General features: G+C 46.2%; 4 protein-coding genes across 17 annotated transcripts; 3 read left to right on the top strand and 1 right to left on the bottom strand.

The window, feature by feature from the left end:
• Window positions 1-20,332: 20,332 nt before the first annotated feature.
• On the bottom strand, window positions 20,333-24,174 carry LOC127344367 (uncharacterized). Its single transcript, XM_051370618.1, has 5 exons — window positions 23,854-24,174; window positions 23,645-23,751; window positions 22,866-23,355; window positions 22,025-22,140; window positions 20,333-20,634 (listed from the first exon to the last, which is right to left on the bottom strand). The coding sequence occupies exons 1-5, from the start codon at window positions 24,172-24,174 to the stop codon at window positions 20,427-20,429; spliced, it is 1,242 nt and encodes a 413-aa protein (XP_051226578.1). The 3' UTR covers window positions 20,333-20,426.
• A 56-nt stretch (window positions 24,175-24,230) lies between these two features.
• On the top strand, window positions 24,231-30,156 carry LOC127344365 (uncharacterized). 2 transcript variants are annotated; one of them, XM_051370613.1, is made up of 9 exons: window positions 24,231-24,710; window positions 26,017-26,172; window positions 26,291-26,521; window positions 26,913-27,398; window positions 28,117-28,191; window positions 28,656-28,734; window positions 28,833-28,897; window positions 29,008-29,043; window positions 29,788-30,156. In XM_051370613.1, the coding sequence occupies exons 1-9, from the start codon at window positions 24,231-24,233 to the stop codon at window positions 29,893-29,895; spliced, it is 1,716 nt and encodes a 571-aa protein (XP_051226573.1). In that variant the 3' UTR covers window positions 29,896-30,156. The 2 variants fall into 2 exon arrangements, with proteins under 2 accessions (XP_051226573.1, XP_051226571.1); XM_051370611.1 differs by having other exon boundaries at window positions 26,850-27,398.
• Window positions 30,157-34,549: 4,393 nt separating this feature from the next.
• LOC127344368 (putative F-box protein At2g33200) lies at window positions 34,550-37,425 on the top strand. Its single transcript, XM_051370619.2, has one exon. It carries the CDS (start codon window positions 34,644-34,646, stop codon window positions 35,937-35,939), a length of 1,296 nt encoding a protein of 431 aa, XP_051226579.1. The 5' UTR covers window positions 34,550-34,643; the 3' UTR covers window positions 35,940-37,425.
• Window positions 37,426-47,726: 10,301 nt separating this feature from the next.
• Window positions 47,727-54,717, top strand: LOC127344369 (uncharacterized protein At1g76660-like). Of its 13 annotated transcripts, none has more exons than XM_051370628.2 (7): window positions 47,727-48,029; window positions 49,491-49,572; window positions 50,111-50,180; window positions 51,814-52,031; window positions 52,716-53,807; window positions 53,886-53,964; window positions 54,201-54,717. In XM_051370628.2, the coding sequence occupies exons 4-7, from the start codon at window positions 51,906-51,908 to the stop codon at window positions 54,425-54,427; spliced, it is 1,524 nt and encodes a 507-aa protein (XP_051226588.1). In that variant the 5' UTR covers window positions 47,727-48,029; window positions 49,491-49,572; window positions 50,111-50,180; window positions 51,814-51,905; the 3' UTR covers window positions 54,428-54,717. The 13 variants fall into 13 exon arrangements, with proteins under 13 accessions (XP_051226588.1, XP_051226582.1, XP_051226583.1 ...); XM_051370622.2 differs by adding an exon at window positions 49,660-49,903 and having other exon boundaries at window positions 52,716-53,964; XM_051370623.2 differs by adding an exon at window positions 49,660-49,903 and having other exon boundaries at window positions 51,811-52,031; window positions 52,716-53,964.
• The last annotated feature ends 16,571 nt before the right edge of the window (window positions 54,718-71,288 follow it).

Here is a 71,288-nt window from a genome sequence, read left to right as displayed (position 1 = left end):
CCGGGCAGGAGATTATATAGGCTCGGGAAACCCTAGGCAACGTGGGCCACACCCACGTCGAGTCGGTTACAGATAGCCCACGATCCGGGAGCGACCCGAACCGACTAACTGCGACGCGTCCGTCTAGGACTCTGTTCGTTTTCCTGAGCTGCAAAAAGTAAGGAAAGTCTCGGCTCGAGGCTCAATCCACTCACCACGAGCGCGGCGCGCGCGTCGTGTCGTGTCGTGTCGAGTCGAGACGAGCGAGCGAGGAGGAGGAGGAGCGCGCGCGTGTAGCACTCCTATTCTCACTCACTTACTAGTGGTGGAACAACCCACCTTATAAGGTGGTCTAACTTCCTCCCAACTTTCCATGTGGGACTAAACTTCCCACTTCTTGCCACTCCCTAGTGAGCTGCTGTAACATCTCAAGTTTCAACCATCATAAACAAGAAATAGAAATTCCCCAAACTCAAATTTTGCAATTAACAAAAACTTTTTCTATACATATAGGGCCACATATAGATAAATGCATTTGAGTGATTTCTTTTGTGCAATTGCCATGATGAGTGTTAGTATGTATAAACCTTACCATGTGAACCCTAACAAAGTTCACCAAACCCTAAATTGGGGAGAAATAAAGAAAATGGGAAAAACCCCTCTCTCACTCACATACCCTCTATGTAAAATAACCAACTCTCAACCAAGGCCAAGTTAGCTTGCCCCATTGCTTCTAAAATACTTCAATGTGATAAACTAACCCTTTTGCACCCTTGGATCAAGAATCAAACCAAAAGAAATCAAATTTTCTTCACACATGTGATAATGGTCACATCTCACAAAAATATTTTCTTCACCTCTTTACCCCTCTGTATTTCTCAAATCTTGAACTAAGCAAGGTCAACTAAAGCCAGGTCATCCAAGACCATGTCAAGGTGAGTAACTTTGGTGTTGACCACCCTCCCTAAAGTTGACTAGGTTGACCAGAACAAGAGGGCAAAGAGGGAACCCGGGAGAGAAAAGAAGATCACCCCAAATTTTGAAAACTTGCAAATCAATTCCAAATTGAGTGCCACCACCACCAATACATCACAATGTTTATATAAATGAGAATCACCAAAAAGATTTGCAAAATTCGAAAGAAAGTTTCTTGCGGGCATTTTATCGAACAGGTGGCGAGCAGCTTCTAGAATAAGTGAGACATGCTATTATCCAGTGGTTTTGACCCTAAACCACTTTGGCAAAGTGATCATCAGCCTCCCTACACCCCCGCCTCTAGCCCAGTGCTTGCATGGCTGAATAAAGTGGAGGAGAAACCCTAAAACATGCTACACAATGCCATGCCGGCCACCTTTGGCACTCCTCTCCCTAGCCCTTCCCTTGTCGTTTCTCCATGTCCTCGAGCATCCCTGGTGCATAAGGATCACGCCCGTACCACTGAATCGATCGGCATTGCACGGCCCTGCCCAGAACGCCCGTGTCCAAAACGCTCCAGGACGCGCCAGCCGGCGTGGTGATCACGCCCTGGACGCGCAAGGACGTCGTCCACTTACACGCCCTCGTCCTCGCCCTGCATCCCTAGCGCCGCATCAAGCACCGCCTCTGCACCCTCTACGAGCTAGACGAACGCCCGTGCCTGCCCTGCACCGTCGCCGGCGCCCGAGACGAAATGATGCCGCGCGCCCAGTGATGGACATTGCACGCGCCCGAGCGATCCCATCCCCCTTTTGCCGCGCCAGCTACTCCTTGAGCATCTCCAGGACAAGGCCTACACGCTCCCGTCCTTCGCTTGCCCTTTCGCTTGCCGGAACCGCCACGCCATGGCCGCGCCCTTGCAAGCACCCCCACGGCACCCTCGCCGCTATAAATAGAGGCCATCCCAGCAAGCTCCTCTCACACCACTCGACTCCCCTCGCACCACTGATCATCCTCACCACCTCAATTCGTTCGATTGCCGCCGGAGGAGGAAGAATTTCAAGATCGGAGCCGCCGGGGGACGCAGCTCACCGTCGACGATTGGCGCCGCCCCAAGCGCCGCCGCTGCTCCCAACCTCTTCCTCATCGACTACACCTTCACCGCGCATATTGCCTGAGTCCTGCATCGGCCTGGTAGGCTCCCCGACCCCCTACCGCCGCCGTGCCCTCGTCGGAATCCCGCCGGGGACGACGACGCTCCCCAGCCCTTGATCTCAGTTCTAATCCAACGGCCGTTCTCTCGCGTACCGGTTCGGCGTTTAAATAGGCGCCGACAGGTGGCCCCCACCCTGTCAGCGCGGCCCGAGCGCGCCAGCCGCGTGTTGGGCTGCGAAGTGCTGCCGAATCTCGTTTCGGCCCAATTACTTTTCCCGCCCAGCCCAAAAATTTAAATCTGGTTTATTCTTTAATTCAAATTTGCTCTGCTGAATGTTTAGTAAAAATTGAATAGTTTAAATTCTACCAAACCAAATCTAGCAAACTTTATACCGTTGGAAAGCTCATGAAATTTCCCATCCAATGCCACTGGCCCCCTCTCCATTTTCGTTGTAGAATTAATTTGACAAAAAAGACAAGACAGGGACTTTTACACATTCAAACTTTATTTAAAATTCAACCAAAATAGATTTTTGAGTAATTCCAATTCTAATAAATCCTAAATGATGTCCTCTAATTGATTATGCAATAACATAGCCCTGTTGTTTGTATGATCATGGACTAGAGCAAATAAAATGGCTATGTAGTCATTTCTAGAGCATTTTTAAGTGGAATTCAAACTCAACCCCAATATGAGAATTACCTCTCATTTAAATTTTGATCCTAAGTACTAATAACCAGGGGGAATGACTTAGGCTAATGAACCCTTGAGAATTATTACTTAGAGATTTTAATTCATTTTAATGCTAAGTTCTTAAAACTTTGTGAAGTGTAACACTGCTATTAAATTGAACTCACATATAATAGATATGAAATGTTGACTTTGGGGTCAACCTATATTTCATACCCTATTATTATATGGAGAGATTAAATCTTAATATTAAGTAATGCAAAGAAATGGAATCCTTTAAAGACCTACATATCAAATTTAAGAAATAGGAATAATGAGAGGAAAGTATTTTCTTTCTAATAAAGACCAATCCTATAATCCACCATGCCATGTTTGATTGATGATAGGACTAGTGTGTGAACTATTTTTGAGTGACTCTAGTTAGCATGTGAGCTTGGTTTAGTATTTATACCTCGTATTCGTATATAGACGCTAGTAACGAGGAATACCAAGAAGAGGAGGGCTACTCTCAGGAAGAAGAAGAGAACTTCGATAACTACCCAGCTCAAGGCAAGCTAACCCTTGCTAAACACAAGTGCTTAGCTCTACAAGAGCAAAGGCACCATCACACTTTTTTTTTTATGTATTTACCTATCCCATGTTTTTTACTTACAATTGCTTTTGCTTATGTATTTCAAAGTACCCTTTTTATTTATGATTCCCTTGTCTAGAGTAGAACAAGAGTATCAAAGTTAGCCTAAGCAAATAAAGCTAGATAGCACCCCTCTCACATAGTTGCTAGTGCTAATCAATTAAAATTGACTACTCTAGATGGGAACATTTGTGAAGTGAACATAAGTGAAAGATTTTTGAAGGTGAATATGACCAGGAGAAGATGGTGATTCTTGATAAAACTGATAGTGGGGTTTGAATGCGATACCCTTCCAATGATACAAGTACCCCCACAATACCTGATTATGGGTAGGGCTTAACTAGAAACTTGTGTATTTTAGTATGGGTTCCCTTTGAACAAACATCATAGGGGTTACGCTGCGGCTGCCTCCGTTACTTGTGGATTGATGTTGAAATGAGGTGAATATACGGCCCAAGCCCTGTGCAGTTCCCGGGTTGACTGCGGTTTCCACCGGGAGGCCAAGCTCATGGGGAGAGGTGCTCATACTAGCATATATAAGTGAAAGGTTTCGATTGATGATCCGCGTACTGTGTTACGATGATTCGAGGTTACCCTCGACGGATGTAATCAAAAGTTGTGGCACAAGAGTACAACCTCTGCAGAGTGTTAAACCTATTCGAATAGCCGTGTCCACGGTTACGGACGATTGGAAAGGCCATACTATCTCCGTTATCATTAAAATGTTTTGGGTTCTAGAAATGAATGGTGGTTTGAAAGGTGACATTATGGTGATCCATAATGTGGTGTGGGAACGACACTAATGTTCCCACTTGAGTTAGTCTAGCACATGAATTAGGCTTTTACCAAAGATTTATGAAACTAAAACTTGGCTTTATGCGAATCAACCTAGAGCTTAGCACCCCCTTACACTTAATGAGTATTTCTCTTAGAGTTAGTTTGCGAGTACTTTAAAAGTACTCATGGCTTTGCCCTGGCTATTCAAATGCCAGACTATGAAGGAGAGCACCGGTATCAGGATGACGGACAACAGGACGTCTACGATAACTAGGATCATCTTCTAACGTCAAGCGTTGCCTGTGGAATATATCGTCCACTACTCCTTCGCTTCGCTACTATGTGTGATGTTGAACAATATATTTGTGTAATATTGGATCATGTGATCTATGGTTGTGAGACAATATGTGTTGTAATAAAGGATGACTCTATGCTACTTACTATTATGTCTCGCAAAAACATTATTCCCGGGATTGCGATGTACGGCATAATAGGCATCCGGACTTAAAAATCCGGGTGTTGACAAGTTGGTATCGAGCCATTGTTTGACCTTAGGAGACCCTAGTTAGAATGGACGCTCAAAAACTTAGTTTCAAATTTCATGAGTTGACTAGTTATGAAAATCTTATTCACCTCCTTACCTTGAAGAGTCTTTTACAAACTTCAAATTCATGCCCTTCTTCGAAGAGAATTAAAATTTGGAACACTGGCACTTATCTAACTTAATCCTCTCATCTCTCTACAGATGGATCACGTTGTGGACGCGCAGCCCTTTCTCCGCATCGAGTTCTATCGGTTGGGGAACGGTGGAGAGATCATCTTCGAGAGGGACCTCTTCTCCCTCTCCGAATTCCTCGGCGCCCACCACCGGAAGTCTTTGGCGGAATGCTGAATGACCAACCCGGTGGTCAACTTCAGTGGGTGATCATGGTGGACCTTCGTGGGAGGTTCACACTCCCAATGAGCGCAAGGATCCGGCTTCTCATTCAGGGAGAACAACTGGGCGGATGGTCTCGCAAGGGGACTTCAGGAAGGACTCGCACGTCTGTGCGGGCAAAACTTCATGGACTTCACCGACAGTCGCTTTGTGCACTATGCAAGGCACAACTCACTCGGAGTGCCAATGAACCTGCCGTCACACCCGCAGCCTTCGCCACCATGTTGACCATCTCGGACTTCATGCTGAGCGAGACCCGCATCGACCTCGACAACTCCCGCGAATACGCCAACCACACTCACATCCAGTTGGCGCAGCGGCGGAGACCATCAAGGTCATCGCCGGAGAACGCAGTGGCACTCCGCCGTGCCAACCAGAAGAAGGATTACACCATCAACCGCTCGAAGGCCAGGATCGCCACTCAAGGCGACCATCGCTGCACAAGCTGAGCAGATCCAGGAGCTGGAGGGTGAAGAAGAAGGGGAGAACATCCAGGGAGACGGCTACTCCTACGTCAGCAACGACGATGACTACGAAGAGGAGGAAGACGAAGACCTGGAGTTCCACCCTTACGAGGATGGCCACGAGCACCTCGATGCCGGGATGGACAATGTCTACCCTATCAACGTCGATGGCGAGTAGTCCCGTCTGAGCACATGCGCCCCGTGTTACGTATTGGTCCTTTGTACCCACCCCATGTATCGTAGTTTGTTGAAAGGGTTCTTAAAACCCTCCGGAACATTTGGCTTGTAATATGTGCTACCTCCATGACTATGTTTGTGTGTGTGTAATATTATTATTATGAAACAAGTTAAGTTGTATTATCCCAAAATGAGCCATAGACATTTCCCTCTTATCTCATGATCCCTATCACTGTTCGTATGGCACCCCCAACTCGCAACATGACTCAGAGGCAATGCTGCAGATGCTGCAACAGATGTTGGCTGATAGAGAAGTTGAGAGAGCTGAACGGCAAGCCAACCTAGCTGCACTTCAACAACTTGCTCAGGGCAATCAAGGCCACGGAAACCACGACCACCCAGGGTCAAAGCTGAAAAACTTCGAACACTAACCCACCCGTGTTCAACAAGACAGAGGAACCCCTCGATGCCGATGATTGGCTCCAGGACTATGGAGAACAATCTCGAGGTTGCCGGAGTGGAGGACAACGAGAAGGTGTTGTTCGCCACCCACTATCTGGCTGGACCTGCACGTGCCTGGTGGACGAGTACCCGCGCCTTACATGCGGGGAACCTGATGACTTGGGAAGACTTCAAACTCAAGTTTAGCAAGTATCATGTGCCCCCGGGTTTGATTAAGAAGATGAGGGATGAGTTCAGGGAACTGAAGCAAGGCGTAATGACCGTGGTAGAATACCGCGACAAGTTCCTCACCCTGTCAAGGTACGCCCCGGACGAGACGGACACCGTCGAGAAGAGAAAGGAGAGGTTTCTGAATGGACTGCATGATGAGATGCAGACGGTGCTGATCAACATTCCCTTTGCTGATCTAGAAGCCCTTGTTGACTCCGCCATTCAGATGGAGGGGAAGATACACCAAGCCAATGAGAACCGCAAGCGACGTATGATGAACCAGAGTGGGCCCAGCAACCACCAAAAGTATCGTCCCAACTCGGGTGGAGGTTTCGCCCCAAGAAACAACAAGCCCCCGATGCGTAATCCACGTCCGAGTTATCGAACAGGAGTGGAGGAAACCCTGTGTCCGGAGGACACAACAACTACAACAACAACCACAGCAACTTCAACCGCGCCCCACCTCGCGCCCCAACAATAACTCCAACACTGCTCCGAGGACCGGGAGCAACGCTGTTCCCATCACCCCCAAGGACAAGTCCACCTACAATCGCTACGAGTGCGAGTAGCTGGGCACTTTTCCTATGAGTGCCCCAAGAAGCTCGCCAAGACTGCCGCCAACACCTCAGGCCCTGCGCAGCAGCAGCGTCGTGTCACCACCAACAAGAAGTTCGCCCCCAACAACCCGAACAACCGCAACGGCCGCCTCTACCACATGAATGCAGAAGAAGCTCAGAAGCCCCGTACGTTGTGCTGGGTATGTTCTCTCGTTAACTCAATACCCGCAAGAGTGCTGTTTGATTCTGGAGCATCGCATTCATTCATTACCGAAGATTTTGCATGCACTAGTAAGATTCAACCCATCAGTTTGAAGCATGTCATGATAGTTCAAATACCTGGATCAACAACTAAAGCTAGAAAAATTTGCAAAGATGTGCCCATCGAATACATGAAATAGATTTCTATGCAAATTTGATTGTTCTGGGAGCCAAAGGAATGGAAGTAGTCCTGGGAATGGACTCGGATGGCGAAACATCATGGACTGATTGATTGTGCCAAGAAGGCCATCACCATGACTAGTAGCACCGGAATAATAGTCGAACACATATCCGAAAAAGATGCCCCGAAATTTTACCCTTAACCAAAGCCTAGCCAAACCCACCTTGGACCAGATCGTGGTCGTTTGTCGATATCCCGATGTGTTCCCGGATGATCTACCCGGTATGCCCCCAGATCGGGATATCGAGTTTATCATCGAGTTAATCCCCTAACCGGACCCATAGCCCAGAGAGCCTACGGCATGAACCCGGCAGAGTTAGTGGAACCGAAGAAACAATGGATGATATGCTATTCAAAGGTCTGATTCAACCAAGTGCGTCACCCTGGAGATCACCAGTTTTGTTTGTGGATAAAAAGGACGGTGCCACTCGTTTGGTTACGGACTATCGTAAGCTTAACGATGTCACCATTAAGAATAAGTATCCGTTGCCCAAGATAGAAGATCTGTTTGACCAGCTGACCGGAGCCCGAGTATTCTCAAAGATTGATCTGCGGACAGGATACCATCAGTTGAAGATTCGTGCCACCGATATCCCCAAAACTGCCTTTACAACCCGATATGGATTGTATGAGTACAATGTCATGTCATTTGGATTGACCAATGCCCCCGCTTACTTCATGAATCTCATGAATAAGATCTTTATGAACTTCCTGGACAAGTTTGTGGTTGTCTTCATCGACGACATCCTCATATACTCCAAGTCCGAGGAAGAACATGAGCAACATTTGGAAGTGGTCCTAGATACCCTTCGGGAACATCAGTTGTATGCCAAGTTCAGCAAGTGTGAGTTCTGGTTGAAAGAAGTAGGATTTTTGGGTCACATCTTGTCACTGGAGGAATTGCCGTTGACCCCGCAAAAATCAAGACTGTTGAAGAATGGAAAGCTCCAACCACTCAGACCGAAGTCCGTGCTTTTCTCGGATTGGCGGGATATTACCGCCGATTCGTTGAAGGATTCTCGAGTATAGCAAGACCGATGACTCAATTGTTGAAGAAGGACCGGAAGTTCGAATGGACCGACAAGTGTGAAGAGAGCTTTCAACAACTCAAATTAAGATTGACAACAGCCCCAATACTGGTTATGCCGGACATTACCAAGCCCTTCGATGTGTACTGTGACGCCTCCAAGATTGGTCTTGGATGTGTGCTGATGCAAGAAGGCAAAGTGATATCTTACCTATCAAGACAGCTGAAGCCGCATGAACAGAACTACCCAACCCATGACTTAGAGCTAGCAGCAGTGGTGTTAGCACTGAAAGTATGGCGTCATTACCTCATGGGTAATCGATGCGAGGTTTATTCGGATCACAAGAGCCTGAAATATATCTTCACGCAGAAGGAGCTGAATATGAGACAGCGCAGATGGATAGAGTTAATCAAGGATTACGACATGGAAATCCACTATCACCGGCAAGGCCAATGTGGTAGCGATGCTCCGAGTAGACCTGCCGTGTCGCTAAACTCCATGTTAGCAATTGAGCAACCTAGCCTGTTTGAAGAGTTTGAACAGTTTAGACTTGAACCGGTTAGCGAAGGATACCTTGCCGGCATTGAACTCCAACCCACCCTGATTAGTCAGATCAAAGAAGCCCAGAAAGGAAATGCTAGCATTGACGGAATCAAGAACCAAATAGCCGCCGGAAAGGCACCAGGATTCACCATAGATAAAAAAGGAGTGCTATGGTATAACAAGCGCCTTTGCGTACCGTCAGACTCAGAATTAAAGCAAGTTATCCTGAAGGAAGCTCACGACACCCTATACTCCATTCACCCCGGAGGAACCAAGATGTACCAGGATTTGAAGGAACAATTCTGGTGGCATGGAATGAAGAGAGAAATTGGAAGCTACATCGCCAAGTGTGACATCTCACAAAGAGTCAAAGCGTAACACCAACGCCCGCAGATCGTTGCAACCCCTACAGATTCCCGAATGGAAGTGGGATTCCGTAGGAATGGACTTCATCACCGGACTGCCCAAGTCTAGTAAAGGAAATGATTCCATCCGGGTAGTGGTCGACAGATCGACCAAAGTCGCCCACTTCATCCCCGTCAAGACCACCTATCAAGGACCGAGACTCGCAGAGCTATATATCTCAAGGATAGTCAGCCTGCACGGAACACCGAAGTCGATAGTATCCGACAGAGGATCCCAATTCACCTCCAGATTCTGGCAGAAAGTCCATGAAGGACTCGGAACTCGCCTGAATTTCAGCACAGCCTATCACCCGCAGACAGATGGACAGACTGAAAGAGTCAACCAGATATTAGAAGATATGTTGAGAGCATGTGTGCTAGAGTATGGATCTAAGTGGGAAGACTGCTTGCCGTGACGCAGAATTCTCGTACAACAACAGCTACTGTGCCGACTTGCGGATGGCCCCCTTCAAGCTAATCGTACGGAAGGAAGTGCCGCACCCTCTGAATTGGTCAGAAGTAGGAGAGAGTCAAATCTTTGGACCCGATATTCTCCGAGAAGCTGAAGAGAAGGTTCACAAGATCCGCGAGTACCTCAAGACAGCCCAATCAAGACAGAAAAGCTACGCCGACAAGAGACGCCGAGAAATGACCTTCGAGATCGGAGACTTCGTCTATCTCAAAGTGTCCCCTCTCAAGGGAATGCAGAGATTCCAGCTTAAGGGAAAGCTCGCACCCCGATATGTCGGACCTTTCAAGGTCCTGAGTCGCCGAGGAGAGGTATCCTATCAGCTGGAGTTACCGGAAGAAATGTCAGCGGTGCATAATGTGTTTCACATCTCGCTACTCCGGAAGTGTTTAGAAGTGCCTGAGAAGACCGAGGTTTTCAAGAACATCGACCATCGAGCTGTGGATATCAACTCAGATCTGACATACCGCGAAGTACCTATTCGCATCTTGGAAGAAGCTTTCAGAACCACCCGTACTCGAAGTATCAAGTTTCTGAAGATCCAATGGAGTAACCACACCGAAGAAGAAGCCACTTGGGAGAGAGAAGACTTTATGAGGACTGAGTACCCAGATCTCTTTAGTACCTAGTTTTCTCAGATCTCGGGACGAGATCTTTTGTAAGGGGGAAGGGTTTGTAACATCTCAAGTTTCAACCATCATAAACAAGAAATAGAAATTCCCCAAACTCAAATTTTGCAATTAACAAAAACTTTTTCTATACATATAGGGCCACATATAGATAAATGCATTTGAGTGATTTCTTTTGTGCAATTGCCATGATGAGTGTTAGTATGTATAAACCTTACCATGTGAACCCTAACAAAGTTCACCAAACCCTAAATTGGGGAGAAATAAAGAAAATGGGAAAAACCCCTCTCTCACTCACATACCCTCTATGTAAAATAACCAACTCTCAACCAAGGCCAAGTTAGCTTGCCCCATTGCTTCTAAAATACTTCAATGTGATAAACTAACCCTTTTGCACCCTTGGATCAAGAATCAAACCAAAAGAAATCAAATTTTCTTCACACATGTGATAATGGTCACATCTCACAAAAATATTTTCTTCACCTCTTTACCCCTCTGTATTTCTCAAATCTTGAACTAAGCAAGGTCAACTAAAGCCAGGTCATCCAAGACCATGTCAAGGTGAGTAACTTTGGTGTTGACCACCCTCCCTAAAGTTGACTAGGTTGACCAGAACAAGAGGGCAAAGAGGGAACCCGGGAGAGAAAAGAAGATCACCCCAAATTTTGAAAACTTGCAAATCAATTCCAAATTGAGTGCCACCACCACCAATACATCACAATGTTTATATAAATGAGAATCACCAAAAAGATTTGCAAAATTCGAAAGAAAGTTTCTTGCGGGCATTTTATCGAACAAAAAGGTGCAGCTTCTAGAATAAGTGAGACATGCTATTATCCGGTGGTTTTGACCCTAAACCACTTTGGCAAAGTGATCATCAGCCTCCCCTACACCCCCTGCCTCTAGCCCAGTGCTTGCATGGCTGAATAAAGTGGAGGAGAAACCCTAAAACATGCTACACAATGCCATGCCGGCCACCTTTGGCACTCCTCTCCCTAGCCCTTCCCTTGTCGTTTCTCCATGTCCTCGAGCATCCCTGGTGCATAAGGATCACGCCCGTACCACCGAATCGATCGGCATTGCACGGCCCTGCCCGTAACGCCCGTGTCCAAAACGCTCCAGACGCGCCACCGGCGTGGTGATCACGCCCTGGACGCGCAAGGACGTCGTCCACTTACACGCCCTCGTCCTCGCCCTGCATCCCTAGCGCCGCATCAAGCACCGCCTCGCACCCTCTACGAGCTAGACGAACGCCCGTGTCGCCTGCACCGTCGCCGGCGCCCGAGACGAAATGATGCCGCGCGCCCGGTGATGGACATTGCACGCGCCCGAGCGATCCCATCCCCTTTTGCCGCGCCGCCTACTCCTTGAGCATCTCCAGGACAAGGCCTACACGCTCCCGTCCTTCGCTTGCCCTTTCGCTTGCCGGAACCGCCACGCCATGGCAGCGCTCTTTCAGCACCACGACGGCACCCTCGGAGCTATATAGAGAGGCCTTCCCAGCAAGCTCCTCTCACACCACTCGACTCCCCTCGCACCACCGATCATCCTCACCACCTCAATTCGTTCGATTGCCGCCGGAGGAGGAAGAATTTCAAGATCGGAGCCGCCGGGGACGCAGCTCACCGTCGACGATTGGCGCCGCCCCAAGCGCCGCCGCTGCTCCCAACCTCTTCCTCATCGACTACACCTTCACCGCGCATATTGCCTGAGTCCCGCATCGGCCTGGTAGGCTCCCCGACCCCCTACCGCCGCCGTGCCCTCGTCGGAATCCCGCCGGGGACGACGACGCTCCCTGACCCTTGATCTCGTTCTAATCCAACGGCCGTTCTCTCGCGTACCGGTTCGGCGTTTAAATAGGCGCCGACAGGTGGCCCCCACCCTGTCAGCGCGGCCCGAGCGCGCCAGCCGCGTGTTGGGCTGCGAAGTGCTGCCGAATCTCGTTTCGGCCCAATTACTTTTCCCGCCCAGCCCAAAAATTTAAATCTGGTTTATTCTTTAATTCAAATTTGCTCATTGAATGTTTAGTAAAAATTGAATAGTTTAAATTCTACCAAACCAAATCTAGCAAACTTTATACCGTTGGAAAGCTCATGAAATTTCCCATCCAATGCCACTGGCCCCCTCTCCATTTTCGTTGTAGAATTAATTTGACAAAAAAGACAAGACAGGGACTTTTACACATTCAAACTTTATTTAAAATTCAACCAAAATAGATTTTTGAGTAATTCCAATTCTAATAAATCCTAAATGATGTCCTCTAATTGATTATGCAATAACATAGCCCTGTTGTTTGTATGATCATGGACTAGAGCAAATAAAATGGCTATGTAGTCATTTCTAGAGCATTTTTAAGTGGAATTCAAACTCAACCCCAATATGAGAATTACCTCTCATTTAAATTTTGATCCTAAGTACTAATAACCAGGGGGAATGACTTAGGCTAATGAACCCTTGAGAATTATTACTTAGAGATTTTAATTCATTTTAATGCTAAGTTCTTAAAACTTTGTGAAGTGTAACACTGCTATTAAATTGAACTCACATATAATAGATATGAAATGTTGACTTTGGGGTCAACCTATATTTCATACCCTATTATTATATGGAGAGATTAAATCTTAATATTAAGTAATGCAAAGAAATGGAATCCTTTAAAGACCTACATATCAAATTTAAGAAATAGGAATAATGAGAGGAAAGTATTTTCTTTCTAATAAAGACCAATCCTATAATCCACCATGCCATGTTTGATTGATGATAGGACTAGTGTGTGAACTATTTTTGAGTGACTCTAGTTAGCATGTGAGCTTGGTTTAGTATTTATACCTCGTATTCGTATATAGACGCTAGTAACGAGGAATACCAAGAAGAGGAGGGCTACTCTCAGGAAGAAGAAGAGAACTTCGATAACTACCCAGCTCAAGGCAAGCTAACCCTTGCTAAACACAAGTGCTTAGCTCTACAAGAGCAAAGGCACCATCACACTTTTTTTTATGTATTTACCTATCCCATGTTTTTTACTTACAATTGCTTTTGCTTATGTATTTCAAAGTACCCTTTTTATTTATGATTCCCTTGTCTAGAGTAGAACAAGAGTATCAAAGTTAGCCTAAGCAAATAAAGCTAGATAGCACCCCTCTCACATAGTTGCTAGTGCTAATCAATTAAAATTGACTACTCTAGATGGGAACATTTGTGAAGTGAACATAAGTGAAAGATTTTTGAAGGTGAATATGACCAGGAGAAGATGGTGATTCTTGATAAAACTGATAGTGGGGTTTGAATGCGATACCCTTCCAATGATACAAGTACCCCCACAATACCTGATTATGGGTAGGGCTTAACTAGAAACTTGTGTATTTTAGTATGGGTTCCCTTTGAACAAACATCATAGGGGTTACGCTGCGGCTGCCTCCGTTACTTGTGGATTGATGTTGAAATGAGGTGAATATACGGCCCAAGCCCTGTGCAGTTCCCGGGTTGACTGCGGTTTCCACCGGGAGGCCAAGCTCATGGGGAGAGGTGCTCATACTAGCATATATAAGTGAAAGGTTTCGATTGATGATCCGCGTACTGTGTTACGATGATTCGAGGTTACCCTCGACGGATGTAATCAAAAGTTGTGGCACAAGAGTACAACCTCTGCAGAGTGTTAAACCTATTCGAATAGCCGTGTCCACGGTTACGGACGATTGGAAAGGCCATACTATCTCCGTTATCATTAAAATGTTTTGGGTTCTAGAAATGAATGGTGGTTTGAAAGGTGACATTATGGTGATCCATAATGTGGTGTGGGAACGACACTAATGTTCCCACTTGAGTTAGTCTAGCACATGAATTAGGCTTTTACCAAAGATTTATGAAACTAAAACTTGGCTTTATGCGAATCAACCTAGAGCTTAGCACCCCCTTACACTTAATGAGTATTTCTCTTAGAGTTAGTTTGCGAGTACTTTAAAAGTACTCATGGCTTTGCCCTGGCTATTCAAATGCCAGACTATGAAGGAGAGCACCGGTATCAGGATGACGGACAACAGGACGTCTACGATAACTAGGATCATCTTCTAACGTCAAGCGTTGCCTGTGGAATATATCGTCCACTACTACTTCGCTTCCGCTACTATGTGTGATGTTGAACAATATATTTGTGTAATATTGGATCATGTGATCTATGGTTGTGAGACAATATGTGTTGTAATAAAGGATGACTCTATGCTACTTACTATTATGTCTCGCAAAAACATTATTCCTGGGATTGCGATGTACGGCATAATAGGCATCTGGACTTAAAAATCCGGGTGTTGACAGCTGCCACCAACTTGGGCTCAAACTCACAATGCTGCCACTATGTGGGCTTTGAGATTTATAGGAAAAACTAAAATCTAATTTGGGCCACTAAAAATGGGCCCAATATTTCAACAATCCCCCACCAGATCTCAAATCCCCATTTAGAGATTTACCAATACTCACTGCTTGTTTATATACCAGTGTTTCAGCGGAGACTGTTAAGTTGAACTTCCGCCTAGAACCTTAAGCTACAACCATTCACACTTGAACAATGGACTAAGCCTTGAATTGCAAGTTTTGCGTGAACAGGGTTTCACTCAAGGTCATGACCAGTACATGGCTGCCAGTAGCCTACCCCGCGGGTGAAGCATATGCGTCATACTTCGTGGTCTCTTCATGAGTTTACTAGAGATCACCCAAATCTCATAGATTGCGACGTTTAACAATCAGACTCATATAGGTGTGTTATTTCAAGAATGCTCTGTAGGACAACATCTTTGCTAATATAGCCAACATAAACACATTAAAGCTTGTTGCCAACCTGCCTTACAGCAATTGAGAGTTGTGCATCTTCACATAGAGAGGGTTACATAATACTCTCCTCAATTAAACCACTAGTTTGTTCTTCCCAGGTCCTAATTCACGGGATCTCCGATCACAAAGGTTGGATTACCACTATGGTGTAACATCAACGGGTCTCAAACCCATCTCCCTCGATGCACTTTCTATCATATTACGTGATAGTCCCTTTGTAAAGGGATCTGCCAGGTTTTTGTCTGTTTGAATATATGTAACAGTTATTACTCCGGAGTTTCGCAATTTCCTGACAGACTTCAAACGTCTCTTGACGTGTCTTGATGACTTCACGTTATCCTTAGAATTGTTCACTTTGACAATTACAGTTTGATTGTCACAATTCAAAAGGATTGCCGGAACAGGTTTTTCAACCACAGGCAAGTCCATCAAGAGCTCACGCAACCATTCTGATTCAACAGTGGTTGTGTCTAAAGCAGTAAGTTCTGGTTCCATAGTTGACCTCGTCAATATGGTTTGCTTGCAAGATCTCCATGATACTGCGCCACCTCCAAAGGTAAATACATACCCACTTGTGGTACAGATCAGCTACATCTGAGATCCAATTCGAATCACTATATCCTTCAAGCACAGCTGGGTGCCCTGAATAGTGAATCCCATAACTCATTGTACCACATAGGTAGCGCATGACCCTATCAAGTGCATGCCAATGATCAGTACCCGGGTTTGACATGAACCTACTCAACTTGCTAACAGCAAAAGAGATGTCGGGTCTAGTCGCGCTTGCTAAGTACATGAGTGAGCCAACGATCTGAGAATATCTCAATTGATCTATGGCAATCCTCCGGTTCTTGCGTAGTGTCACACTGGGATCATAAGGTGTTGGAGAAGACTTGCTATCAATATAGCCGAACCGGCTCAAGATCTTCTCAACATAATGGGATTGCGTTAGAGTAATCCCACTCTCGTTCTTAATCAGCTTGATGTTCAGAATCACATCAGCTTCTGCCAGATCTTTCATATCAAAGCTCTTTGACAAGAAAGACTTGACCTCGTGTATTACTCTCATGTTTGTACCAAAGATCAGAATATCATCCACATACAAACATAGTATAACACCTTCGCCCCCACCATGGCGAGAGTAAACGCACTTGTCAGCCTCATTGACAACAAAGCCTACAGAAGTTAAAGTTCTGACAAACTTCTCATGCCATTGCTTAGGTGCTTGTTTCAGGCCATATAAAGATTTCAGCAACTTGCACACCTTTCTTTCTTCACCTTTTACTACAAACCCATCAGGCTGATCCATATAGATTTCCTCTTCCAACTCTCCATTAAGGAAAGCTGTCTTTACGTCCATTTGATGAACGATAAGACCATAGGAGGCAGCCATGGATAGTAGTACTCGAATGGTGGTAAGTCTAGCGACAGGTGAATAGGTGTCGAAGTAATCTTCACCTTCTCTCTGTGTGTAGCCTTTCGCTACAAGCCGTGCCTTGTACTTTTCAATAGTACCATCAGGTCTTAGCTTCTTCTTGAACACCCATTTGCAGCCCACAGGCTTGCATCCATGGGGTCGTTCTGATAGCTCCCAAGTTCCATTAGAAAGAATCGAGTCCATCTTGTTATGGACAGCTTCTTTCCAGTCATCTGCATCTAGAGATGCATATGCCTCTGCAATGGACGTGGGAGTATCATCCACAAGGTACACAATGAAATCATCACCAAAGGATTTTTCAATCCTTCGTCTCTTGCTCCGTTTAGGAGCTTCATTGTCATCCTTCTCAGTAACATTCTCATGTGATTGTTCAAAATACTCATTAGATGTACTGGACTCAGGAATTATCTCAGTAGAAATTCTAGCAATGCTATGCATATCTTTCATAGGAAACATATTTTCAAAAAATGTTGCATCACGAGATTCCATAATAGTATCAACATGCATATCAGGTACCTCGGATTGAACTACTAAAAATCTATATCCTACACTCCGAGGAGCATAACCTAGAAAGATACAATCCACTGTCTTTGGTCCAAGTTTGCGCTTCTTAGTAATTGGAATATTGACTTTCGCCAAACATCCCCATGTGCGCAAATACGAAAGTGATGGTTTTCTCCCAGCCCACTCCTCGTAAGGGGTTTTATCTTTATTCTTGTTAGGAACTCTATTCAGGACATGACATGAAGTCAACAAAGCCTCCCCCACCATGCCTTTGATAAACCAGCAGTGGCTAACATGGAATTCACCAAGTCGGTCGGCGTGCGGTTTTCCTCTCGGCAACCCCGTTTGATTGGGGTGAATAGGGAGGCGTCCTCTCATGAATAATGCCATGTTCCTCACAGAATTCATCAAAGATTTTAGGAAAATATTCGCCACCACGATCCGACCTGAGACGCTTGATCTTTCTCTCTAGTTGATTTTCAACTTCGGCCTTATAAATTTTAAAGTAGTCTAAAGCTTCATCTTTAGTTTGCAACAAATAAACATAGCAAAATCTAGTCACATCATCAATCAATGTCATGAAATATCTCTTTCCACCTTTTGTCAACACACCATTCATCTCGCATAGATCAGAATGTATGAGTTCTAGAGGTGCCAAGTTTCTCTCCTCGGCCGCCTTGTGAGGCTTCCGAGGTTGCTTTGATTGCACACAACTATGGCACTTAGAACCTTTGGCAATGGTGAACTTCGGAATTAAACTTAAACTGGATAGCCGAGACATTAAACCAAAATTAATGTGACATAAACGAGAATGCCAAACACTGGTATCATCACTAACATTGCCACAAATATGGTTCACAGACTTATTACTGAAATCAGAAAGCGAAAAGCGGAACAAGCCTCCGCACTCATAGCCTTTACCAATAAATTGTCCAAACTTGGAAACAACTACTTTATTCGACTCTAAAACAACCTTAAACCCATCTCAGCATAGAAGGGAGCCGGTAACGAGATTCTTGTTCATAGTAGGGACATGCTGCACGTTCCTCAGCTGCACGATCTTCCCCGAAGTGAACTTTAGATCTACCGTGCCAACACCACGAACAGAAGCATGTGACCCATTCCCCATCAAGACGGAAGAATCCCGGGCGACCCATCAGCATTGCTAGCGGTCACCGTGTTGACTTGCCTCGCCTTTTTCTTGTGGTCTGCCCTCTCTGGACAGTCCTTAGAAAAGTGGCCAGTCTCTCCACAGGTAAAGCAGCTCAGATCTGCTTTGTTTATCATCTTCTTCTTCTTGAAGGTTGTAGTCTTCATAGGCTTATTGAAGGAGGGCTTGTTATTCCCTTTACTCTTGTTGTAGGGTTTCTTCTGCACCATGTTGGCGTTAGACTGACCCTCTCCTTTCTCTGTAGTATCCTTAGCCCGAGCTTTCTCCTCAACATCAAGAGACGCTATCAGATTTTCAACTGATATCTCCTGTCTCTTGTGTTTGAGAGTTGTGGCAAAGTTCCTCCATGAAGGGGGCAACTTAGCGATGATGCATCCAGCCACAAACTTATCAGGTAAGGCACACTTAAGGAGTTCAAGCTCTTTCGCAATGCACTGTATCTCATGAGCTTGTTCGACTACAGAACGGTTGTTTACCATCCTGATGTCATGGAAGCTCTCCATGATGTACGAGTTCACACTGCTGCATCGGTTGCACCGAATTTAGCATTCGGTGCATCCCCGAGCTCTTTACCATCTGTTATGTGCATGTACACATCACACAGACGATCAGCAAGAATACTCAGAACGCATCCGACGAAGAGAGTATTGTTTTCCTTGAACTTGTTCTGATCTTGGTCAGATATAGTTCCTTCAGGTAAACCATTACTAACTTCGAACACTTTCAGATGAGTAAGCCAGAGCGTGGCCTTAACCTGCCACCTCTTAAAGTGCACACCGGTAAACTTATCCGGCCTCAGTGCGTCAGCAAAACCAGCCATTGTTAACTCATGAAATTGCCTACAATTAGGTTTTTGGATTGTTGGATAATTAGGCACAATTTCCATGATTAATTCCAGAATATTAAGCATGACGACAGTAACTACTAACATGTGAAACTCTAACATACTAGATGCAGTGATCAACATGAACAGTAGCAGAACAAACAGTACAACATCCATCGCTAAACAGATCAAGATATGTCGCACGTACCGATCTGGTGGAGGTGGCGGTGTAGGTGTAGCAGACGATGTCGCAGCAGTAACATTGTTGATGACAATGTTGTTGACAACGGGGACGACGGGTCGAAGTAGACGGCGTTGTAGACGACGGTAGGCAGCACCGCCCAACTTGGACGGAAGGCGACCCGTGATGAAGAGCTTGAGCAGTCGCGCAGAGCGCTTCCCAAAAACCTAATTCGCCCTCTCCCGTACAGGATCGCAAGGACGAGCGGTTCCGGAGACCTGCTCTCCCATTCGCCGATGCACGTCGGCGCGCGGGATGGAGTAGGCTGCGATGGCGGCGCAAGCAGGAAGAGGTGGAAACCCTAGGCAACGTGGGCCACACCCACGTTTCGAGTCGGTTACAGATAGCCCACGATCCGGGAGCGACCCGAACCGACTAACTGCGACGCGTCCGTCTAGAACTCTGTTCGTTTCCTGAGTTGCAAAAAGTAAGAAAAGTCTCGGCTCGAGGCTCAATCCACTCACCACGAGCGCGTCTAACTGCGACGCGTCCGTCTAGAACTCTGTTCGTTTCCTGAGTTGCAAAAAGTAAGAAAAGTCTCGGCTCGAGGCTCAATCCACTCACCACGAGCGCGTCGTGTCGAGTCGAGCGAGGAGGAGGAGGAGGAGCGCGCGCGTGTAGCACTCCTATTCTCACTCACTTACTAGTGGTGGAACAACCCACCTTATAAGGTGGTCTAACTTCCTCCCAACTTTCCATGTGAGACTAAACTTCCCACTTCTTGCCACTCCCTAGTGAGCTGCCACCAACTTGGGCTCAAACTCACAAGGCTGCCACTATGTGGGCTTTGAGATTTATAGGAAAAACTGAAATCTAATTTGGGCCAGTAAAAATGGGCCCAATATTTCAACACCAGCAGCAGAAAATGTGACTTGGGAGCGTTGGAAGGGAAAATTGTCAGCAGCCAGGTTTCTATCACACCCCAGTAACAGGAGAACCGAGGAACACGCATCGTCTAGCAGTTGTTTGCTACTCCAACTACGTATGCGTTCCATGCGTCTCCCTGGTTGAAATGCTGGAGCTCTTCGTACTTCACGTCACGGTCAGCAGTGTACTCCTTGGCGTTTCCACTTGATTGGGTGTCTGGCATCTCCCTGATCCAGACGTGGATGGACTTAAATCCAGCTTCCTCCAGGCAGTCCTTGATTTCTGGTATCGACCACCTGTAGAAGAGCGAATTGAATTACAACTTTCAATCTGATCTACCTAGATCCATATGTGCATAAGAAAAAAGATGTCTTCGCTATTCACATGCATATTTTCCAGAAACCAACATCACATGGCTAGGAAGCGTGAGATTGCACAGTTGTGCCACTCACCATAACTGAAGAACGCCCCAAAGTTAAAAACATACTATGGCACAGGAAAATGAGAGTGTACTCCTATCACCGAAGTAACAACAGCGCTCGGATCAATAGCATCAAAGCTGTTCAAGCTAATGTAACAGCATTGCCTTTGGTTTCCCTGCATCTACACCGCATACAATGCTACCGCAATTCCCCATTGAAGCAGGACAGCATTTTGTGAGTATGGGCATGATAACAACCCCAGATGCCTAGACATAGTAAGTACGGCGGTCAAATGTTGAAACCCACAGCAGGAGGCCCTAGAAGCCCATAGGGCTCCAGCGTGATCAGGAGGTGCAGCAGCTGGCAAAGTTTAGAGATAAGCATCTGCCTAAAGTTACAGGATCTGGTTTGTTTCCCTTTAGGGCTCGTTCGGCAGGCAGGGATTGAAGTGTATTACCACACGTGTTTTGGGTGAAAACACGGGGATTAAAAGGGTACGTTTCAATCCCTGGCAAATCCTTGCTAAGCTAGGGTGCTAGGCTACTGATCAATGTATGCAGGATGTAGCTAGCTTTGCACGGGTAGGATGATGCACGTGGGCGCGCGTCACACGCCACCCCGGCCGGTTAAGCTGAGCGAGTCACATGCCACTCAGCAAGCTCGCGAGAAAAGAAACGCGAGGCGTCCCTAGCGTTTTAATTCACACGTGTATTAGCAAATTTTTTGGGAATACTTGGGGCTAGACACGTCCAAACCGGTTGGAACCTGGCGTACCGAACAGCTCAGCAGGTATTTGTGAGGATCTAGAGCTGTTCCGGAGAAACTAAACACCTCAATCCACTGAAAAACCGGTGTGCCGAACAAGGCCTTAGATAAGATGTTTTAACTTACACTTTATGTTCCAATTGTTAAAGTCTCGTCTATATAATGGCGACAGGCATATGAGATTTATTCAGCAGAAAATTGCCCCAACTCTCGCTCTTCTTCTCTCTACTACAGTACTCCCTATTAACTGCGTAGGTACCTGCCCTCTCAGCGGTCTTGGTTATCCCTCCCATCAACCAGACCTCACCTACTTCCGTAGATCCATTCCACCCGCAAATTTCCGAAGAGCGTGACATTTACCAGAAGTTTCTATGTGAACTATTGCTAATGGAAGACTACCATGCAGGTTTTCTGTAACATTCGGCTCAGTGAATGAGAAAATATGCAACAGATATGAACTTAAATGTTGCCTTGTCAAGTAAATGTATAAGCAACTTACAGGCGCCAATGGTACGAGAAAGCATGCCGCAGCATTTGCTTCTTTCCGACTTGAAAGTGGAGGCTGATCCTTGTTTCGCGAGTTATGATGTCAAACTCTTCTTGCTCCCAGAAATACTGTATGCATAGTTGTATATAAAAATAATTCTAGATTTAATATTACACCAAAAGATTATGAGCTCTTCTAATATAGATACTGCAACTGCAGTTTGTATCACTTTGCAGAGACCACACAAGGGTGGAAATTATATGACTGATATGCGTAAAAGAGGTTCTGTCGACAAAATGTAATGGAGATACTGCAATCTTTGTGTACTAAATTATCATATCCAGGTTAATTTCAGGAAACCCAGAAAGAGTGCTATTTAGGAAAGAATATTAGCATAACACATACATTTGTCATGCAACCCATACAAAATATACCTTGCTGAATTGCTAAGTTCAAGCTGTCTTAACTTAGTATAACTACACAATAATTCAAAGAGGTCAAATAGAATACTCCTTCCGTTCCTAAACATACGACGTTTTGGGAGTTCAATTTAAAATCCCAAAACGTCTTATATTTGAGAACAGACTGATATGTAGCTAAGATATTTTGGAATGTGAACATCAGAATGCATTGCTCAGGTAGTAAGCTACTAAAGTTTAACACATATTACAACCACCCCATTACGTAATTTTATATACACTATGAGAGTTGTTAGAGTGTTGTAATATTTTATAACTACTGCAGATTTTGTTAGAAAGAGTGCAACCTCGCCCAAAAATATCTTATGACGATGTCAAACATCAAGATAGGCCTCGATTCACTGTAACTACCACACAATGTTAGAACTACTCACCGTGAAGCTCGGAAATCTCCTCTGGAGACGAAGCTTGCATTCAGATGATGTGCCACCATATACATCCATGACAAATATACCACCTCTTCTGGAAAGTGCATTCAAAGCATGCCTGAAATACAAAACCAAATCCTTTCGTTTGTGAAGGCAACAACAACTGTAGTTGAACGCACAGATTATGTCTCTTCCAGGCAAAACTGCATCTGACATGGTCGAATTGGCTAAACACTTTGCAGGATCTGGCTGCTCGCTGCTGTCTGTTTCTGTAGAACCATTATCAGTGGTAAAATTTAGACCTTGCATGAGATCACCGATCTTTTGCTTGACGAGGCGAGATTCATCCGGCTGCAGAACATTTCCATCGAAGAGCAACAATCTCCCATCATCTCCAATCTTACTCATGTTGTTCTCGAGACACCACTCGAGTGACTCACGGTCGAAATCCAAGCCAACGGCTGTTCTTCTAGCATCAGTGCGGAGCCACTCGGTACTGCCAAACGGAAGAGAAAATGGATCATGAGCAACATGTGCAACTGATGCTCTGGAGATAAATAATAATCTCTTTGATGTCGCACACCACTGATGAAAGTTCTCCAGAGAGTAATCATTTGAACATGAAAGCTTCTAGAAACATGTGTATCAATGCAAATACGAAATCAATCATGTCGTGCTAATGAGACCCACTCCTGATATCCTCAGAAACTGATACACGGTGCATGGTGTTTGTGAAAATGACAGCACAATGATTGTGCGGAGGCTATGCGTGGCAGTGGTTTAACCTGAGGAGGGCCGTGCCACAGAAATCCTCCTGCAGGTGGAGAGGGACGCGTCCGCCGACATACATCAGAAAGAACTTCTGCAGGTAGCTGATGTCCCCTTTCGGCGACTGGCCACAAAAGCACAGCAGCATTGTCATTCCGTCGAACAGGTTGCGAGCACGGAGGCTTTCACAGATCTAAGCATGATGAATAGAAGCTAGCGAAGTTACCTGGACGGAAAGCTGGTAGAGGTGGAATTTGGAAGGCGTGGAGCCGACTTGCCCTTGGTCCTGGCGGTCGCCTGCTCCCGCGTCTCGATCATGCTCGTCTTCCGATGCCGCTTCGTCGGAGTCGTCGCCGTCGCGGCGCGGTGGCGCATCGTAGGCAGACGAAGGCAGATCTTCGTCGCCGCCGAACTGGGCGGCGCGGCGGCCGCGGCCTTGCCGGTGCGACTCCTTCGTCTTCTTCCCGCTCTTGCCCATCGCTCGCTGTTGGAAGAGGAGAAAGAGAGGTTTTGCCTTGCGGGTTTTGGAGGAGGGGATATTTTGCATACAGGTCCTTGAGAAATATAAGAATCCTCCGCGCAACGGGCAATTCGTCAAACACCATGGACGAGCCTCCGCCCGCGCAGCCGGACGCGGCGGCGCCGCCCGCTTCCGCCGCAGCTACGTCTCCCCCTCCGGCTCCGGCGCCGACTCCTGCTCCTTCCGTTCCCACTGCCGCGCCACCCACCTCAGATTCCAACCCTGCTCCTGCTCCCGCTCCAACCCCAGTCCCCACCCAAACCCTAGAGCCCCCGGCTCCCATCCCGGCCAGCGTGAGGCCGCCGCCGCCTCGCATGAGGCCTCCGTACACCCACCTAGCCTCGCCCATAACGATGACCGCCTCCTCCTCTCCCGCCACTACCGGGGCCTCCTCCGTGGCCTCTGCAATGCCAAGGGGAGGCGTCGCCCTTGGCTTGCCTGCTCACCCGCGTGGGGCGCAGACGCCCATGGGCTATACCGGCTTCGTGCCTCCGACGCCGCTCGCTCACCAGTTCAACCCTATGCATCGTGGCCCGGACCAGCCTCCGCCGCCCGCTCCCCAGGTTCGTGTCTCCTTCTATATTCTGAGCTAAGGAAGCTTGGAACAATGGAGTTCCCTTCCGGTGAGGCTAAATTGAGCTCATTAACATAGTTTTTCTCAAAACCATGACTACTGATTAGTTACTTCTTGGTGCTGCTAGGCTGCTAGCTACGTGCAGAATACTCGAACTTCCGCATTCAGTTCTCTCTTTTTTTGATAAAGGGCGCTGTAGTTCTCATATCGAACCTGTGGCCTCTGAATAGCAAAGCAACAGACAGTACATGTAATTTCTCTGCTCAATTCTTGCCAACCAGTACAATGTTAACTTGTACTTATAATTCAAGCCCTGAACCTGGCACAGCTGTTCACTGTATTACGGGCCTTCGATAAAATTACCTAGTGTACGTGGTGGACATGCATGACGGTGTGCATGCGGTGTTTGGGTGGTGTATCCACCTAGTCCTTCTCAAGAAATGAACAACTGTAAATGCTTCAGTCTTTCAGTCACTTCACCCACTTCATCCTTTGAAAGTTTAGATGGAGCTTCTCGATCTCACATAATTGTTTTCTTTTGTGTGCTTACTTCCATATTAGTATTCTGAGCTGTTATTAAGTTACTAGGGGTGCAAGTGGCAGCCCGTGAAAGCCTGTGTTGTGCTTTGCAGCAGCCAAATCAAGCATCAGTGGAAGTTTGATGCCATTAGTACTTTTTTGCACTGTTGCGTGTGGTCTGCGGTCTTAATGGGAGTGCAGCTTGCATCCTTAATACTATACTCTGCCCCGTTTCTGATATCATGTAATATGGCACGATGGTGTATGGTACCAAGAACGAAGTAGATGAATGTAGTAGATGTAGCTGAAATAATGTTGAAAAAACAATCATAACAAGGGAGAAAAGATTTGGTGAAGCTGACCACGAATTCAGCAACCACAACCTCAGGTGTATAAGGCATTGTCGCTCTCACCTTAGGACCCTCCGTTTCTTTCCCTATACACAAACATTGTGCTGTTAACACCACAGACTCTAATCTTCTCATGCACTCCCAATTGGTTCTACCTTGCTTTGGATGAGATTTTGTATTTCCTGGGTTTCAATGACCACACCTGATGGTTTTACATAGTTATCCACCTGTAACCGACAGTGAGGGAATCCTAATCCAGGTGGGTAGTCTACGGCTCTAGGTTGCAGACCATCTCTCAAGTCCTAATAGGATTAGCATAAAAGTGACCTTTGTCAACAATAACTGTTACTAAGTTGAGTGTAAATTGCATCTTCTATTTTCTCTGCTGAGTTCTAGAATATTCCTAATGATGATTATGATCTTCAGCTTAGGCAGCCTGCCCCTGGGATTCAGAATATTGGGATGATTGGTTCCCTCAGCACATCTCAGATGAGACCAGTAGCAGTCTCTGGTCCACAACAACCAAGGCCAGGTCTTTCATCATCAGCGGCACCATCTGCTAGCCAAATGCCAGGTTCACAAGTAAGAAGTCATGTACTTGTAGAGGAAGTCTAATTTAATTTGTAGGCAAGTCAGTATTATGTTTCAGTTCTATGTGAAATCCGTGGTTATGTAAATAGATTTGTCCATTTCTCAACAGCCAAGGCCAGGAGCAATCTCTGGTCCGCAACAGCCAAGGCCAGGAGCATTCTCTGGCCCGCAACAGCCAAGGCCAGGTGCAATCTCTGGCCAGCAACAGCCAAGGCCAGGAGTGATCTCTGGTCCGCAACAGCCAAGGCCAGGAGCGATCTCTGGTCCGCAACAGCCAAGACCAGGTCTCCTGTCATCAGCGACACCATCTTCATCTGGTAGCCAGATGCCAGGTTCTCAAGTAAGAAGCCTTTTACTTGTAGACGTAGTATTGCTTTGTCTGTAGACAATTCAATATTCAACTCCAGTTGTATGCAAAATGAATGTTACAGTATGTAAATTAGATTTGTTCATATAAATGTTGATGTAGACATGAAAAGTATTTTTACGGACCTTCAAAAATTGGATTGATCGTTTATAATCCACAGAAGTGTAGGCTTAATCCGGTTTAATGCCCCTTTATTAATTTCACATATTTTATGCTGTACCATCCAATTAGGAGAGAAGACAACACTTATTTGTTGCAGCTCATGTCATGCTGTGTACTTGATTGAATTATTTTCCAACAGAAAACCCCCATGCATTCTTTAACAAGACCACTGTCCATGGGTTCTCCTTCGATGGCTTTACAGCAAACTCCGTCAAATGTATCGTCACAATTTAGGCCCCAACAAAGGCCACAAGTTCCACAACCAAGACCCTACAATGTTGCACAGTCTGCACCTGTGGCTTTGCATCAACAGAATGTACTTTCAGGACAGCAGCAGCACATACCTCAGCAACAACTTTTGCAGCAGCAGCAGCCGCAGGTACCTCAGCAACAACTTTTGCAGCAACAGCAGGTACCTCAGCAACAGCTTCTGCAGCAGCAGCAGCAACAACAGCAGCACCAAAGCCAGGCACAAAGTTCCTCACAACAAAATCAGCAAAATACAACACTGAAAAACCAGCAGCAAGCTGCTCGGACTCCTGTCTCATTGACTCAGAAGCCTGATACTCCTGCTACGGTACAAGCTAATAATATGCAGCTTCTGGACATGACTTCTGCCGATGCAGCTGCTGGTGAATCTAGCAACCGGCTACTCTCCAAGAGGAGTATACATGACTTACTTGCACAGGTATGCTGCAATTCCTGATCTGCAGTCTCAAAGATAGTGCAAGATTATGCAATTCCAGATTTCCATGGATCCTATATTTTCAGTTTTTTTTGCATCTCATTCTTAACTGACCTGATTAAGGCATGTGTTAGTATGTTATACTGGTTTCGAAGTATTTCCTTTTGCACATCTATCTAAAATGCATATTTTCTCTTTTCTGCCTAGATTTTTAATCAACAAGCATAATTTACATCTATATATATGGTTGCATCATGGAAAAAATGATGAAGAATACTTTGAAACATCAGTTATCCTTTGTATAAGATCCAAAAGTATTGATAAGAAAAAAAAGGAAAAAAAAGACATACTCCTTCGTTCCCAAATACAAGACTTTCTGGCAGTTCAATTTGAACTGCCAAAACGTCATATATTAAGGAACTGAGGTAGTATTTGGATCATATGTAACATGCGGCGATTAGAATAAGTACATGGATAAAAACAAAGGTTGCTATATACATGCACAAGATTGTGACATTTCCATAGGATAGTTGTTACTCTTGTAAATATACTTGCACAAGATATTCATGTTGAATTTTAATTTGCTTGGTATGAGCTCTGTAGGATCATAAACATCACCGTTGCTCACGGGTTTATTGATTTACTTGACTCTCTTACTAGTTTTATATAGTTCTCTATTTCGCGTACTAGAAGTGCCTAATCTTATAATTTATTCACACAGATTGACCCTTCAGAAAGGCTGGATCCTGAAGTTGAAGATGTTCTTATTGACATTGCAGAAGATTTTATTGAATCTGTATGTTTCTTTGTTGAAAGGCAGGACCTGTTTTTTTCATTTGGTGTTTTTTTCCAAGGATGCTTATTGCTGGGATTAAGTTTTCTTTCAAGAAAATACACATGGTTTCCATAATTTTCTGTTTTCTACCCAGTGACTGTATGCCAAATGATCCAGCTCTTGGTCCGTGCACATTTGTATTTCTTGAGGCCCCTTTTTCCTCTCATATACCATACTTTAACTCAACTGCTGTTTTACTTTAATATTTTTTTATCTGCAAATAACCGGTAACAAATGTTTTTACCGGAACTTGTGTTTTTTCCCAAACCCTGGTTCATAGAATATGCATTGTTTTGAAGTACAAAACAAGTTGCCAACCTTTATCATAACTAATTTGGGAAGGAGGGAGTATGATATGTGATGCTCCATAAATATTCACCTTTTCTCATTGGCTAATTTGTTTCTCGATAACTATTTTTGAGCAGGTTGGAACATTTGCCTGTTCTTTAGCAAAGCATCGAAAGTCAAGCACTTTGGAAGCAAAAGATGTACTCCTTCATGCAGGTACCTGATTATTTTGGCAATTCAAGAGTATTTGTCTCACATTCTCCTGCAATAGCAGTTCAGTTACAGTTATGTTATGGATTAATATCACCATGCAGAGAGAAGCTGGAATATCACCTTGCCAGGCTTCACTGGGGATGAGATAAAACTATACAAGAAGCCGGTCAGAACTTTGCATGCTTATTTCTTCCTTGTTAGCTTCATTCCAAAAAATGTAGTTATTTCTTTTGTAACCTATATTGATATTTCGGTGCCTTTTTTCATGATCTGCAGCATGTCAATGATATTCACAGGGAGAGACTTACTCTGGTATTTCTTTCTCGCCATCCTTATCACTGTATCATGCATGATTACTTCTTTTTTATTATCCCCACCTTATCAAGTATCCGCTCTGTTTCACGCATGATTACTTCTTTTTTATCATCGTCACCGTATCAAGTATCCGCTCTGTTTCACGCATGATTACTTCTTGAACTATGTATATATTTCTAATCTTATGGTATGGGTCGGAAACATGATATTTAGAAACATATTGTTCTTATAGTCTCTACTCTATTATAACTCTTAGGGCAGCCACAGTGTATGCCAAATAGGGGTTTCAAATCGTGAATTTGGCTTTTGGTATTGGTTCCCTCCATTATGGAGGGCATTGCCATAGCCAAAAATTATGGCGTGGGAGCAATTAGCTGCTCCTATAGCCAATTTTTCCTCTCTCTAGTGTCTCTCTTTGTTGTGGGCCATGGAAAGTTAAGGAGAGAGAAGATAGATTTTTTGGCAATCTACACACTGTGGGAAACTTAGCCATTTGACATCAAAGCTATTTTTTATTACGTGGCATATTTGGCTTTTGGCAACACTGTGGCTGCTCTTAGAGAGCCAATGGTCCCAATACACGTCTGGTCATGTTTCAGTAATGAGCTAGCAATGCCCACCCCACATCACTTAGCACATCTGCATGTGCCTGAAATCTGTTCTGACTAGTATCTCCTGTTTTGTTGGATACTTCCGTTGCATGTTGAGTTGATATGCTACTTTTTATCTGGATCATTTTAGATCAAGAAGTCCATGGCGAGTGAAGGTAACAAAAAGAGCTCTGCTGGGGAAGCTGCAGCCAGCCAGAAAAATCAGGCTCCAAAGCCACCTGCCACAAGTTCTCCGTGAAGGAAACCACCTTGAAGTAGGACCACAAATGTAACATGTATTCGTAAAGATGGAGCAGTATTTGTTCTGTCAAAAACCTGCTAATTTGGTTGGGTGTCAGTAGTGCTTTTCTACCGCAGATTTTGTTCAGAAATAGCTGGGGCAAGAAGCCTTACTGCCTCAGCTGCTCGGTCCATGCTCTGTATATGTATATGCCCATGGATGCTGGCCATGGAGTATTTTTACAGTACTATTGATCTCAATCTAAGGTTTATTAGCATAGCCAGGTAGACTCAGCATTTACCGCAGAATAGGTTAGTCTTTTATAATCATTTCTTGTGGATACACTGTTCTCACGCTGTTTTCCTATGCCCACCGAACATGTTTGTGAAATTTTGGGAGGTAATACTAATTATTGTCCTTGGTTTTGCTAATTCTCCCTCCACCAATAATTAGCTTAGTCCTCAGTTTCCTATATAATTGCGTTGTGCTGTGTACTAGCTATGAGTTGCAACAAAAAAATTTTTTTTTTGAGATGTAACTGAAATTTGACTAATTACACATTAATATCATCAACTGGTTGAGAATATATTACTATTTTTTATACTAAGAGGGGATCAGCTTCCTTTTTTCATAGAATTTTGGGCTTATTTTTGAGTTCATGTGGTGACACCTACACGCTTTGGATGTTTTTATTGCTGATGGGTTTCCTCTGTGTTCGGTTTCGGTGTCCCAGCTTTCTACCGCCCACCCACCATGCTGCGCCTGCTCCTTCCCACTAGGGGTGTCCACCCTCCCTGCAGCTACCACCGATGAGAGACCATAGCGAGGGTCAACGCGCCCCCAACTCCTCCCACTTGGTCCGCTCGGCGCCCGTGCTTATTCACAGATGTCATGCATGCATTGATCTTCAGTGCATTTTATGAGAAAGATGATGCCACATTATGTGCTGGTATATTGCTGTTTTCAGGATATGACTTTCTTTGATCTGATCTAGGGATGCACTTTGGAATTGGTCGACAACTGTGTATATATAATATATATAGCCTAAGTACTTTTATTAATATTTGAATATGGCAACATGTCGATGTCCATACACTTTAGTACTCCTGCCATGTTAAATATTGCATGGAAAAAGTTAAAAGAAAAAATGTTTGTACCCTAGCCACCAAGGCTGGACGGTAGGCCACCAGTATTGCTAGTTAAGCCAGATGGCCCAACCCACCCCAGACTGGTGCTAAAACCAAATTCCCGTCGCTCTTTTTTTCTCCATATAGGTGGAACCCACTTGTAACCTCCATATTCCACAAATACCTAGTTATGCCTGCATCTGGCGGAGGGTCGGACAAATCGACCGACCTCGCGTCATTGTCAGAGGCTGAAGCTAAGAGCATCTCCAGCCGCGTCCCCAAAGAGATTTGTGGCGCGCCGGACAAAAAATGCGTTCCAGCCGCGTCCCCCAAAGCCCATTTTTGTCCGGCGCGCCCGATACGGTGTTCGGCGCCCTGAGCCCGTCCCCGTCCCACAGGGGACGCACCGGGCACGCCGGACACAACGAAAAGCGAGGTGAACCGACGCGGGCCCGACCCGTCAGCGGCTCGGAAGGCTAAAACCCCGTCGCCTACCTTTGGTCAAGCGACGTTAATGGCGTCCCTGTTTTCCCAGGCGACGTAGGGACGCGTCTCGTCGTGCATGGCCGCGTGGCCGTCCGCGCCGGCGTTATTGCGTGCAACCACCCGCTGCCGCCACTGTTTAAAGACGCCCTGCAGTTCTCACCGCTCACAAACCATCTCGTCGCCGCCGCCTCCCCCCTCCCAGATCTTCTCCTCGCCGCTCCAAAAATGTCAAGCTCGTCCTCCCGCAAGATCGCCGCGGCGAACGGCTTTGGCCGCGGCAGCCTCACCGTGCCGGAGGCGTGGGCGCTGTACAACGCCCGGTATCCAGTCCCGCCGGACATGTGGCTGCCAAGCAGCGGCCGAACGGCATTGGCGTTCCCCCGCCGCCGAAGCTGCGCACGGACCAATGGAGGGACGCCATCAAGGCCCGTCGGGCTCAACTCACCGCCGAGGAGCGGTTGGATCCGACGTGGGCGGCCAACAACAACGACGCCTGGTGGACGACATACTTCAAGGCGAAGTACGACGTCGAGATGCACAGCACCGACGGGCTCGTCGGCGGCCCCAATAGCTCGAACAAGGACGGCCGCGCCCTGTTCTGGGGCGTTCCGGGGCGCACCCTCGAGAACGTCATCCGCGACATCCGCAACAGCGCTCCAAGGTTGGAGATGCCGTCGTCACCGCCGCCGTCTCCTCAATGGCAGCCGAGGAGGACGACGTACTCGTCCTCCTCGCACTCTTCTTCCTCAGGACCGGCGTGATCGACGCCGTCCTCGTCTTACCGGTCGGCGCCCTACACCGTCCCCAAACGGGAGGTGAAGGAGGAGCCAGCGACACCCGTCAACATGAGGCGTGGCGGCAGCGGCAGCGGCAGCCGCAGCCGCAAGGGAGGCGCGGCGGCGCCCTCCTCATCTCGAAGCCGGAGGTGAAGGAGGAGCCGGAGGAAGCGTCGCAGGCGGCGCTGCTGGCGGAGTACGAGCGGCAGCAGCGGCTCATCGCCACAGCGACGACCCCGAGGACTGCCCAGGTCTACGGGCGGCGTTCTTGGCGTCCATGAACGACAAGGACGCCTGGAGGGGCGACCTCGACGCGGCGATCGCCATGTCCATCCGCGACTCCGGCAAGCCGCTGGTGGACCTCTCCGACGACGGCGAGGCAGGACCAAGCGGCTTGGTGAAGGACGAGCCCGTCGATGAACCCGTCGACGAGCGCGTCAAGCAGGAGGTCGTCACCGACGACATGTACATCTTCTAGCAGTACTACGACGCCTCGGGCCGCCGCAAGTAGTTCTAGATTAGGTTTAGTTTAAATTTAGTCAAATTTCGTTCGAATCTATGTAATATATGGCAAGTTTGGATGAATCTCGCTTAAGTTTAAAATTTGCGAAATTTGGATTGGGGGACGCGACTTGGGAGCGACGTCCCCCAAACGCGGCACGAACGAAACACGTCCCCAAACGCTCAATCCGGCGCAGTTTGGGGGACGGTTTGGGGGACGCGACTGGAGATGCTCTAAGGCCGAGACGGAGAGCAAGGACCACGCACCACACACCCATGGTCAGGTATTGGGCCAACCCATTTTTGCTTTTTTTTTATTATTTTTCGTTTTCTGTTTATATTTTTCTTCTGTTTTCTATTTTGTATCTCTTTCTTTTTCCATTTTTTCAAATTTGGAAACGTTCACAATTGTTCAAATTTGAAAAATATTTAAATTTGAAAATGTTAATGTTCATATAAAAATTAATATTTTTTGGGGAAAATAGCTTTTTTCAATTTTTTAAAAAATTTCAAATTTAAAGTCTAGTCATATTGAAAAAAATGTTCAAATTTTAAAAATATTACGGTTTTGAAAAAACTTCTATTTTCGAAAAAAAATCATATTAAGAAGTGAAAAAAGAAAAGAAATAGCCAAAAAAGGTAAAAAAAAACCGCCAAGCCTGGAGTGCGCGACAACTAGTAACGACCGACCAGGTCGGTATATAGCATCTCCCCGGGTCAGGCTCTAGGGGACTGTTTGGTTTTTTGGGCTACTACACGTTTGTTGCATCGCATGGTTCTTAAAGTAGCGTTTTACCTAGCCTGGGAGGAATTGTTGAATCAGCCGTTTCCAGCGCGCCTGTCTCGTTGTTTTCACTCCTGTGTTCGATCGATGTAAGCTTCACACATGGACTAGCTTAAGCTCACTCTCCCTTAAACTACTCCACACGCCTTCTCTTCAAATCAACACAATCATATTTCGAATCAAAATAGGATGTATATAAAAAAGATATGTGTGGATGGTATGAGTCAATTCGGACAACCGGTTTCGAGTTTCATCAGTCGTAAATCGTAAATTTCGTGTATGAAAATTTTGCCAAATTTGTCGCACACGTGTGACCATTTAAAATTTCCTTTGAGAAGTAGGTTTGGCTCACCATTCCGCATGACTCTCGTGTTGTAAGATTTTTGTTTCGGTGGACATAGATGGATAGATAAATGACTCGCTACTCTAATTCGTACTTATGTGTGAGTATATTTTGAAGTAATCTTGCTCAACTTCTCACTTGGCATCTTCATGGACGACGACGTGGTGATGATAGGTGTGAGAAGAGAGAGGTGATAATCCATTGTGGTGTCCATCCGACGTGAACGGCGGTGTCATGGTGGTGTATGTCGATGTCGTGATGCTTGTGAGCGGCATGAACGGCGGTGCCATGGTGGTGTCTGGCTTCATGATCGCCGGCGTGGCGATACTTATGATAGGTGAGGTAAGGTCACCATGTTATCATACATGTGAGACTAAGAACAACAAAGTGTCACTTGTATCATTCTATACAACTCAGGCCACCAAACAAAATGTCTTCTTTTTTGGCCTATTATCTGTATATAAAACGTGCAGTGCGTTTTAGCTCACTAGTCAGTGGTACCTAAATCGGGGCAGGCAGCCTAACTCGCGCCCTAGGCTACTTTAACGTTTGTGCCCCATGCGAGCCAGCCCACTTCGACGGTAAGCACACGGCTGAAACTTGCAGCCCAACGGGCCTAAAAAAGATGGTGGTCAAGCAAAGGGTATACGGAGTAGGAGTAGATCTGAACGTGCCGCCGTGCAGTCATCGCTCAATCCCCTCTCATCCTTTTAAGCCATGGTGGAACCAAGAAAGATTCTCAATTGTCGATGGCGGCGGCAGCGGCAGGAGCAGCCATGGCCGTGATCCCGGATTGGTCTCGGCTCCCCGAGGACCTGATCCTCGTCGTGATGAAGAAGCTGGATATCCCCGCCGAGCTTTTCCGCGCGGGGACCGTCTGCTCCTCATGGTACGCTGCCTATTCTACTGCCCGCCGTGTCCGTATTCCCATCAAGGACACGGCCCCTTGCTTGCTGTATTCCTGTCAGGCCGACGACGACCCCAGCGCCGCCGCGCTCTACAGCCCCTCCACCGGGGCCTGCTTCCGCATCCGCCTCCCGGACCCCCCGCTCCGTGGCCGTGCCCTGGTCGGCTCCGCGCACGGCTGGCTCGTGGCCGCCGACCACGAGTCCAACCTCCACCTCGTGAACCCTCTCACGGGCACCCAGCTCGCCCTCCCGCCCGTTACGGGGCTGCACCACGCGGAGAGCTTCTTGGACCACCAAGGGAACCTTATGTACAATCTCCAAGAGAGCTTGGACCTGGATACTGTCCAAGAGGGACCTGTGTCATATCCGGCGCGCAGGCTGCGTCACTTTTTGTATAGACGGGTCATCGTCTCGTGCTCGCCTTCCATGGGGAGAAGATGCATCGTGCTCCTCCTGCACAGGCCAGACGGGCAGCTCTCCTTCGCGCGCCTTGGGGACGCGCGCTGGACCAAGGTTGCCTGCAGCGACTCGCTCAAGTGGAACATTGGTTACCGTGATGCTCTTTACAATGATAAAGACGGTTTGTTCTACCTCCTGGCCTGTGATTGCTCTATAACTACATTGGATCTGCACGGGTCTTTGCCGCCGGTGGCAAGGGAGGTCATCAAGGGTTCGACTCTATGGGATGATCCCACCAAGTACATTGTCCTCGCACCATGGGGCGATCTCTTGGAGGTGTGGAGGGTGAGGTTCATGGAAGAGCCCACTACTACCGCTAAATCTTCCATGGAGCTCCCTTCAAAAGTCGTAACGGAAGAATTTTGGATCTATAAAGTTGATACCGACGAGCAAAAGCTTGTTAGGATAATGAGTATCGGAGATCATGCCCTGTTCCTCGGCTTCAACTCCGTGTTGTGCCTTTCGACAAAGGATTTTCCGACATTAAGACCGGATTGTGCTTATCTCACCGATGACTTCCATGAAGAGACGTGTACACATGAGCATAATTGGAGAGAAATCGGAATTTGGGATTTCAAAACAAAGAGTTACACCATGGAGAGCCTTGGAGATGTGCAATCTCTCCATCCTTGGATGAATTGGCCGTCACCGATTTGGGTAACGCCATCTATCAATTAGATTAGATAGATGATAGAAGCATGACAAATAAATAGTTGTACTCCCTCCATTCCTATTTCTAGGGTGTAATATTTTTTGGTAAGACAAGCCTTTGAACAAGAATTACATTATTATTACTCCCTCTGCCCCGAGAAAAGGTTGTCGTAGATTTGTCTAAATTCAGATGTATCTAGACACTAAGGATGTCGCTCATTTGTCTAAATTCGTCCTTTTCGGGGCGGAGGGAGTATTTTTCTTTTTAATGACATGAGTTGGTATCACTAGATTTATTCTCAAAGGTACTTACTCCCTCCATCTTGGTATATATAGGTTGTATCCCTAGGTTGTCAATTTGAGAAACATAATATAAATTGTAAAACACAAAAATTATAGCATTAGAAAGTATAACATATATCTTGTATTACTTTGGTCAAATTGATGATCTAGGGATACGCACACGACCTATACACCGGGACGGAGTGAGTACTAATTATTGTGATTTTGTACCATATAAGTTACATATTAATAGAGTATAATTCTTCATGAAAGCCTTGTCTTATCGAAACCTAATATGTCTCTAATAGGAATGTAGGGAGTACTATTTACTATTTAGGAGCCTGAATCTTAGGAACATCATCCCATTGTTGGGAAGATGTGAATGTAATATTTTTGGATCTCAGATTTGATAACACCCTATCAGAATTACTTGGGATACTATTAAAAGGTGTGCCTTGGACTAGAGGGAAGCTGGAGATAATTAAGCTGTGGTGTACTACACAGAGATATAATTTTTTTGAATAAAAATCTAGATGTGTTCTTCAAGTTGCTATTCCTATGTTCTTTGTTGTAGGCATCAGAACTTTGAAGTAGCAAATTTTCCTAAGGAGGTGTATATCCTCTGCTTGCCTTCTGTTAGATGTGGAAAATTTACTCTCACGAGTGCACTATTTCTGTTGCCTTCCTCAAGTAAATAGACAATTGATGTTGAAGTAGAGGAGTGTAGTAAATGCATATAGTAGAGTTCTTCTATAATACAACCAAAATAGCATATTTTGTTTCATAGCTTGAGCTCCGATGTGACTTTAGCGTTAGACATGAGACAGCTAGTAGCAAACATCGCTGTCAGACAAACTTTGGCAAGACCCTGACATTGCGCTTCAGCCAAGAAATCCAGGACTTGTTTTGGGCTTTATTAGTAAATCTTCTAACCAAGAAATCCTGGTTCCCTGCCAGGCCTCGCCGCCTGTGGAGGTATTGCCCCCTACCCATCCATGGGTTTGGGCTTGGCAACCTCGGTTTCCTCCATGGAGGGGTTACTGGCAGCTCGACTAGCTCTCTGAGATGTGTGTGCTTCGTGCTGGCCCTTATATACAGTGTACATTAGTTCTTTGTTTATTTTTTTGCTCGTGGTGGGCTGGTTTCATGGTTAGGTTTTGGTTTCACTTCACCTTGCTTAGTTCTAGGATTCAGTTTCAATCCATACTGTAATTGTTGAATTGCTGCTGTAGATTTTTTGAGTACTAGTTCTAGTTGTAGTGTTCCTCGAAGTACTATGGTTACATTGGAGCTCCAGAACTGTTTTCAATTATGTTTGAACTTTCAGAAAAATAAGAGCGAAAGCTCCCTATTAGCTCCAGACCCGCTTTCTGTTGGTTAGGCGAAGAGCTAGGGGATTAAATCCAGAAAATAAAACCATGTACATGGTTAGATTTGCAATTGATAGATGCTCATTCCTACATGTATACAATGTATTGAGTCCCTCCATTTGTGTTCTGATCCATGTCAGTCAGACACTTTGTGGGAAATTGTGATCTATGTCTGTCATAGACTTTGTACGAAAATGGTGGGGACAAAAGTTAACCAGACAAAAGTTAATTCAGCATAACAACAAAAAAGAACCATTTCTCAAATAGGGGAAAAAATAAAAAAATAACCAGCATAATCACTAGAGCTAGGTTTTACAGTTTATATACATCTTGAATAACAGATATTTTTAGCTGAGTTTGGCATGCCTATATTTTATCGATTCAAGCAACGGTGATGACTAAAACAAATCTTACTCTCCGCAAAAGCCTGCACCTTCCCCCAAACGATAGTAGTTTAGAGAAAAAAAATTAAAATGCTATTCCTTCGGCCGGCCATCTAGACCACCCTCTGTGAAAACTGAAAAGTATGAGGTAGTCGAGAAGGAATGAAGTGCCATCATAGAAAGTGGAACGAAAAATACAGATGGTTACGTCCAAACTATGTCACAAATCAAAGCACACACAAGTGTATCGCAGCAACCACACAGTGCAACAACGCTATGTAGGCGGCGAGGCGAAGCTCGCCTATTCCTCTAGTAAAATAGTATAGATCGTGTCATAGAGAACTCCAGGTTAATTGCAATAATGTCTGGATTTGAAATGAGCTTTCAAAACTCAGAAAATCCAGAAAAGAAATCAAGCATAATAATTTCCGGTTATATTGGTAGTCTGATAGCTTCATATTTACACTGTAGTTTATCTATCAAATGAGCCAAGGGATCGTATACGTTTTCGCAGTCATATTTGCACATTGATAAATCACACCAAAGAGCAAGCCAATATCACATCATAATATGATGACTTCACGGACAAAGAGCCAGAAATATTTTTTATACACGCATGAACAAATTTGTTGGGGGCAAATATTAGATCTAAATTTGCTGCCCAGGTGTCCACAGGCAGGACCAAAAGACCTGATCTATTTTATGCCCTCCGACAAGGTCTAGGAAACAATCCTATATTTTATTTAATTCAGAAAGAACTTGGTCACCCCAAGCAAAGCAGGCAACCAAAGAGATCCTCGCTTGTCCAGCTGATCTAGAAGGAACCTGAAACACCAGCTTCCTGTGAATTTCCGGCATTGCCTAGTCCCAACGTCTAGCTTTCAACAATGCACAATCAGGCTGAGATAGTAGAAATCATACCGAGCTCGCGCCATGCTGATTTGATGGTGACGATGCCATGCGATTTGTCCATGCAGACATGAAGATGAAGGAAAAGAAGTAAGGAATCAACTGACATTATATTGTCCCAAGAAAACCGCTGCAATCCAATTGGTCTCAGCCAGCATGGCGGGGTCTTCGACGTTGTCGAGGGCGAGTTCGATGGAGAGCCTCTTCTGCCGTCACGGTGAGTGCCAGGCACAAAACCAGCAATCTATCCATCCGCGGGGACCTGGGTGCCCGAAGAGGTGGCGGACCACGGGGCGGTGAGCTCGATGGAGAGCCTCTTCTACCGTCTCAGTCGGCGGCGGCCTGCGTGTCGGAGAAGAGGCGGCGGAACACGGGGCGGCGAGCTCGATGGAGAGCCTCTTCTACCGTCTCAGTCGGCGGCGACCTGCGTGTCGGAGAAGAGGCAGCGGACCACGGGGCGCGAGGTGCTGGTTTTGCCAGACGATGCTGGGTGTCGGGAGGCGTACTACAGGATTGTAGCGTGAAGAAGAATTGATATTTGGCAGCCTGATTTTGGCTGCGTTATTAGGCAGCGTGATTTGATTGATTTTTCACGGGAAAGTGAGTTATTAGGCAGCGTGATTGCAGCGTGATTTGATTGAATTTTTAGGGGAATGTAAATATGGAAATTGCTGGTTAACTGGCGTGGGTGGTGTGATCGACGGAAAACCAGCATGTGTGAGGAACGATGGAAAAAAAAACCGTTGTGGTGGGAGGGTAAAATAGTCAGACTAAAATATGTAGGACGAAACCTTCGACCGGAGGAAACAGAACAAGTTCGTCCTTTTTATATAGTAGAGATAGAGAGTAGAGATAGAGATATATAGTAGAGATAGAGAAAATCAGACTATTTAGGTTTTTTTTAAGGGAAATCAGACTATTTAGGTTGTGATGGTGGAGATGTTTACCTCTAAATGGGCCCGGCCCATACCAGACCGACTGGAGCGAATCTCTCCCTCCCTCTCTCCCGCCTGCCTCCTTCCATCCCTCCCCAAATCCCCCCACCACATCGCCGCCTTTTCTCTCCTCCACATCCCGAAATCAGAATTTCCGCAACCCTCACTTCTTCCCCCGAGATCAGAAACCCTAGATTCCTCCAGGACCATCTACAACAACCGCGTCAGCGTCTTCGTCCGGGAATCCCGAAGCCAACCCTAGCCACGACGGCCGCCTATCGTCGATCCAGGGCATGGACGCTGATGGCGGGGTACACGACGCAGCTGGCGTCGACCTTGCTCCCGCCGACGAGGAGGGGCAGTTCGCCGAGGGGGAGAATCAACAAAGGGTGAGGAAACTAGCCTCTGTTTTATGCATTTTCTGAATTCTTCCTTGCATTTCTATGCTGGTGCTTGGTTATTTTTCTGATTGCAGAGCTGTATGTCAATTATAATGTCACACAGAGCTTAGAGGCCATATAGGTGTGTGATGTATTGTCTGTCTGCAGAAAATTGGGATTAGTCACAATTGAAGAGTTTATGTTTACCTTCTTTCTGCGAAAAATGTCAGATGGATCGAAGATTGTATTGAGGAAGAACTGATAGTCTGTATAGGCAGGACTAGTAAGTGGAAACAACAGATGGAAATATATGTCATAGGGACTTTCAGGGTATCTCTATTAATGGTCTTTCCGTTGGAATAGTTCATCCATTGAGCATTGGAGAAATACCGTGACTAGGTAATCTTGATGAACCTTGTACATATATCAAGTTCCCTCATCCCTGTTTCACAATATTATATTTTTCTGTATGCCACAATTATCGTCACAAATAGATCACGTGCATTGCATTTCTGCTAATAACTTCATTAGCATAGTACCATTTTCCCCAGTTTTTTTACTTCTACTGGTACTCAGGTGATCAAACAGTTGTCCTGCAAGATTAGATGGGTATCTGGTAATTATAAGTGTTGACTGAAGTTCTTCTTGGTCCAAATTTTCAGTTTAGCTCCATTGTACATCCTCTGGAGCATAGAGATCAGCAGTCGAACCGTGAGATAAAAATTAAGTATCTGGAAGGTATCAAGTACATCGATCCTTTTCTTGTCAAATAGCACACACTTCTTTAAAGTTGGTAAAATATGTTTTTCACCGCACTGCAATGTAGGATTTTTGTGGTGTTCATCCCCTTGTACATAAGAACTACAATTTAAGTATATAAACCTTATGACTGTTGCAACTTACAAATATGTTGAATTTTTTTCCCAAAACAATGTAATAATGAACTCCATGTTGTGGTCTTGCAGTTCTGAAGAATTTGCAGGGAATGCTGAATATACCTGATATTGGCCAGTTGCGGTTCTGTGCTGGTTTGTCTTCGACACCCTTTCATTTTCCTTTTGATTATCTTTTGATCTTTTTATTCGTTTGTTCTCAGATGCAACACTTCTTTACAGGATTTTACTTGCAATGCTTACAGTAAGAATTCTCGCTACCCGTGTTCCCAATCCAATGAAAAAGTGGCTTTCCTGGTGGACGAAGTTCGGCTACCCCCAGGTGATCCGGTACCTAGTGCCGATGTCGGATCTGGCAGCTCTGACCATAGACCGGTCTCTCTGTTAGCTTCATCCGACGCTGCACCATAGCTGCCATGTTTCCGGTACGAAGGGTACGGGGGACGGAAACGGGGGACGGGAATCGGAGGATGAAAAAATAGGAAACACTAGGGGTACACATCTCTAGATCGAATCTTATATGTCGGGGACGCGAACCGAGTCGTTTCGGTACGGTGAACCCGGTACGGTAATGTGGTACGGGAGATGTGAACTTGTCCTAGTCGATACTCGTTATATATGACTAAGATCAAATGATAGATAACTCGAGTTCATATAGGCAACAAATCTGAATTGGACCAACAAACAAGAAAACCTGAACCAGTCATCTTCCCAGTAGCAGCATATATGACTAAGATAGATAGATAATTCGAGTACTGGAAGCATATGACCACAGCAGGAAACGGGGTACGGTAGGCCGTCCCTCGTATCGGATTCATTGTACCGGAATTAGATTCGGAAACGTTAATCGGTACGGTAGGATTCAGTCGGGAAACGCGTTTCGGGAGAGTCCAATCGTGATCCGGATTCAGCGCCCCCGATACATGGAAACTCGACCTGATTCAGCGCTCGTTCAGTGCCTTCTCAAACCGAGTCAACTACTTAGCAGCCGGCATTTCTTTTCCCCTTCCCCAACCTTCTCCAGAACTCCTCGATCTCCCTCTCCATTGACTGCTCTGCAACTTCCAAAGCATGCAAATCAATGGAAATTGCCGTTTGGGGAGAAGACGACCCATCTCCTTCTTCCCTTGGATATCTCCCCTCTATAAGTACTCCGATCCAGTAGGCTGTTTGAGATCAATGGCGACGATCGAAGCACAATCTACAGGCTGCTAGTGCTAGGTAAACACCTAATGGGCTCACAAATTTCATGTAATTTCGATTCAGTTTCTCCGGTTGATTTTAATCTCTGAAGATTTCTCCTCTCTTTTGTATAGGCAGCTGAAGAAAACACCACGGGGCAAGGTTGCAAACTGCAGATTGCTGAAGGATCCAAGAGTTCAGCCTTCAGATTCAGGTACACCTACACCATTGATTTCATTAGAAATCAACATGGTCTTCTCCGGTTCTTGTTTTGGGTGATGAATCAACCTGTAACAGTGAACTGCTAGTAGTTGCACGTCACATGTTTGTTGATTTGTGAACATGGTACTTGATTTTTAATTTCAATTCTGAGATTAAGAAAGTAATATATCTATGAACCTTGATGTTCATTGTCCTTTTCCATTCTAGTTTCAGACTGAAACTTTCAGTTATGTTGTTATGTATCATTGGACTTGTAGTTCTAGTTTCAGATTTAATTCTGTTCATGTCATAATTGATTTAGCAACATTAGCTAGCTGATTTATCTTATAGTCCTTCTCTCTATGTTCATTATTCAGAGATTGCAATGGCGTTTGGGTCGAAATGTACGCGTGTAGATGATCAGAATAATGACGAGGTCGAAGAGACTGGAGGTCATAGAGTTGATGTTGATCTAGGCAGACCTCCAGTCTCTTCGACCTCGTCATTATTCTGATCATCTACACGCGTACATTTCGACCCAAACGCCATTGCAATCTCTGAATAATGAACATAGAGAGAAGGACTATAAGATAAATCAGCTAGCTAATGTTGCTAAATCAATTATGACATGAACAGAATTAAATCTGAAACTAGAACTGCAAGTCCAATGATACATAACAACAGAACTGAAAGTTATGGAAAAGGACAATGAACATCAAGGTTCATAGATATATTACTTTCTTAATCTCAGAATTGAAATTAAAAATCAAGTACCATGTTCACAAATCAACAAACATGTGACGTGCAACTACTAGCAGTGATTCATCACCCAGAACAAGAACCGGAGGAGACCATGTTGATTTCTAATGAAATCAATGGTGTAGGTGTATCTGAATCTGAAGGCTAAACTCTTGGATCCTTGAGCAATCTGCAGCTTGCAACCTTGCCCCGTGGTGTTTTTCTTCAGCTGCCTATACAAAAGAGAGGAGAAATCTTCAGAGATTAAGATCAACCGGAGAAACTGAATCGAAATTACATTAAATTTATGAGCCCATTAGGTGTTTACCTAGCACTAGCAGCCTGTAGATTGTGCTTCGACTGCTGCCATTGATCTGCAGCCGGCTACTCGGACTGGAGTACTTATAGAGGGGAGATATCCAAGGGAAGAAGGAGATGGGTCGTCTTCTCCCCAAACGGCAATTTCCATTGATTTGCATGCTTTGGAAGTTGCAGAGCAGTCAATGGAGAGGGAGATCGAGGAGTTCTGGAGAAGGTGGGAAAAGAAACGCCGGCTGCTAAGTAGTTGACTCGGTTTGAGAAGGCACCGAACGAGCGCTGAATCAGGTCGAGTTTCCATGTATCGGGGGCGCTGAATCCGGATCACGATTGGACTCTCCCGAAACGCGTTTCCCGACTGAATCCTGCCGTACCGATTAACGTTTCCGAATCTGATTCCGGTACAATGAATCCGATACGAGGGACGGCCTACCGTACCCCGTTTCCTGCTGCTATGGTTTGCACTACAGGGGATAATTTCATATCATGGTAATGTGATTTTGTGGGATTAGGGTTTTAGGCTATTACAGCCAGGGGTTGGGGTGATTTATATGCTTGATAATTTCGTTTTCATACAGGTTACCAATGTATAGTGAAGAAAAGCTGGAATTCATCATTTATTTGTAGTATTCCAAGAAACAGGTAGGACGTAAGTGATATTGTGTTTGGGTGAACGAAACGTATTATGAATCTGAGAGAACATTTACACTCGAAAAATTGACATATGCATTTTCCTTCAACTTATAGAGGGAATATGCATCTTATTTTTTCCTAGTTCTTGAGAATTTTTTTGAATAATTGATATATTTGAAATTTGCTCTGGTCTTCTGGGATCTATCAGTAGTCTCTGTTGTTACTTGGTAAGAAATGGCATTTGTTTTTCTGGTTTATGTTTCGAGTTAGGGACCTGAGTTATGGTTTGTGGTTGATCACGCTGGGAGAAAGTTAGCTAGCAATGATTTTGTAGCATTTGTTTTTCTGGTTTATGTTTTGGATTAGCAACATATGCCTGGAGAAAGTTAGCTAGCCATGATTTTGTAGTATCGTGTCCATTCAACTATCATACTTATGTACCAATTCTTTTGCAGGAATTCTGACAACGGTATTATTCATTGTAGAAAACTGACCTTCTCAGGCTTCATAATCATATTTTGCCATTTACTGATATTGATCAAGTAAATTAGCCTGCAATTTAGTTTTGCTCCATGCCTTCTTACTTGTGTTGAAGCTTGATCCATACTTCCATTTGAAGTTTTTATCATCTTTAATGAATAGAACTTCCATTGTTGTTGCAACCTTTGCTGGAGTTAGTCACCTGCGAAACACATATAAACTCCATATCGGAATGTGATAGCTGATGCGCCATTTCTGTCATACCATTTTTTTGTTTCATTATATTGACAAAGGGGGAGGTATGTGGCTTAGTCAATGCACAAAAGTTGGTCTGCATTCATTTGTTGAGCCATTTAATGGTTATTTTAAACTTGTTATCTTATCCATTGACCAGTATGTTACATGTCATTTTTATATGTGCACCATGCTGACTTTACTGTCTCTTTTAAGGCACATCAACAACAGTTGCATCCACCATATCGACAAACTTGGCTGCAGAATTCTGAATCAGACCCTCTTCCTGCTGCATCTACTGCAGGTGCCGCTACAACCTTCCCATGCTCCTACTCCACCAAGGATACACCAGAAAGACAAGGGCCTAATTTCCAGTGGTCCCTCATGTGTAGCCACAGCCGTGCTGTCGCGAGCAACATGTTCTTACTTCATATGAGAAAACTAATTCTGCCTTATGTTGTTTCACGGCCCAGATTGTGTATAAGTTCTCCTTAGCAGGGCTAAATACAGTGATCTCAATAGGCCACCAGGGGCGCTAGCAAAAGATGGTTAATAGGCTTGCCTAGTCTGTTTCATATTACTTCTGTTGTCTCAAAATTCTTTCAGCGGTTATTTCAGTTGTGCTTGGAATTCGTTAGAGTTTTGATGTGAATCAATCTGTATGATGTCCACAACAGGGGATGGTGTAACATATGCAATTGCGAAAATTCATATCCACACTTTCTCTTACATCTTGCAAAGTTGTCTTTCCTGTGAAAACAAGCCTGAACTGGTATAGTAGCCATTGCTCCATCAAAAGAAGTATGTTTATGCATTTCTAAATGTAGCCGTGTATAAATTTTTGAACAATGGAAATACAAGATGTTCATCAATCTGCCAAGAGAGTAGAAGATAAAAAAAATTGTACCCATGATTACATTTGAGTAGTATCACTAGTTAAGAGGACTTGCATGGCCAGCATCGTCTTGTTTGCATTCCATGTTCCCAATTCCCCTTGAGCTCCTCGCAACGGCCATGGGTGGGCACGATGTGCCCATGCGACGATGTTGACCACAACCTCTTCGCCGCGACAACCAAAGGAACGATCGGCAACGGAAAGCTAGCAAATTTCTGGGAATCCAATTGGATTGGCCGATTGGGGATGAGCCACTTTGCTCTCAATTCTCACGGCTGTACAAACACTCGAGGCGACACGAACAGTTATTCAGGTGGACCCTGACAGCGGACGGAGAATATACAACAAAGTCAACCTACACTCTGCAACTCAAAGGGTGCACGCGTTCCACCATGATCGACAGTGTATGGCACGCCCGGGCTCCCCCAAAACAAGTGTATGGCACGCCTGGGCTCCCCCAAAACACAAGCTGTTCTCGTGGCTCATGCCCCGAAATCGTCTTTGGTGTGCCGACTGACTGCAGCGACGCCAATGGCCAAACAACTACTTTTGCCCCCTATGCATGAGAAGCGTGGAAACTGCGAAACATCTCTTCATGGAATGTCCATGGTCAACACAAGTATGGGCAGAGGTGGCAATAACCTGGCCACATTGCGAAGGAATCGGGGTTGCTTGAGATCCCACTCAACGTCCATCGAAGACTTCAGAATCGCCATGCTCGCAGCTTCTCCTGCAGATCATCGCAAGACAATAAGCTCAATTTTCATCATGACATGCCACAACATTTGGCGCGAACGGAATGAAAGGATCTTCAAGCAAAAGGAAACGAACGGAATGAAAGGATCTTCAAGCAAAAGGAAACTGCAAAAAAAATTTCAACACGAAACTGCAATTTAGCAAGCCCTTCAATGCCTCAAAGATGAAGCAAAAGAATGGGCACTAGCAGGTGCAAAGGCCCTTAGGCCTATGCATAGGCGGACTAAAGAAAATTTTGAAGCCTGGGCAAATAAACTTGTTGTGCTAAATTTGTAGTAAATACATATGAATTTGGGGCAAAAATATGCTTGCCGGCTGGGCGGCTGCCCGGGCAAAAGGTATGGTAGATCCGCCTATGGGTGTATGACATGGGAACCACCATGAACGATCTTTTTGTTTGTTTGTTTGTCTCTCTTTTTGCTAGCCTAGGGCCTTTTTGATTTTCTTTGCCTTTTTGTCCTTGCCTATGGGCATCTCTAGTTTTGAGCTTCTTTGATTCATAGGCTAGGAGAAACATAGAAATAGGAAAATTATAAAGGTGATTTCTCTCTCTGATTATGCTAAAGAAATTTTTCATGAGGTATGGCATCATGTTTTATTGCTATAAAATTTGCACTACAAGATTTCTGTAAGATTAATTGTTATAGAATATGTTCCTGTAAATCAAACAAGTAGTGTAGGAAAAATTCCTATAAAATCTAAATCCTACACAATTTTTATATATAATAAACCTATCAATCAAAGAGCCCTTGGTAAACGTGATAAGCTACTCTCACCCAAAAAAAAGAGAGCCCGTCGGAAGCAAATTTGGTGCACATGAGCACTAGTGCTCTCAGTTTTTAAAATATTTAAAAACTGTAGTTCTGCGTTTCAAAAAATCATCACATTTATTTCATGAATACATACACATGTTCTGAATATTTATGCAAATTTTCGGTAGAAATTACATTGTATTTTGAGCTACAGGAAAAAAACAAATTTATGGCTACATATAGATGTATATATTTGTCAGAAATTTATCTTTTTTGTATAACTTAAAATATAACATATTTTTCTCTAAAATTTCTATCGAACCTTCAAAATGTTTATATGTGTGTGGGTATTTAATTTCATATTTTTTAAAATCAAAAAATATGATTTTTAAAAATCAGGAGTACTGGTGCTCATGTGTCAAATACACTTTTCGGAGCCCGTCACCCTACGTGCTCAATATGGAAAAAAAAGGAACAAAACAGACCGAGCAGTTTTTTCCAAAGGAGCCAGTCCACTACCCCAAGTGCCAGAGCGTCACACCGGAGACCTAGCTACAGGCGGCGCTTGTAGCGAGGTAGGCGACCGGCGAGTGCGGCGGCGAGCGGTATCTGCGAGAGGAGCGGCGATAGCTGCGGGAGGGGCGTAGAAAGAGCTGAATGGTTCTCAGCATCTCACCGGCGAAGACAAGCATGGATCCCGCCGAGCCGCTCCACATCGCCGCCGCCGTTCTTGGAATCTGACCGGCGAATCCACCTCCTGCCGTTCCTGTACTCCGGTATACCTTCTCTCCGTTAACCCCTCTTCTCCCTCTCCCCCTCTCTGGCGTTGCTAGCTAGTCGCCCGATCTGAGCGCCTCCAGCCCTTCGTCCTCCACTCCACTAACTGTGTATTCGCAGCCTTGTCACGAGCTGGCAATTAGTCGCCGTCTAGGTTACTAGTACAACGTAACTACGTATACACAGGCACACATCTATTTCTGCCAAAGTGATGTTGTACTTGTAGCGCCGCTAGCACATTTTAATTGCAGTGCAGTGTACTTGTAGCAGCTGCTGCGAGTTGTACTTGTAGTAGCTATTGGGAGGAAGATGCGATGCTGACCTGAATTTACTAAGTCTTTTTACTTTAGTAGCCAGGCTGATTGCTGGCAAAAAGCCCCGTGTAGCAAGTTTTCAGGTTATAGAGATATGTTGGAACTATGATCCATGAACAAATAGCTTCAACCAATTTTGAGTGAGAATATTAGACGTCAACCAGGAAGGGAACCTAGAAATGGTTGTTTGAGAGGATGGACATCATATGAGATAAAAGGAATTCATGGCAGATAACATTAGAGGTACCTTGTAGTTTGGTTTGTCATCTTGTAGTTTCAGAACATCATCATTTATCAAAAAGACAAGAAAGCATCAGAGTTGTTGCATAGTGTGCTTTCAATTGATAATCATTTCACGTGGCACTTGCATGATTTTTAGTAGTCATAACTTAATACTCGTTTGGAAGATTTACATTCATCTGGCACTGTTTTTTGAGCTGGATGTCTGAATTTCCATGAAACAGTGGTCTGTTTACTGAATAATGTGCACACTGCAGTCCTAACTCAAGTTAAAAAATTCAGAGAGTTTAGAGCTTGCTTGGGCCTGACTTGGATTAAGGAAAACATTAGCCAGAATATATATAACGTTTGAGCCTGTTTCACAAGCACACAAACAAGTTTAAATTTGCTCTCAAACTTTTGAATATGACGAGTGAGTAAATGATTGAATTGTGCAGCTACGTCTTTAGTACTAGTTTTTGGATGACTTCTTAGCTGCACTACCATTTGCATGGTGCCTATTGGCAGATATTAAGCATGGTATGAAGCAAATACCTTCAGTGCATTTGAATGCCTTCTGCATTTGGGGGCATTTATGGGCTTAATTTGATCATGCCATGGCATAACCATTTGTGCACATCACTGTGCTTTTTTCCATTGATTTTCTCAGCTCTGAATTAGTAAAAACGAAATTACTAAGTTACTCATATACTATTGCAAAAAAAAAAGTGGCGCCATAGGAGCGCCAAATTCCTTACATTATGTTTATGGAAAACAAAACATAACATGGGTCATATTTCTCGATGTCTTGTATCACTGCCTGGCTGAACTCTAGTTCCTTATGCTATATATTTCAGTGCTCCAGCACTTCATTATGCTATATATTTCAGTCTTCAGTGCTGAATCTTTGACATGTTATTTTTATAGACACCTACGCCATTGATACAATCATTCAGTGATAAGCCCCCACCCTCTTGGTCTTGGGATCCTGTGACAACACCAATATTTGGTATGTATCTGCTAACTAGTACTTTGTGCCTTGCACCGATTAATTGCATGCTCCATTATTAATTGCATGCTCTATAATTTTTATTAGTGCTGAAATGAGCCTGCGGAGTCTAGAACGTATTAGGAAGAGGAAAACCGAAGATGAAGAATTTTTGTTTGCCATCTTGCCTGCATTGTACTTCCATCTGACATGGCAAAGGAAAATAGACAAACCATACCTTTCCTTTCTATACGGCAAGGAGCAACGGCAACTTTTATTTGAGGCTAAAACGTGGTGGGAGTTGGGCTCCAGACTTGGCGAGTTCGTCCAATGTTTAAAGCAACCTGTACTGGTTAGTAAGTTTGAGGATTAGTTTTTTAAAGCACTGGATTGTAGAGTGGTTTAGTTAGATCTGTTCGTAGAGAACGCATTGGTCCGTAGTCTTGAAATGTTAGTAGTTGGATGAGTCCAATATTGTCGGATTGAGATTTTTTTTATTGAAAGCATGCATGTTGACAACTCATTGTACTACGTATCTAAGAAGTTTTAAGCATTTCAGGTTAGCGGCTTGGGAATTGTCATCTGAGAAACGAAGAGGATAGCAACTAGGTTTTCTCCTTTTAGCAATGGTTAGCTTCCTTTTCTTTGCTCATATTAACAGTGGTTGTTTGATGTTGGCGTGACAAGTTGTTATTTCTATTGCCACGTCCTAGAAAAGACTTCGTTGTACTCTCATACTAGTATAAGTTAGGTGGAGTGGATAGGTCCCATGCATGTTTGTGAGAAATGCGGACTTCTCAAACTGTAGAATAGACATATTTAACACGCGCGGACACAATGCATTGTCAGGGTGTTTTGTAGTGCATGGTCACTGATAATTCACAATTCATTGTCAAGGGTGCATGCATGCCTTTACTCGATCTAGCTAGCTCCATGTATATTTACAACTAGCAATGAATGGTGATGCGTTCAGTATCGATTGATTGTTGTCACGGGCCAGGTCGGCTATATATACAGGCTGCCTACCCAGCTTTCAAATGTAGATATGTTTAGCACACAGACTAGTTAGTTCGCGGGAGAGAGCAGAACGGTCCTCCAGCCTAAAGGAAAACACAACAGAGATTTTATGAGTACCGTACAGGCTAGAAACACCAAACTAATAACCAACATAGTCAGAAGCTATCAGTTATATAGTTATATCTATGAAAGCAAATAAGCAATGAGAGAGCAACATACTCTAGGTGATAGGCCAAAGTATTGGTTCTTTGCAAAATTACTGAACTAGTAAAAAATGCATGTGTTTCAACAACTTGTGGTTAAAGATGTCAATCCAGCTTATTATGCATAGCAGGGAAGCAAACAATTAGTACTAAAGCATAATTGTTGGGGGCAAAGATTTGCAAGTTGCAGCAACTAGTGGCCAGTAGTGCTCATCTAGATTGCCAATGCCTAGCAATTGCAGGTACTGGGTACACAAATCTAAAGCAAGCAGCACAAAAAGTACCTACAGCTAAGCTATTGCGTGCACAAGAACATGCAAGCGTATATACCATATCCTGCTGCAGTTGCTGGGAGTGGAATCTGGCGTCGCCCGAGCTGACTGCCGCGGCAGCGGCATTGATGGCAGCTGCGCCATTCGCCGGCCTGCCACCGCTAGTAAAGCTCCCTGGTATCTGATTGAGCCTGCGGTTGCTTCCGATCACATTCTCCGTGGCCCTGGCAGAGTTTCTCTCACAGATCCAGAGATCCTACCTGCTTGCAAGGAAATTAGAAGCCATCAGGATCCAAATCGGGGGCGGTAGTCTGCCGATGGTGTGCCTAAATTCTGTTGAGGTTAGTTTGAGCTTAAGTTATCGTGGGATGATTAGATGGTCATACCTTGAAAACAATCTCCGAGATTGCGGGCGGGGTGGAGACTGCAGGGATGCGATGCCGTGAGGAGGTGGAACGGGAACGGTGATGCGCGCGAGTGTCTGCAGTGACGCTGAGACTTTGGTAGGCCATGGAGAGGAGAGAGAGGGGGTGAGGGGAAGAGGAAAGGTACGGGATGGCTCAGAGGACAAGTCGCTGTGGAAAAGATGGGCTATGAGTGAGGATGGAGTGTATAGATTTGATTATATAAAGGATTAAGTATATATTTCACTCCCGAATAAACGACACATTTCCTTTCTATAAAGATGGGCTCTGACATGGCAAATGAAAAAAAAAATGACAGTATGGCACCTTTCCTTTCTATAAACTGACACCTTTCCTTTCCAGCAGCAACGACTCCGACGGGGGATATGGAGCCAATCAGCTAGATTTGGGGTTGAAATATATACTTAATTGGAAGCAACCACAGGGCTCAATAAGAAATGGCTATACCAGGGAGCAGTACTGGCGGTGGCAGGTCGGCGAATGGCGCAGCTGCCATTAATGCTGCCGCGGCGGTTGGCTTGGGCGACACCAGATTCCACTCCCAGCAACTGCAGCAGGATAGGGTATATACACTTACATGTTCTTGTGCACGCAATCACTTAGCTGTTGGTACTTTTTGTGCTGCTTGCTTTAGATTTGTGTACCCAGTCCATCGGCAATCTATATGAGCACAGCCACTGCGTAGTAATAAGGACGAACTGTACTTGCAACTTGCAGCTGGGACATCTTTGCCTCCAACAATTATGCTGTGGTACTAATTGCTTGCTCCCCTGCTATGCATAATAAGCTGGATTGACATCTTTACCCACTAGTTGAAACGCATTGCACTAGTTCAGTAATTTTGCAAAAACCCAATACTTTGGCCCATCACTTAGAGTATATTGCTCTCTCATTGCTTATTTGCTTTCATAGATATATAACTATATAACTGATAGCTCCTAAAATCTTATCTGTGTTTTCCTTTAGGCTGGAGGACCGTTCTGCTCTCTCCTGCGAATTATCTAGTCTGTGTGCGGAACATATTTGCTCCATGCTGGCGTGCCCCTGTTTTCTAGATAAAAATCTTATATAACTGATGGTATTATGCTTTAGTTATAATTGCTTGCTCACTGCTATGCATAATATGCTGGATTAACTATTTTGTGTATCTTTACCAATAATTAGGGGGATGATTTTTATTTCCTTTTTAGGAACAATCAAACTCATTTACTTGAACTTATACATACATGTTTCTCTGGTCTTAACAGCAGGGCAGATGGTCTGGCTGTTTTTCTGGCTTGCCATGCTTCGGATCACAGAAGGGTGGAAAGCGGATAGTTCCTGCAGCACGTATGCCTGATGGGAATGCATCTACTAACCGTGGAAATGGTTGCCAATCTGGTGGCAATTCCAACCAGCATGCAGCTATGAATCCATCCCTTCTTGCTCCACCATCATCACCAGCATCCTTCTCACAATCTGCAATTGCTTCGACTGCTCAGTCACCTAATTGCTTCCTGTCAATATCCGCAAACTCTCCTGGTCCAACATCTAGTATGTTCGCTGTTGGACCATATGCCAATGAACCTCAGCTTGTCTCACCTCCAACAGCCTTTTCAACTTACACAACTGAGCCCTCCACAGCACCACTGACCCCTCCCCCTGAATTAGCTCATGCAACCACTCCATCATCTCCAGATGTTCCATATGCTAGGTTTCTTTCATCTTCTATGGGTCTTAAAGCTGCTGGCAAGGAGCAAAACATGCATTACTTATCAGCGACATACTCTGGTGGTTCAGGATTCCAGGGATCTTATCCACTTTACCCAGGGAGCCCTTCTAGCAGTCTCATATCACCTGCCTCGGTAACTCCAAGAACTGGTCTCTCCTCGCCTATCCCTGAGCAAGATGTTCCTACTGCACATTGGAAGACATCTAGGTCCGCATGTGGCACACTGTATTCAATTGCTTCTCCCATTCCTGAGCAAGAGGTGCCTACTGCACAGTGGAAGACTTCTAGATCTGCTTGTGACACACCGTATTCCAGGACATCGCAATCCAACATGTTTGGGCTTGATTCAGCTGCCTCCAGAAACTATCTGCTAGATACTAATTTTTTTCGTCCAGCTGCATCTGCTCAATTCTACCTGGATCAGGCTCAGCAGTCATTTGCTTACAATGGTGGGAGGCTTAGTGTTTCAAGGGATAAACAAGATACTGATGAGGTTGAAGCTTACCGAGCATCTTTTGGATTCAGTGCAGACGAGATCGCTACAACTCAGCATCATGTAGAAATACCTGATGCTGTTGATGATGGATTCAGCATATCTCCATTTGGAAACAGTACCCCTGCTACTGAGGTGTGCCCATTTAATGATCTTCCTAATGAGATTCACGACATTGATAAGATGGATAAATCAGTGTTCAATGTAAAACAGATCACAAGCTCAAAGAAGTCAGCAGACGAGCTTGCCAGTGGCACAACACATAATGTATTGCACCTGGATATATTCAAAGGTAATGTCCCGACTTTCCAACACAACCTGTCTGTTATATCTTCGTATTACTAGAATATAATCAAGATTTTGATTTCCTTCCCAAACTGGCACGCAAAATAGTTTTCAGTAACTCGACCATAGTAGCACTCTGTAACCTGAACTCAAATGTCTTCCATGGACATACAGCTACACCCAGATTTTGGTTGCAATACCTTATAGATATTGTCTTGTGCTATTTTTTTCCTTTTGTCTCAGGAACAAAAGGGGGCCATCTATCCGACGATGACGCTAGCGCCAAAGAGTGTCATCCTTTCAGTAAGGCGAGGGACGAAATATCTCTAAAACCCATAGAGGTGAGGAAGAAATCTCCGCCTGGCCAGGCATGCTCAGATGCAGAAATCGAGTACAGAAGGGCGAGGAGTTTGAGAGAGGCCAACAGTGTTTTGTCATGGCGCAGTACACTGTCAAGGCAGCTACAGTAATGTTGCGCTAATATGAAGGACAAGTTTCAGAGTTTCCTTAGCCTAGTGTGCATCTATTCCAGCTGTTAGAAGTAAAATCTTTTTTTTTTTGAACAAAAGAAGTAAAATCCGTAGTAGTCGAAGAGTAGCCTGTACTACATACAGTATATCTGGGGATTCTTACTGCCAGATTATGCTTCTGGATATGTGATGACAACCAGCTTGTATTCTGTTTAAAGTAGGCATGTTCCTCTTTTTTAGACACTCTAATCGTTAGCCGGTGATATGAAATGAAATGATGTTTCTCCCAACCTGCTCGAATGCTATGATTCTGATGCGAGAAGTGATCCCCAGTTTGCTGCAACTGGGACTGAACGTGATGGTCGCGCAATGCGCCATGCGGGATTCTCCGGGAGCGTCTTTTTTTAAGGAATCAGTAGGGATAATTGCTGCATGGATTGGGTTAAACTTTACACACAATCCTCTCAAATCCCCACGAAACCTTAATCATCAATCCACTGGGTAGGGATAGTGTATTGGGAGTTGAATAAAATACACTATAGAATAAAAAGTTGGAAATAAGTGGAGACTAAACTAGCCCACTACTGTAGTACCAAACATTTTTTTTCGATAAAGGGAATATATTAATATCGAGAGATACCAATTACACCCAGCTTCTGCAACAACGCACCACCCTAATGGCACTACGGATGCACACACCCAAAAAAAGGAAAAGAAAACTAAGAAACAAAAGTCCCGCTACAGTATCACGGACCTAACAACAGCAATACATCCACCACCATGACAACACCTGAATTGCAGACTCTCCAAAAAACGATGCCTCCAAGAAGGGAACAGTGCTCCAACACCGTCGTCGCCCGATCAAAGATCTTAGGTTTTCACCCTGAAGATAGTCCCCACTCTCAAAACAATGCCTCCACCAAGGTCACTGCCAGGCACAACCGCTAAGGCGGACCTTGGGTTTTCACCCTGAAAGGTAGGACTCTGCGCTTCACATGTGTTGTCGCCCCCACTTTCATACCGCTGTTGTGAAGCCCGGACACCAAGCAAGCCCCTCAACAGCGCGGAGACTTGAACCTCCCTTAGCTAGTCCTCCCCTCCGGCCTTCATGAAATTCTCTTCTTCCGACTTTTATCATGGATCCATAGTCACTTGATGTCAACACAGAAAAAGAGCTTCGCGCCGCACCCTCCAGAACCAAACGGCCGGAATAAACGCATGGGTGCGCACGACCGAATATCTCCGATCCAGCAAACTCCAGGCAAAGCACTGTTACATTCGCCGGCGGAGCCTTCCGGAACTCAACCCTCCGGCCAGATCACGAGTCCAGGCCTCCGGTAGGTCCTCCTCTTCACGCAAGAGAGGCCCTAGGACCGCCGCCTTTATTCAGGCCGGACCCCCACGTCGGCGACCATCCCGGGCTGGCCAACCCAACCCTCCACCGGCGACACCATCGCCGGCTTCCATGCACCTCCATCTCACCGCCGGATGGCGATGATAGATCAAAAATCCACCACCACCAACCGCAGGCCGACCCTCTCCGGCGAAGAAGAGGCCACCTCCTCCGTCCACCCCCCGGCTGCTGCCCCGGGCGCCCGCGTGTCGCGGAAGATGCCCGAGATCGCCTCCACGCACCAACGAGAGGCGGGGGTGGATGGCATGGCGCAGACCGAGGGTCTGGCCTCCGCCCAGCACCAACCCCTGCCGGAGTGCTGCGGGAAGCCGACGAGAAGAGGGAGACCGCAGCGCCGCCCATCCCACCCGCGCCGACCGGTCCGCCAGGGGACAGCCGACGGGAGGAGGGCCGCCGCCGCCGTCGCCCATCCCACGCGCGTCTGCTCCGCCAAGCATCGAGGAGGTGGGGATCCGGCCTCCGATCTCCACGCGGCGACGAGGAAGGGCCCCCGCCGCCGCCACGCCCCGAGGGACTTTGCCCCGGCGGCGCTACCGGCGGCGGCGGAGGGTTGGGGGCGGAGGGTTAGGGTTGGGGGCTGAGTTGCTGAGTTCACGGTCTTCGTGCCCTCATGCCTGGTTAAGGGCGACGTCGACGTCTCTGTAGTACCAAACATGAGTTTAGCAATAATTAAAATTTTGTACCAAACATGAGCTTAGCAATAATTAAAAATTTGAGTTTTGGGGGCATTATATCCTCACCAATCTCCATAGAAACTCTAGCACCAGCAAACAAGGCCTCACGGTTTCTTTCGTTTTCGATGGATGAACCTTTTTACCGCAACGCTTTTGTCTTGTGTGTCATACCTGCAACGTGGTCTTTTTTTTTTTTTTGAAGAAAAGGCAAAAGATTTGCCTTAATTCATTGATAAAGAAGAAGTTTGGGAAGCCAAGTTATAGTTTTAGTTAAAGTCTTACAACCACACTGAGGTAACAAAAGCCTACTCTCCCGCCATGAGAAAACCCAAATGTTTGGCACCGGCAATGACCCAAGTCCTAGCTTCTGATTTGATGCTATCGAAGATGAAGGTAGGCATGGAGTCAACATGCTTGAAAATCCTAGCGTTGCGTTCGTTCCATAGCTCCCACGTGACCAGCATAAAGAGGGTGGCCATAGCTTTCTTTCGGCCTCCATGAGCAAGCACGACGGAGGTCCACCAATCTTCGACATTGTCAAACCCATCCCAAGAAGAAGGGTCGAAATCGTGTATGTGAAGCCAATCTTTGACCATGTTCCATATCCGAATAGAGAAGCGGCACTTGAAGAGAAAATGAGCGGCCGTCTCGTCATGTCGCCGACAGAGCGGACAAACTCTCCCATTAGGCCAACCCCTCTTTGCAAGCCGATCCGCCGTCCAAACGCGATTTTGGATGATGAGCCAGGAGAATAGCTTGCATTTGGGAGGAGCCCAAGCCTTCCAAACAATGGAATCCATGCATGATCGAATAGTCCCCGCGAACTGAGCCTTATAAGCGGACGCGCAAGAATAGGCACCGTTATTGGTGAGCTTCCAAATGATGGAGTCGGGGGTAGCCATTGCAATGAGGCGGATATGGAACTCTTTCACGCGCTCACCAAGGTCAACATTAGGGATGGGAATAAAGCGAGTTTTTGACATGATCCATGGGCGGAGGGCCTCAGCCCCAAATGCTCAGCCCCCTCCATTTTTGCTTTGTCCAACAAGAAAGGCTCGAACGTGAGGACGGCCATTGTGGACAATGATTGGGTACTTCATCTTGATACCTCCGTGGGTCTATCTGTGCAAAATCTGCAGGAATTCATCACACTATGATCACACACCTCGCAGCTCACCCTCCACGTGGTCTGTTTTTTTTTGCTTATGCTAATGGATGGTGTGGCGTCATTACACACAACGAGAAGAAGACAATCGAGATCTGTTTGCTAGATTTCCACCTTGTCCTGGTATTGTAAAGGTGCAGTCATCGTCACATTACACAGTTGTCACCTGCAGGAAACGGCCACGGCTTTGCAACTTTAATAGAGTATCATGCTGAAAACAGAGTAAAGAAATAGAAATTTGCACAAGATAACAAAAGTTTCCCTAAATAACATGTGCCACAGCTAGACGGGTAAGTGGTCACCAATAAAATCTATAAGAAATTAGCAATGATGTAATAACAGTGATCTAGGTAGAAAGTTGATGGAGATAATCTTGAAAGTTAATGCTCTGTCATAACCCAGGCCAATAGAACAACCCAATTAGGCTGCTCATAGTGGATGTCATGTTACTAGATTAAGTTAGTATCTACATAATGGATAGTAACTTAGATGTAATTTCTTGTAATGTATCATTAATTATGTTGTAGACTCATATTATTTTGGGATGTGTGATTTTATGATAACATAGCTAGTTACCATCTCACTCTCTTTCTTCTTTTATTGTCATGTCATGTTACCAAAATGCCTTAAGATGTGTGATGTTACCACCTGTATTACCCCACTACGAGTAGTCTTACTAGTTTTAGGTTTGAATCCAGTACTAAATTTACATTGTGATTATCATGATTCGTGTACATAGGGATTATGCATGGGTGGTAGTTCTTGTCTTCCAGTTACATATTTCTTCCGCCTCTATGCTTAGGAGGCGTATTTTTTTTTTATAGAAAAATCACCAAGAAGTAAGCCGCGCGGTGCATGGAGATGACAACCACCCAGAATTACCCCTTTATAATTATGGAGTAGTTAATGCATAGAGCTAGAACTAAGAGGATCCAAGCAACCACGACGTGCAGCAATGGGAGAGGAGAGTGGCGCTAACATGAGAAGTAAGAGCATGTCCAGCCATCTTCCGGGAAGGCCTCTAGGACCCCATTTTTTCATCCGAATGGATGAAAACGTTCAGTCGTATCCCGGATCCTCGTTTTTGTTTGGATTGGCCTTTCATCTATCCGGCGAACTCATGTCAACCACGCCCCCTCGGGGAGCGCTCGGGGACTCCGGACGAGAGAAAAGCGCGGGAATCGTCTGGTGGCCCAGACTTGTCAGCGACAAAGGCTGATCGTCATCCTCGTCACAACGTCTTCCCGAGATACGGCACGCGTGCTTTTGGGGGGAATTTTTTTAAAGAAATTTGTAGTTCTACGGCAATACCTGTTAGAGTACGTAATGGGCTTGTGCTATACAGCTCAAGGACGAGCTGCATGTCCAGATGGGGCGTAGTGTTAGAGTACGTAATGAGCTTGTGCCGGCGGTATAGCCCGTTAGTCTTAGGGTTAATTAGAGATAAGGGTCGTTGCTTAGGAGTCAAGTAAACCTCTCTATATAAGGAGATGAGACATATCAATGAATTAAGAAGCCGTGGGCAAGGCCCCCGGCCGGCCCTCTCGCGCCATCCCTCTAGCAGCACCATAACACTACCCTTGTCGCACGAAAGCTTTGAACAAACTAAATGGTGCAACATAGATAAATTACATATAAAACTTCGAAAAAACATAAAAAAATACATATAAAAACTTTGAAACAAAGTTAAACTACTTCTTCTTCCTAGATGGCCCCGCCTCATCGTCCTCACGGTGACGCATCCGGCTCGTCACCTCCTCCGAAGAGCCGGTGTCCTTCGACGTGTCGGACGAAGTTGTGTCCTCCTCGTCGTCGAAGGTGCTCACCGGCTGCGCCTTCACCTTCGCCTTCGCATCCGCCTGCGCCATCGCCTGGGCCACCGCGTCCTCAGCCTCTTCCTCGGCCTGCTCCTCGGCCTCTTCGTCCTCCTCCTCGTCGGCATCCCATTCCTCCTCGCTGCCCCGCGGTGGGGAATCGTCGCTAGTAGGCGTTGCAGCTCGATCCCACCAATGGCGCCATCCAGGCTATTTCCCCTCGTTGTCGGTGTCCGATGGCAAAGAGAGATTGCTCATGCTGACATAAGATGGTGAGGAGAGAAGAGATGAATGGTGTCGGCCGTCGAAAATCATATATGTAAGGGTCTATCAACGAAGAGAGCGGCGGTTGCTCTTCCGCGGAGTTCGTGCTCCATTACGGTGGTTCGCACGTCGAGGCCACTGCGAAGGTTCCCAAGGAGGCGTTTGGGCTCCCCAGACCACTTCGCGGACCATTACGGCGGTTCAATGCGTCAAGGCCACTCCAACGGTTCCCCTTTCCGGCGACTACACCGTCGCTATGTACGCGGTGGGTGAGCGTCAGCTGGCGACCATGGGCTCTGAGAAAATGGGCCTCCCCAGGACAAAAAAAATACATCCATCCGGCGCTAAATAGGGCCGGATTTCGGCCTGGGAGCCCCAACGGCTGGAGATGCTCTAAGAGCATCTCCGTCCGCGTTCTCCACAGTGGCCCCAAAGAGCGCCGGATTTATCGTTTAGGGGACGTGTTTCCTTCGCGCCGCGTTTGGAGGATGTCTCTCCCCAGCCGCGTCCCCCAAACACGACCCAAAATTTTTAAAACACTGTATTTTTATTTTAATAGATAGAAGAAAACTATGTACTAATATTGCTGTACTAATATTCAAAGCAGTGCAACATAAACAAAATACATATAAAAACTTTGAAAAAACATAAACAAATTACATATAATTTTTTGAAACTACTACTTCTTCTTTGATGGCCCCGCCTCGTCGTCCTCACGGTGGCGCTTCCTGCTCATCACCTCTTCCGAAGATGCGGTGTTGGTCGACGCGTCAGAGAAACTTGTGTCCTCCTCGTCATCGACGGTGCTCGCCAGCTGCGCCTTCGCCTTCGCTTTCGCCTCCGCCTCCGCCTTCGCCCGGGCCGCCGCCGCCGTTGCCTCCTCAGACCCTTCCTCCTCCCGGAGCGTCCCCTGTGTAGTGGGGACAGGCTCGGGGCGCCGGACACCGTATTGTGACGAGCGGACAAAAAGGGTCTTTGGGGCGCGCGACTGGGAACGATTTTTTATCCGACGCACCCCAAATCCCTTTGGGGAACGCTTTGGGGGACACATATGGAGATGCTCTAAAGGAGAGTTATGGAGTGCATGTGAAGAGGAACTGAGGAAGAAGAGAAGAGATTGACACTCTGAAAAACTCGGCGTCGTCTCCCTGCGGGGCGACTCGGGCGGGAACCCTAACCCCCACCACCCCTCCCCTCCTCGTGCAATGCTATGCATCTTCTCCAAGCTCAGCTCCGGCTTTTCGGCAACAATGGTTGACCTTATTTCAGGGATGTTTGTGCCAACGGTGAGGTCTTGACGATCGTTGTCTTTCGGTGGCTTATGAGGTTCTCGTTGCCTCACACGGTGCTTAGGATCTCTCTTGTGTCGTGCAAGAGGAGCTGCAGTGGTCTTCTTGGTGGAACTCTACCCTTCGGTGGCATCGGCGAATTTTGAGTCGTAGTACAACCTCAGCAGAGGGATGCCCTTTAACGACGGCTGCGAGCCTCCTAGCTTTAGGAGGCACAATTGTCTTTTCGGTGCCATCAGTGGCTTTTGAGTCGCGATGAAACCTCGGTAGTTGGATGCCCTTCGACGGAGGTTGCGGCTCTCCTAGTTGTCCAGTGTGTTGAGTGATCGCTCGGTAAGCGGGTTCCGTTTCTCTTTGTCACCCAATGTCAGTCCTTCCTGCGCTCATCTGTCTGTTCCCTTGTTTTTGGCTACTATGTTTTGGCTTGGTGATGTAGCTTGCACTTTTCTCTTTCTTTTTCTCGTTCTAGCTTCTAATTTGACTATGTACTTCAATCTCTTTGACTTATAAAGTTCTGGCTGGTTTTGGCCGTCGTGCTTACTAGTAAAAAAAATAAAGGTGAGTTATAACCGAGATTAATTAGGGGCAAATTTGGTAGTCTTCACGGCTGCCCCGGTACACAACAGACATCATGCCGGTAGGCCTCGGAGAGGATGAGGCCCTCGAACGGGCGCTGCAAAACCTCCGCCATTCAATTCGTAGGTTGCGCCGGCCGCTCCACCTCCACCTCCAACATTGGCAGCACCAGCGTACACTCCGCCGGCTGCCAACTAGCCGTGGGAAATACCGGAATTCGCCGTGATCGATGATGAGGGCGAGGATTAGGCTATTGTAGGAGGCGCTACATGCGCCTTTTAGTTTTAGTTTTTAGTTTATTGTGTTGGGCCGCCAGGACACCTGGCATAAACGGACGTGCGGTTGAATTCATCCATTTTGGCCAACGCAAGCAGTCGGTTAATTTGGGCATTCGTTTTGCGTTGGCCCGTTGGAGATGCGCTAATCCCGAAGAGAGCGCCGGAATCATTGGCTCACCGATGAATCCACAACACAACATTGCAGGGACGCTCGTTTAGACGGAAGGCTCGGGAAGAGCATGGCTTTAAATTAACGAAGCCATCAACCGGCTAAGAGTTACAACAAAAGATACAACACACAAGTGTAAAACGCACACCGAAACACACAACATGAGCCAACACAAAAGCGCCAAGACAAAGCCATCCAGGGAGCCTTGTCTTCTGCTCCGATACCACTACCACGACCACGATAACAAACCTCCTTCGAACCAAAGCATCAGCCCAAGGGGGAATTCGACGACGAGCCATCAACCTAGCAGAATTTGAGGATCCAAAAGAGGGGAGGTCTTGCGGCGACCCCTCCAAAAAGGTAAATGGCGCGAGAACGCATCATCGTCGTTGGCAAAGACCGTGATCCTGCAAGGCTTTCACCCAGACCCCGAACCACCACCACACGAGCGCGGGCTAGATCGAGACCAAAACTCAACATCTTCTAATAGTATTGGGGTATGCATACCGGGGAGGGTGGACGCCGACGCCCCGATCTCCTCGAGTGGAGCGAGAGGAGGGGGAGACCTTGACCCCTTCTCGAGTTTGAGGGACGGTCGTTTTGGCACGCTCTTTGGACACCAGGAAAATCTGGGAAAAGAGGATAAGCCGGAGAATGCAAGCAGGCGCGACACAGACAGTGCCGGAGATCAGATCGACGACGATGGTAGATTCTACTAGATGGGTTTACGAACAAAATCATAGCCTGTGTAGGCCCTATGAGTGCGAGTGTCGACGTGCTCGTTTTCTCCTCGCCATACGTGTTGACAGACATCGAGCGGCCGACCATCCCGCCGAAGATCACCGGTGATGCTTCAGCTGGATCTTTATCCCCGTGGACGCCTTCGCCGCCTGCGTGGCAGGGGCCAGGCCCGGCTCGGGTGCCAAGTACCAACTGCTGCCGCGCACGTCGACGCAGCCTGCCGGGCGAGCCTCTGGTCCGCCGTCTGCTACGCCCCGGCCGGCTAGTGAGGCGTCGACGTTAGCACGTGCGTTTTTCGTGGTGCCCCTAATGACGATGCTCCTCGGCGTGGTCCGTGCGACGCCATCGGTCGATGGTCCTCTCCTCCGGCCCTGACCACGGCTCGCTCGCTCCCAACTGTATATGCCACCTTCAACTGACGCTTAGCTGCAGAGTCAGCATCCCTAAAATGAAAAAGGCAAAGGCGGATTCTGCATGCGCTCTGCGGTCGCTGTTGAGCTGTGGCCATCTTTGTGTAGGATCAGCTCGTTCGTTCCAGCATAGATCAATAGGTGAGATAGACTGTTCCCTTTTTACCACGAGGCTAACAGGAAGCAGTGAAGTCACTTCAAGGTGCAACGAACGACTACGCAAAGCCTCGATCCCTCAAGAAACCACGCAAACATGTCGCTCGATCTTGGCGACTGAAGCTCGTCCCTATCCCTAATCCCTATCCATCACTGAGTCGTTATCCAGCTCGCCCTTGCATCTCATGTCTCGGCCTTGGCATAATGCATGCACTGCTCGCAAAGAGCAGAGACAAGAAGAGAGAGCCACAAAGGTTCTGATATGGTGTGGAGGCGCTGTCCGAATAAGGTTAGGGCGTGATTGGTTGGTGCGCGCGCGCGTGCTAAAACACAAGATTTGGGTTTCCACGCCTTGCCTTGTCTTCAACAGTGTGCCGTCGATCCTCGATCGACACGTACCGGCCGTGTCCCTTACCATCGATCGAATTGCTCCCAGATATAACGCCTACTCCCTCGACGAACATATGTGCAATACGACAGTACGGGAACAGTGTCTCAGGCAAGCGGTGCCATACTTGTCTCGCTAGGTCAACTAGGTGGCTCTGGCGTTTCCTACTCGATCAGTCTCCCACGCCAGACTTCATGCAGGGTACCTAAAACTGCTATACAAACCTTTCAGTACTGAAAGATATAGATACACGTACGGGAACAGTGACAGTAGAGCTCCACTGAAGATCGGTCTCACTTATCTCGGAGTCACCCTGCTGCCCTACCATGTGTAGGTGCTGGCAGATGCATATATAGAATCCGATTTGGCGATGCAGCACCTTGATTGCGTAGGGGAACGGTGGTGGTGGCATCGTGCTAACTCATTGGACGGTGATCATGAACCTCGATTGGCATGTCTGCATGTGCCTTGGCTTATTTCAATTCAGATAATCAGCTGGCTTCAGTTCACCGGGATGGACGCAAAGAGAGAGCTTGCGTGGACAATATAGGGGACGGTCAGTATCAAGAAAGCTACTGCAGCCGCTGTGGGCTTGGCCTGGCCCGTGGAGCAGCGGTGAAGTACTGAAGTGGCCGGCGGTGGTGGTTGCCTCCCGTTGGGCGCTTGTGTACAGCTTGCGGTAGTCGGGCAGGAAGCGGCTTCCGATGGCGAGATTGGCGCGTCGCGACTAGCGATGAAAACCGAGCCTCGACTAATTCGGTCATGGTGGACGATGGTGGCGCCTCATTATATCGTTACCTTACCAAAGACATCGTCGTTGCATGCCACGTCAGTAACCCGGGAGAAACCCTAGATCTGGATCTCCCGGATCAGATGATAGCGGTACCGAGCGCCATGCTCTCCGCTTGGGGCATTATTTTGGAGCAGGTGACAACTCGAGTGGTCTGGAAGTGGAGGGGCGTGCATTTCTACCATTGTCGATGTATCTCGGCGGCTGGCGCTGCAGGGTCTTGAAAGCAGAGGCATGTCTTTGGAGGCAATGATGATCTCTAGCGCTGTGGAGGCGTCGACAGCATGCTGACAAGGCCATTGCATTGATCCTTGTCCTGAAAATGGGTCGGCGAAAGATGGCGACGTAGACTTTTGTAGTGTGTTCAACGGAGCCTCTGTTGGAACGGTTTTTTGCTTCTGGATCACCATTGGGCGATTTAGCGGGGCCTCCTATATTACGATGATGTGCGTATTTGTCGAGGTGGTTTGGGCTAATCTTGCATATTTTTATAAGTCTATTAAATAATATAACTAAATAAATAAGGTTGTGTGCATTATTTTGATACATAGACCAGTTTAACCTTCATTTTTCTAAAGAAAGCTAAATACTTTCTCAGTCTCGCGAAATTTGTCTGAAACTTAAGTATAGATATATTTAAATTTTAACAAATGTATTGGTATAACTGTTCCGGAAGAGAGGGAGGTAGTACTATCGAACAGTACGAATGCACGAGGTGTCGAGCGCGACTGGGCGGAGAGGATTCGGGACCTGACTGGTCGCCGTCACGAGCTCACACTGACAGAGTAGGTTTCCATCCGCTGTCTGAAACGTGCCCATCGCCGGCGATCGTTTCTTTCGCTTTCGATCTGACACCGCGACGCTTTTGTCCAATTCTGTGTCGTGCTGCGTGGTGATTAAACTAGGACGTGGTTCAGGTTCTTGTTTATGCAGGCCAATGGTACATGTTAGGAGTGTACATCATTACAAAATGGAAAACACGAAACTTTGTGGTCAGCACGCTAGCTAGATTCACCTTGTCGTTGCTCGTGGCGTTGCAAAGTTTTCAACCCCTTGTCTTTTGCACACTTGTTACCTGCCGTGATGCCGTATAAAACCGCAGGAAACGGCCACACTTCACGACTTTGGCAGAATACTGTCATAGTGAAAACAGAGTAAAGAAATGGAAACATCATGTAGAAGGTGACAAAGTTTTCCTGAATTACATGTGGGCTAGCTAGAGGCCGAGTGGTTGCCAATCAAATCTTGCAGAAATTAGCAACGATGGAATAAACAACGATCTAGCTAGAGTAGAAAGTTGCTCAAGATTTTCTCCGGTGTTGTTAGAGCATCTCCAGCCACGTCCCCCAAACCGTCCCCTAAATCGCGCCGGATTGATCGTTTGGGGGACGTATTTCGTTGGTGCCGCGTTTGGGGGACGTCGCTCCCCGTGTCCCCCAAACGCCGCCCCCAAACATTAAAAATAATTTAAATAGATAGAATAAAACTCTTTACTAATATTCAAATCGGTTCAACATAAACAAAATACATATAAAACTTCGAAAAAACATAATTAAATTACATATAAATTATTTTAAACTACTACTTCTTCTTCTTCGATGATGGCCCCGCCTCATCGTCGTCATCACGGTGACGCTTCCTGCTCGTCACCTCTTCCGAAGAGGCGGTGTCTGCCGACACGTCGGAGTCCTCCTCGTTGTCGCCGGTGCTCACCGGCTGCGCCTTGGCCTTCGCGTCCGCCTCCGCCTTCGCACGGGCCACCGCCGCCTCCTCTGACCCTTCTTCCTCCGCGTCCTCCTCCACGCCCAGCCATTCCTCCGCGCTGTCAAGTGGCGGGAGGGAATCGTCGCCGCTGCTGGGCGTCGGAGCTTTCTCCCACCAATGGCGCCATCCAGCAGGCTTTCCCTCGCTGGAGGTGTCGGACGGGAGCTCGGAGATGTAGCTCATCGTCGCTGGAGGTGTCGGATGCGGCCGGTGAAGATCCAAAAGCGCCGACGTACGGGTCTTATTGAGCGCGGATGAACGGCGGCGCAGAAGTCGAAAAGAGCAGCGGTTGCTCTTCCAAGGAGTCCCGACTCCATTCCGGCGGTTGCCGCGTCATCGACGCGGTTGCCAATGCGACGGTTCCGCTTCCCGGCAACTGCACCGTCGCTACGTAGGCGGCGGCTGAGCTTCCGAGCCGCTGACGCGTTGGACCCGCGTCGGTTCGCCTCGCTTTTCGTTGTGTCCGGCGTGCCCGGAGCGTCCCCTGTGGGATGGGGACGGGCTCGGGACGCCGGACACCGTATCGGACCGCGCCGGACAAAAATGGGCTTTGGGGGACGCGGCTGGAACGCATTTTTTGTTCAGCGCGCCCCAAATTGCTTTGGGGGACGCTTTGGGGGACGCGGCTGGAACGCATTTTTTATTCAGCGCGCCCCAAATTGTTTTGGGGGACGCTTTGGGGCACGGGGCTGGGATGCTCTTAGTTAGTTGTTATTACTCTATCCGCCGCCGCCTAGCCTGAGCTTGTCTTGTCGTACTTTAACACTCCCAGTGTGGAATTACCAGACTCTCTAAAATGCTATGGCACTAGTGTAAGTTGCACTATGCTTCTAATGGCGCTAACTGAAGCAAACATGCTGGGACATGAAGGAAAGTTATTTTAAAACCTACTGTAGCAGGAAAAAGAAAGGAAACCGTGAATGCTCCATTTAACCTACGCTTTCAACTTTCCGCGTCTTCTCGGTACGAAAACAGCAAACTTATAGGAAGGACAGTAATGGCGTAGGCCGCAGGCCATCTCCAACGGGGCGACTCATCTCGCGCCTGCGTATCTGGATGGGTTGAGTCGGACAAATCCGTGGTTCAACGCGACGACGCATCCCAAAAACAGATATGGTCGCGATGATTCAAAGTCGGTTCAAATCTGGACCAGATTTACGTGGTCGCGGATGGCACGCAGCGGCTGCGTCCGCATGCTCGCATCCTAGGACCCAACTATCGGTGGGCAAATGTCCTTTTTAATGTGGACCGGGAGGGGACTGTCCCTATCAACTCCAGTCCACACTCCTCTGCTTTTCTGCACGAACGAGCTCCACCGCCATGGCCCCGAAGAAAGAGTTCGGTCCCGACGCGAACGACCATGAGGCCGGCAGCAACCGGCAGATTGCACCGACCACATTCTCGATGGCGCCGCCGGCGGTTGAGCGCGACTGCATCTACGTCACCGTCCGTGGTGGTGGCGCAGCTAGGAGGCCGGCGCCCCCATGCCGTGGGGGGACGTCCACCTCCCCACAAGTGGCACCTCAGCCCAGATCGGGTCCCGGTGCCACCGTGTTGGAGATATGCCCAAGAGGCAATAATAAATTAGTTATTGTTATATCTTAGTGTTCATGATAAATGTTTACATCCCATGTTATAATTGTATTAACCGAAACATTGACACATGTGTGTTATGTAAACAACAAGGAGTCCCTAGTAAGCCTCTTTGTATAACTAGCTTGTTGATTAATAGATGATCATGGTTTCGTGATCATGAACATTGGATGTTGTTAATAACAAGTTTATGTCATTGGGTGAATGATATAATGTACATACACCCAAATAAGCGTAGCATGAGATCAAGTCATTAAGTTCAACTTTCTATAAGCTTTCGATACATAGTTACCTAGTCCTTCGACCATGAGATCATGTAAATCACTTACACCGGAAGGGTACTTTGATTACATCAAACGCCATTGCGTAAATGGGTAGTTATAAAGATGGGATTAAGTATTCGGAAAGTGTGAGTTGAGACATATGGATCAACAGTGGGATTTGTCCATCCCGATGACGGATAGATATACTTTGGGCCCTCTCGGTGGAATGTCGTCTGATTAGCTTGCAAGCATGTGACTGGGTCACAAGAGATGACATACCACGGTACGAGTAAAGAGTACTTGTCGGTAACGAGGTTGAACAAGGTATGAAGATAACGATGATCGAACCTCGGACAAGTAAAGTATCGCGTGACAAAGGGAATCGCTATCGTATGTAAATGGTTCAATCGATCACTAAGTTATCGCTGAATGTGTGGGAGCCATTATGGATCTCCAGATCCCGCTATTGGTTATTGGTCGGAGAGGAGTCTCGAATATGTCTGCATAGTTCACGAACCGTAGGGTGACACACTTAAGGTTCGATGTCGCATAAGTAGATTCGGAATATGAGATGGAGGCTGAAGTTTGTTCGGAGTCTCAGATGGGATCCAGGACATCACGAGGAGGTCCGGAATGGTCCGGAGAATAAGATTCATATAAGGGAAGTTGATTTCTAGGTTTCAGAAAAGTTCGGGATTTTCCGGTGAAAGACCGGGAAGGTTCTAGAAGGTTTCAGGGTCCCACCAGTGGGCCCACGACCCTAGGAGGCCTAACATGTGCCGAGGGGATGCTCCCTAGCCTAATGGGCCAGGGGCACATGCCCCCCAAGGCCCAGCCGGCCAAACCCCTAGGGTTTCCCCAAAACCCTAGGGGGGATCAACTTGGGGGGAAGAAAACTCCCCCTCCCCCTTTTGGCCGCCGGCCAAGCCCTAGATGGGCTTGGGGGGGGCCACCCCAACCGACCTCCCCCCTATATAAAGAGGGGAGGGGGCAGGGGGCGCACCACCCCCTTCTAGACCTAGCTCTGGCCACCCCCTATCTCATCCATAGTGCTGCTCCGGCTTGGCGAAGCCCTGCAGCTTTTCTCCTCCACCACCACCACCATGCCGTCGTGTTGCTGGGATTTCGAGGGGATCTACCACACCTCCGCTGCCAGCTGGAACGGGGAGAGGACGGGCTTCATCGACACCGTACGCACGACCGAGTACGGAAGTGCTGCCGAATTGCAGCACTGGATGATCGACTACATCAACAACGAGATCTGATCTCGTAGGCTTTGGAATCTTCGAGGGTACGTTAGTCTCACATGCATCTCGTTGCTTCGATCTTGGTAGATTAGATCTTGGCTTTTCCATAGATTAGATCTTGTATTTATTCGTCTTTGCGGTAGAAATTTTTTGTTTTCCATGAAACGAACCCATCAGTTGTATCAGAGCCGTGTCTATGCATAGATCTGTTGCACGAGTAGAACACAATGGTTTTATGGGCGTTGATGCTCTTGTTGTTTTTGGTTAGTGTACTTTGCATCTTGCGGGATGGTGGGATGAATTGGCCCGGGCTAACTTTACATGACCGCGTGTCATGAGACTTGCTCCACGCTTGACATGCAACTTGTATTGCATAAGTGGCTTTGCGGGTGTCTGTCTCTCCCACCATAGTGAAGATTCAATCTACTCTTTCTATTGACAACACTAGTATCACCCTTGTGGTTCATGTTCGTAGGTAGATTGGATCTTACTCGAAAACCCTAAACCACGTAAAATATGCAAACCAAATTAGAGACGTCTAACTTGTTTTTGCAGGGTTTGGTGATGTGATATGGCCATGATGTGATGATGCTTATATTTGATGTATGAGATATTCATTATTGTATTATGGCAACCGGCAGTAGCCTAATGGTTGTATATTATTTTAAGTAGTTGTTATAGTAGCTATAAGTGATGGAGAACCATGAAGCGGCGCCATGGACCTTGGTGCAATGCTGGTGATGATGGAGATCATGCTCGTGTGCTTTGGAGATGGAGATCAGAAGCACAAGAAGAAAGGCCATATCATATCACATATTATGAATTGCTTGTGATGTTAATCCTTTATGCATCTTATCTTGCTTAGATCGCGACAGTAGCATTATAAGATGATCCCTCACATTAATATCAAGATAATAAAGTGTTCTCCCCTTGTATGCACCGTTGCTACAGTTCGTCATTTTGAAACATCTCGTGATGATCGGATGTGATAGATTCTACGTTCACATACAACGGGTGTAAGCCATGTTGCACACGCGGAAATACTTGGGTTTGCTTGACGAGCCTAGCATGTACAGACATGGCCTCGGAACATAGGAAACCGAAAGGTTGATCACGAGTCATATGGATGATATGATCAATATGTTGATGTTCACCATTGAAGCTACATCATCTCACGTGATGATCAGTTTTGGTGTAGTGGATATGGATCGTGTGCCACTAAACAACTATGAGGGATGTTGTATTAAGTGGGAGTTTATTAGTAATTAGATTAAAACATGAACTAATTATCATGAACGTAGTCTGAATAGTATTTTGAATTAAATTTATAGAATTGGCATCCGTTATCTACCATGCACTAGTCTTGTAATTGAGATAGAAATACTGTTAAATCTGATAAGTAACTTTACGGACTAGTACCGTATTGTTAAAGAATCAAGAAATGATTAAGTTCTATTGCAAGCTTTTAGCAAACCTCACATTGCTGATTGAAGGAGCAATGGTTTCAATTAGTACCTAAAATCATCTTGTCTCCTTGAAACTTGAAGATCAAATCCGTTTGAAAAGTAAGGAGCTGAATTTTTTTTTCCAGAAATAAGCGAGGTATAAGATATATGTGATATCTAAGACCTTATTGCAAGATGATAGAATATAATCTGGTGAGACTACATAAACTCATAAGTTTTATGGGAATGTACGAAGGTTGAAGACGCTAGGCGTCCCAATCCTCCAACTAGTTGGGCACTAACGATATTCGCATATCCATGAAGTGATCGCCCTTAGTATGCACCGTTGCTAAGACTCGTCGTTTCGAAGCATCACGTGATGATCGGGTGTTATAGATTCTATGTGTGCATACAACAGGTG

Source organism: Lolium perenne, chromosome 3 (genome assembly GCF_019359855.2).
Source record: "Lolium perenne isolate Kyuss_39 chromosome 3, Kyuss_2.0, whole genome shotgun sequence".
NCBI classification, from domain to species: domain Eukaryota; kingdom Viridiplantae; phylum Streptophyta; class Magnoliopsida; order Poales; family Poaceae; genus Lolium; species Lolium perenne.
The sequence above is the reverse complement of the archived record's forward strand: the minus strand, read 5'-3'. Positions and strand labels throughout refer to the sequence as shown.

Coding starts and splice junctions, on each gene's coding strand:
- LOC127344369 (XM_051370626.2), top strand. CDS start 51,906: ATGGCTATACCAGGGAGCAGTACTGGCGGTGGCAGGTCGGCGAATGGC. Junction 52,032..52,715: donor AGCAACTGCAGCAGGATAGG/GTATATACACTT, acceptor TGGTCTTAACAG/CAGGGCAGATGGTCTGGCTG. Junction 53,965..54,200: donor GCACCTGGATATATTCAAAG/GTAATGTCCCGA, acceptor CTTTTGTCTCAG/GAACAAAAGGGGGCCATCTA.
- LOC127344365 (XM_051370611.1), top strand. CDS start 24,231: ATGGACGAGCCTCCGCCCGCGCAGCCGGACGCGGCGGCGCCGCCCGCT. Junction 28,735..28,832: donor AGATGTACTCCTTCATGCAG/GTACCTGATTAT, acceptor ATCACCATGCAG/AGAGAAGCTGGAATATCACC. Junction 29,044..29,787: donor ACAGGGAGAGACTTACTCTG/GTATTTCTTTCT, acceptor GGATCATTTTAG/ATCAAGAAGTCCATGGCGAG.
- LOC127344368 (XM_051370619.2), top strand. CDS start 34,644: ATGGCGGCGGCAGCGGCAGGAGCAGCCATGGCCGTGATCCCGGATTGG.
- LOC127344367 (XM_051370618.1), bottom strand. CDS start 24,174: ATGCAAAATATCCCCTCCTCCAAAACCCGCAAGGCAAAACCTCTCTTT. Junction 23,356..23,644: donor TGTGGCACGGCCCTCCTCAG/GTTAAACCACTG, acceptor TCCGTTTGGCAG/TACCGAGTGGCTCCGCACTG. Junction 20,635..22,024: donor TTCTCGTACCATTGGCGCCT/GTAAGTTGCTTA, acceptor GCTCTTCTACAG/GTGGTCGATACCAGAAATCA.